We start from the raw sequence: 62,007 nt of genomic DNA, 5'->3' as shown, positions 1-62,007 counted from the left end.
TGGAGTGGAGGTCACTAGTTCGAATCTCTCTCCCCTTTCCCTTGTGTGGACATGTCAAAGAAATAAAATTCTATTAAAAATGTACGCAAGAATCACACGCTATAAATATCAATTTAATAGACTAAATCGAAGACGTTTCTACATTAACAATCTTTTTCCACAAAGAGGAGGAATTGAAGATTTGATCTTGACTGTTGGAGTGAATGAATGAGGGGCACTTGTGTTGTGGGGTTGAACCATATATTGCAGATATTTAGACCACTTGGGCAAGCAAGATGGGAAAAACTCAAAAACCAAACCAGCTTTGGCTCCCCCTCTCAAATCAAAAGATTCAACACCACCCAATTTCAATTCAAATATCCCAAATCTCCCTAACTCATCAATCACACCACTCATGCCATGGCTGACCCCACCACAACGTACAATTGATGCAATTTGTTGGCTTTTCGACGACCTTCGGAAACCGCCGAACCGATTTGAACGTTTCCATGGCTAATTGGCTATTTACCACTAGGTCCACACTGCTATTCCACTACGGTGATGTGACTTTCAATTTATTTATTTTTTTTTTTATTTTTTTTTGACATATTTCAATTTATTTTTAGATGATGGGTCTTTGTTGAGAAAGGAAAAATTTTAACGATAATTTGACAGTAACACATTATCATAGAGGGATAGCAGTGAATGAAAAAAAAAAAAGAAAAGAAAGAAAGTGTTGTTAAGGTTTTATAATTTTTAATAAAATAAATGTTATATATCACATTAATATTTCATAAATATTTCATTGTATTGACTTGTGACGGTGTAATTGTCCTTGGATTATATATACTTATTCAATATATATATATATATATATATATAGAATAAGTATTCACTTCCTGTCTACTAAATTTGAATGTGGCGTAATTCTCTCAATCAAAAATCTCATTTTCATTCACCAAATGTTACGGAGGACCACACAACATCAATATAATAAAAACTAAATAAAAATTTCTATTCAAGAAGGAAAAGTGGAAAACATGGAGATTACATGAAAAGTAAAAATCAAGGGTGAGCAACCTTAACAATAACCCAAAATTAACCACTAGAAATCATTGCTAAACCAAAAATTATTGAGAATTGGTCAAATAAATGACTTAATTCATTGCGAGAACTATGGCTGCCAATGAAGAAGGTAAGCATGTGCTCAGAACCACCAAAGAGAAACCACACAACAACATACAAAACCGAGAAGTAAGGGCTAGAATGAAGTCTCCATCCAAAAAAAGGAAACAACAACAAAGTAGGGAGACTAAATGCCACCCCAAAAAAATAGAGGAGAAGATCAACAAAAGATCAACCAAAAAATCCAAACAAAAGCAGCACAAATGGAAGGCACAATGAGAAAGGAGAACACTCTCGAACGCGTGAGATGTATGCACTAGGGTGTGATTCTCATACGCCGGCGTATGCAGGATTTTAGTGTGATATACATAGGATTACTCTTTTAATATGTTGACATAATAATTCATACTTTAGTCATTAAAATGTGGATTGTTATTATTATTATTTTTTTTGATATGTCCGCACAAGAAGTGAGAGGAAGATTCGAACTAGTGACATCCACTTCATTAAACGTGGTCCCAGCCGATAAGCTACCTCTTGGAACAAAATGTAAATTGTTATATAGCAATTAACAAGACACTTATCACCTTTACAATTCAATATGGTATCGCTAAAATACGAACCACAATTTGTGACATTTATTTTTATAAAGTATGATTAGAAAATTGTAATAGAAGTTGTAAGATATGTTTGCTAGTGCTTTGGAAGGTAATTTTTGGTTTTAGTTTGAAAAAGTATTAAGATATATCTCACAAGTTTAGAGCAAATTGCTCTTTCTTTGTAGAGCTAGCCTTGGCTCTAGTTTATTATTATGGTTGAATGAGAAGTGAATCTTTATTAAAACAAAAAAGGGGGTATTGAAGATGTAAATGTTAGAATAATATTGACTTTTTAAGAGGGTTTTGTGAGATTTTGGTCTTTTGGGTTGCTTGTTAGAAGAATATACCCAAACATTTTCCAATAAGAAATGGAAAGATAATAAACCTCTTACCCTCTTTCATCAAACGTACCTTCAAATAATATACTAAGCACTATCACAACCAGTATAAAAATAAAAATAAAAATATAAATAAAAAATCTAACAGCTATAACTAAGATCCTACGGCTACGACCAAAGATGAAAAAACTAACGCGGTACAACCCGGTTCACATGTTGCCTATTTTATTAGTTAGACTATCCAAAACTTGATACCATCTGGGTCAACATGGATTCCGGTTCAGTCATCATCTCCTTTCTCTTCCTCATCTCCAACACTTTCCGGTGACTATTCGAATGAACATCGCCGGAAAAAGTCGGACTACAGGCCGGTCTATACTCTGGGAAAAGCCGGCCGGACTTGTACCGGACCCCACAAGCGTTGCAAAGCGTTTTGGCACCGAGTGGACCGGTTCTCCACTGCGGGGTCTTCTGCACCTGGCAGTGGCTGCACCGACGCTGAAACTGGGAACCACCTGACGCGCTACCGCTTTGAACCGCCGGTTTCTTCTTCTGCTTCTTCATGGGCGGTTCAGCAAAATCGAATAACTCCATGGTTTGAACCGTATTGGTAAAGATAAGACAAGGTGTCGAAGAAAACCCAGGAGAAGATGCCGAAGAAGACGGCGGTGAGGATTGGGTGAGCGGTGAACCAAGTCTCCAAACGCGTTTAACGGCTCTTGTCCTTTTGCTTCTGGCTTTCGATGGAACTCCTGAAGGAAAAAATGGAGGTCTCGGTCTCCACTCCGGTTCGGACTGGTTCGTTACACGACTTTCGATATTCTGTTCTCCGGCAGTGCATAAAAGAGATGATTCTGACAAATCATCGTGCACGAAGTGAGAAAGCCATTCAAGCTCTGCAATATCATCGTCCTGTGAAAACCCAATAAAAAAATATATTATTTTCTAAATTTAGTAGAAATAAATTAGGGGAACCAAGAAAAAAAAAGCAAGCAAAATTCATTTTCTTATTGGAAAATTACCGGAACGGCAAGTTCGTCGGTGAGATATGACTCGGACTCAGCCGTGCCGGAGAAATTGGCAGAGATGGAATTGTTATCGTCTGCTTGCTCCGGTGAAGACAAACCCATCTCTCCTTCGTCCTCTTCTTCTTCCTCAACGTAAACCCCATCTTCTAAGTCCGGATTAGACAGGTCAAGAAGGTCATCCACAGAGAAATCTTCGCTGGGAACTCCGGTAGCAAATAAATGGTCATCAAAAAGCGCTTGCTGCGCCGTTTTCATGGCAAATTCTCCTACTACTAAACTTGGTCTTAACGCTCTCGCTTCCACGCAGCACTCCATTTCTATATAAAAATAAACCACCGAATCTTAACGGAATTCAAAAAAAAAAAAAAAAAAAAACTACCCAAAATCCGTTTCTTTTTTATGGTTTTATCTTTTAAATGTTTTCATTTTTATTGATGCAAGCAACCAAACTAGTTTACCTGATAAAGATGAAGAAGCAGGAAGATGGGTAATGAGTTGGTGGTTGGTTGATAGACCAGAAAGAAGGCTTGTTCGTGTCGTGTGCGAAATTGGTGCTGAGTTATTGGTATATCTTTATCACTTTTTCTCTCTCGTACTGCTATTTATGATTTGAATATATATATTTTATTTATATATATATTGAAATATATTTGTTTTCCCAATGAGTCACGTTAGACAGACATGGAAGAGCTGACTATTCTGAATTGTGATGAGCTTTCGCCTGCCAGACCGAACCCACATTTCCACCATGACTTTTATTTCATGGCCATCATGCTCTGGTCCACGCCGAACTTCCAACAACGTAAAAAACAAAACATTATTGTTTTCTCAAGTCATGCTTTCAACATTTTTCCTTTTCTTTTAACTAATCATTCTTATTATTATATTCTTTCACATTTCTTAATATTAAGTATCATGATTTCCTTTTTTTTTTTTAATTTAAATTATTAACAAACAACTTAAAACATAAATTTGTTAATTTGTTAAATTTTAATAAATTAATTCAAATTTTATTATTTTAACATATAACTTTAAGATATGATAAAATTAATAAAATCTAAAAACTCTCGACGTGTTTAAAATAAAATAATTTTAGAAGTCTCTTTTGTGTCTTTTTTAGGTGACTATTAAAATTACTATTGGATTAAAATTTAATAATGATCAATTACAATCTCAATGGTGATTTTAATGGATTCGGCTTACATGCTTTTTATTAAAATAACAGTATGTATGTTGTAGTTTAATCAACGGTTATATCTTAAAGTTGACTTACTTTTAGAAGCTTTTAATAGAAGAGAGAAAACAAATAGAGATTTTAAGAAATTCAATATTGACTGTAGTTTGCATACATGCTGTTATTTAATAACAACATGTATGATTTTAATAGTCACATTATTCTTGGAAGGAATCAAGAGAGACTTGTAGCATTACTCGTTTAAAATAATATTATATTTATATTTTTAGATTAGATATTATATTGTGTTAGCTTTGTTAAAATCTAACAATTGTTTTAGAATAGATATAACAAAATCAGAATTATTAAATTTTTAAAAAACAATAATTAGAAATTGGGAAATTTATTGCTAGAATAGCTTAAGAAATTTAAAAAATCTCGGTCTAATTAAGAGAGGTTAATTAAAAATAATAATGAGGAATTTAATTTAAAATTACGGTAATAAAACCCGGCGGGACATTGAACGGTTACAGTGAGTTAAGGCGCTAAGGATTATTCAAAACGAAAACTGTACCGAACGAGCCAGGAAACCGCCATGATTTTGTGCGTTTCTGCCTTTTTTTCCTTAAAACTTTGGGTCCCATTTTGCAGTTATTTACGGGAACGGGATTGCTTTGCCGCGTTAATCGCGCCTCCTTTTCGGCTCAATTCTGTAGAACGTTCCCGCTCGTTGTTTTTCTAAATCATCGGAAATTGATGGCCACACGATCAAGTCTAGCGCGTGTGGTCTTTAATGGTCAATATACCCAGCGAGTCTTCATCCGACGGTCCAATTTCTCACTCGCTTTGAAAGGCTGTATCCGGTGGGCTTGCTTTTGAGTTTTATAAAGCTATCCCTTGTCAAGCATCGTATAAGCGCGTAGCATTGTGGAGTCGTAGCTGTCCCGAATTTAGAAAAAGCGTTTCAGACAAAATATTTTCATGTTCAAGAATCAAGTAACTATTCGAGTACTTAAATAAATTATTAAAATACACGTAATAAGTTTTTTTTTTTAATTTTTTTTCTTCAATAATACGTACTTTATCTAGTTTAGCTAATAAATTTTTAAAGGTTTTATATATCCGATTAACTATATTTTTTTCTATATTATTTAAATATTTTTAAAAATGAGAAAAATTTTGAGAAAAAGAAAACATACCAAAGAAAAAATAAGACAAGATTTGGGAGACAGAGAACGTATGTGAAACAAACAATAAAAAATAAAATGGCTCCCTTAAAAAGTGTTACTACATTTAACTTTTTTTTTTTTTTTTTAGCTTTTCCAATCAAAAGTGCTACTACATTTAACTTTTTTTGTTTTAGCTCTTCCAATCATATATATATATAATCCAATGTACTGAGTTTTTTAAATATTTGAAGAGTTATTTTAGATAAAAGTAATATTTAATTTTTCCAAAATATATATATATATATTTGGCTCTTCTATTGGGAATGTTCTAAGAGGGCACAACACATAATATAAAAAAGAAAGAAAATAAAAATTGATACTTAGATTTAATTTGTTTAAAAATTAAAAATTATTCTCCCCATCAACTTTTTGGCGTAAATTACTAAAGTAGATTTTTTACATCAAGAAGTATCATTCTTACCAAATTAGTTTTTTTTTTTTTTTTGGGGTTGGCTATTTTGGTGAGTCAAATCACCAAAAAAAAAAAAAAAAAAAAAACTCTTGACATCTTTAACAAAATAGTGATTTTAGTTAGGTGAATATAGTGAATATTGTTCCCTCAATGAATAGAAAATAATAAAGCTTTTATCTCTTCTTCTTTATTCTTTGATTTTTTTTTAAATATATATATATATATGAAAAATAATATTTAAATAAAATAGTGAAAATTGATAGTTAAAATGGTGAGGTTGTGGATGGTGCTTTAAAAAAATATGTAGTTAAAATAGAGAAAAATGTATTTTTAGTTAATTTGGTGAGTAAAAATTGGTGAAGCTCCTTAAATACTCAGTGAAATTTTAATTATATCTTTCTTTAAAAACAAAAAGAAAAAAAAAAAAGAAAAAAAAAAAGGAAATTAGTTCCATTCACCTCAGTGCCTCACGGAGGGATTGGGATGGGGGCTTGGGCTCCATTATTGACTAAAGAGCGGGGGCCCATTGGCGGTGACCCGTCTGCTTCAGCATCGTTTCTTTGACGCAGTACGCTGGTTTCATGTTCATGCTTTTTCCTTTTTGTTATTTACCCAAAAACAAAAAACAAAAACAAAAACAAAAAAGGTTTTTGGTGTTTTATAAGAATTAAAAAAATCTCCAGAAGATAAATTATAATTCATCAATAAATGTCATAGTGAATAATATTTATAAGAATAAGTGGTTGAAATAACGTATTTGGGTTCAAACTATTTTTAAAATTAATTATGTTCTTAATAAATAATACTGATGATATGCAGTGCTGTGCATATGCATGGATGATATAACAAATCAATCTATAATGGAATGTCTTTCACATTAGAAAGGTGAAAATGAGAAAACAAAAAATAGTATAAAAATATACCAATATTTCATTTGAATTTTTTTTTTTTTAAGTTATCTCCCTAATATAATCTTTTGCATGTAAGAAATTTAAATTCTTCTACCATGGCTTAAAGTAGAATTCAAGCAACCTTTAAAGTTTGGATTAAATACATTTTTGTCTCCGTATTCCTTTTTAAAAAATAATTAATGAATTTTATGTCACGTGCTCATCCTTGTCACATTAATTAGTTGTGATGGTACTTGCTCGGAATTTAGGAGATGAGGAACTCCACCACATGGGTGGGTCGATGGATGGAATGTCTTTTGCTCGTTGGAAATCTCCACCACAAGTTTTTCTTTAAGTTCAGTTGAGTAATAGTTTGATTCAATCATGTTAAAACATCAGTGAAACTCAAAATAGTTAATACTAATCAAATTTAAAGATTTCTATCACTTTCAAAAAGCCGAAGTGCATAACCTTTAAAGTTTAAAGCGTCCATATATTTATGTAATTATTCGCACAAGTATAGAAAGTGTATTAGCGGTGGGAATGACTTATCTTTGTAATTTATTTATTTATTTTTTTTAACTTTTACTTTCTCCCGTTTGATTAGAAAATAAAAATAAAAAATGGAAATTGTATTAGCCATGAATTAAAAAAAAAAAAGAAAAAAAAAAGAAAAAAAAAAGAAAAAAAGAAAAAAGTGAGTCTGGTCTAGGTGGCTAACCACGGTTAAGTGCGCAGATGCACTAAAGTATAGCCGACCGTTGACGTTAGGGGACCGGCGAGCAGTCAACAAATCAACACTTGGCGATGAGAGAAAACGCCTTTCTCGTGGGTGGCTTTCACAGTTTCACGTGTCTTATTCTACTCATCCATCCAGGCTTTATTTATTTTTATTTTTATTTATGCTCGGCATTTCACCCGATAATATATGTTTTATTCTCTATGTTGGAAAAGTTAAGAAAAAGTAAAGGGTGACGTGTCTCGAATCTGGGATTCCCCTGGTTTCATGCTGTACGTGTGTCTTTGTATGATAATGATTCGTTTGGGTTTTTGATTTAAAAAATGCAATTTCAAATTATCTATTTTTTTGCAATTTTGTTTAAATTTTGTGTATGAAATTGTAATGCTAAATGCACCCTACTCCATTTATTTTTTTAATAAATTCATTTATTTATTTTTTAAAGAAAATAGGATTATTTTTGGAAGAATGACAAAAAAAGTGACTTAATTGCAATAAAATTGTAGTTTAATGTATCTAAGAGCTTGTTTGAGATTGCGTTTGAGGGGCCTAAAAGTGCTTTTAACACTCAAAAAATCTGTTTAAAGAAAAAAGTATCTGTTTGGTAAAAAAAATTAAAAGCACTTTTAATAGTCCAAAAATGCTAAAAATAGTTAAAACGTACTTTTGACAAAAGCTTGTTTTTTAAGCTTTTGCCTAAAAGTTCTTTTTGACTTAAAAGCTCTATTTCTCAAACGCAATTCCAAACACGCTCTAAGTGTAATACCCTATCAAATCGTGAGACTTTTTTTGAAAGTAGCTGAAAGCTTAGGGGTTAAGTATATTTAACTTCTTTTTTTTTTTTTTTTTTTTGGTTATATATAAGTGAACTCAAAGCTTTCATCTTAAGTTTTCTCCCTAACATAATCTATGTCTACAAGTCAATGAAATTTAATTGCCAAAGGACATGTCGAAGTCAACTAACTCAAGAGTCAAGCCTTCATAGCTGCATCAAGAAACTAAACCCTAGACTAGTCCCAAACCTAGCCATATGTTACTTTGATAGCAAGGAATAGATTTCATTTTGTGGCATCGCTTCGTAAATAAGATTTTATATTGAAATTAAGTTGATGCCCATCAATTTACGAAACCTAATTTGACAAACAGATTATTGAGATGAGCACAAGTTGAGGGGAAATATCACCCTTAACCCATCTTATCTATTAAATCTCAACCACTGAGGTGTTAGGTACTCTAGTTTGACTTTACATGCACTTCACACTTCAAAGAAAAAGAAAAAAGACATTGGATGATTGTCTTTAACACCAAGTAAAAGGGTTATGTTGATAATCATAGATCTGCTTATGATTTAATTTATAATAGGGATTAATTATAAACCATCTCTTCTGGCTCTACGTTATAGTATTAATTAAATGATTCAATTCTCAATTTCGTATGAGTTTAAACTTATAAGTAGTGATTTAATATGATATTAATTATTAGAAGCGAGAGGAAAGACTTGAAGACTAGCGTTTAGAGCTCTTACTTGAAAGAAGTTCTCTCTGTTTTTTGGTTGTTGTTCTCTGGCTTATCAATCATTTTAAGTTCAAACTATGTCTTTGTAATTCACATTCTATTTAAAAATCAAATATTTCATTTGTCGGACTACATGTGAAGAGAGTGTTAGAATATTACTTAAATAATTAAATTCAATATTTCCTATCAACTTAAACTTTTAGAATAAATAAATAGTGATTCACTACGTTATATCTTAGAAGCGTTCATATAGAAACTAGTGAAAGCTCTCAACATTCTTGAAAACTTCAAGGCAGTCAATTAGAAAGGCCTTCTTTTATTGGATATTATCAAATATGTAATGAGAGGCTTCCAAAAATTTGAAACTCATTTTGGAAGAAGCCATGGCTGTGATCAATCATCCTCACATGGGAACATCCTGTTTCTACAAGCTAACAAATTCAATAGTAAAGTCATTTGGTTAGTATCCCATTTGCAATCATGTCTTTCTAATGATTTCTTCATTGAAGTCAACAGCATTGGAAGCAAACTCATTTGGCCAAGTGCTGAGTAGCATCATAGTTTTTTCTGACAGTAATTTAATCATTTATTGTACTAGTTTGCGAGATAGTGAAGACTTTTGATCCTTTTTACCTGGTGTAACATCATTTTTGAAGGTAAATTTCTTCCTCTTAATGATTCACAAATGGCTATGTATTGTGAAGTGAATTCAACCAACTGGACTATCAGGAGTGAAGCAACAGATGATTAATAAAAGAAGAAATTTATTCATGCAAAGGGATATATATTACTGTAGGTGGCAACAGAATTATGTTTCTGCATAAAAGTTATCAATGACAGTTCGAACTATCAATGGTATTCTCACTACATGGAAACCATCTTCCCAAAACAGATTACCAAATGAGTATCTTCCTTGAACCCTTAGCTGGGAATGGAAAGTTACCTTGAATTTCAGCTTCCTTATTGAAGAATTAAACAACAAATTTGGTGGCTCAACTATCACTTTAGTTCCAGCCGGGGCTTGAACAGAAGCAGTGTAAATAGAATTAACTGGACCAACATTTGTAACAGTTCTTGACACAGTTAAGTTCTCCTTCAGCTCAGCAATGGTAATAGAAGGCAGATTAAGATTTGCAAGGAATTTGGCCGACTTGCGACAATGTACGTGTGACCTAGCCAACGAGCTAATGGCGGAATTATTGTAGCCCATGGAACAAAGAAAACGGATGTAATCTGAGAACCCCATGTCATATATGAGTCCAGGAGCCAAGGCTTTGTTTGGTTCAACATGACCACCTCCAAAGTCAAATGGGTCAGCCTGCTTATGGGGAGCTCCCTCAGCCACTGTAGATTGACCATATTCATCTTTCAAAGAAGCTATACAAAAGAAGAGACAGAGAATCAGTTGTGCACATTAATTTTATGATGAAAAACAAAAAGGCCAGTAAATTTCTTTTGTCAACCTGTAGTGACCAGTGCAGACTTTATTGCAGCAGGGCTCCATGTTGGATGGATAGCTTTAAGAAGAGCCACAATGCCAGATACATGGGGACAAGACATGGAAGTTCCCGAATCAATATTGAATTCAAGGGGTTGAGAGAGGGAAGAAGCAGGGGACCAGGATGCCAAAATATTAACACCAGGAGCAGCAATATCAGGCTGCAACCACATTCAAATACATCAACTGCAACAATCAAAGAAGTAATTATTTTGTAAAATAGTCAGTACCTTCAATACAGATGGAGATAAGGAACTGGGTCCTCTAGAGGAGAAAAATGCCACTTCTGGGGAAATCTGTTGTCCCACATCTGTTTTTGTTGGGCTAAACTTGGCCACAGGATTTCTGTTGAATTTTCAAATGAAGTCTGCTTGTTATAACCCTTTAGAGAGATAAAAACTGAGGTAATAGCAATTGGACTCTCTTATAAAGATTTATCTGTTTACAGAATCCCAACCTTGGAAGCAGAAATATACAGAAAGAAAGGGTCACCCAACATGCCTAGGATAGATTTACCTGGTCATCTCCATGTACATGAGCAGAGATGTCCCGACCGCAAAGTCCACTTGGACACCAGGGATATTCCAGGGTAAAGTAACCTCCTTTGTGGGAAACTGGGCAAAGATGAGACCAGCACCATGAGCATGCAATACAGTTGTTGCAGCAACAGAAGCTGACCTCTGTGAACGAGATTGGAAACAAAGAACTACTTTTCCTCTTGCTAAAGTGGCATTTAGGGTTCCTGAATCACAACTCCTATTAAAAGTAACCACTATTAATATATGAATTCTCTAATTCAGAGTAGATGATTCAAATAGAGTTCATGAGAACAAGAAGCAAATAACAACACATTATACCTTGCACTATCTTCATATGCATCAACAGCTGCTATGTCTTCTCCTTGCACAATAGGGTGAAATTTGTTCATATCCTTCCCTGTATAGAAAGCCTGACCCTGCTTGAGAAAATAAAATCATTTCTAGGTCTACAAAACAAAGAATTAGATATCAATTTTATAACTAGATAGTAGTTCATTATGAATGTGAAGTTTGAACAAGGTTTTTTTTTATGCATGGTTCAACCAAAACAAACAAACAGCACAGATTATAGTGCATTTTAATCGATATCATTTATGCATGTTTAGATTCTCCATCTGACACCTTAATCGATATCATTCAAAACTACTAAACAGAAATCTCAAGTTGGAATAGCCAAATTATAGTGCATTTTGAAGAAAACAGGAACATAAAACATGAAAAAAAATATATATATAAATAAAATAAAATAAAATAAAATTACATGAGCAAAGATGAATAGAATACTTCAATGACTATGAAAGCAGAAAATTAGAATGACACAAAGAAGTGAGACTCACTTATCACTCACAGAATCATCCAAACAACCCATACTTGCATACAAAAGCCTCATGTACAAATTGTAGTAGATGTAAGGTAGTTTTGGAGGGTTTTTATTTTATTTTATTTTCTGGATGGGCTGGCTTTTAAAAGAATGATATTGTTGTTATCCTATCAAAAATAACAAATTCTTCACATTTCTTTCAGGGAAACAGGCATATTGCTGAACCATATAAATCTTTTACATGTGGATTCTTTTTGCAGTTACATTTCATTGCAAACTGTTTATCCTTATTCCAACAGAAACAAACACAATCTTTCATGGCTAGATAGGAAGTTAAGAAGTTACCACAAGAGTTTGATTGTTCCCCAAGGAAATCAAAGTGGGGAAAGCTCTATCTATGGTACTTGCGGCAACGGTTATAACCCATGGAGCTGTATTTATGACAGACTGAGGATAAGGACCAGAATTCCCGGCAGAGCATACAACTGAAATTCCTTTAGCTACAGCATGTAATGAACCAATGGACACAACATCATCCACATAAGTATCAAGTGGAGGTGGTGCGCCAAGAGACACTGAAAGCACATCTACGCCATCAAATATTGCGTCATCAAATGCGGCAAGAAGATCGGCTGCGCTGCAACCGCCAGTAGCCCAGCAAACTTTGTAGACAGCTAACCAAGCTGATGGAGCACCCCCTCTCGCCACTCCTTGAGCTAATCCCATAAAACTTGCATTTTCTACTGGAAGTCCAGCTGCAGTAGATGATGTGTGAGTGCCATGGCCTGCAGCATCTCGGGGAGAAAAGAACTCAACCCCATCACTTGTATTTAGCTTTCCGAATTCAGCTTCATATCCTTTGATATACCAACGTGCACCAATAATTTTCCTGCCCAAAGTATATCATAACAGTAAGTGTTTGAAGATATAATCGAATTTAACATGCCTCAACCTTATAAGAATATAGGAAACGAAGTATGGAAACAGATTAGTACTTCTTTGTAACAAGGCAGATTCTTGACTCAAACATGGGAATTTCACAGTAAAAACTATCGTTAAGTCCAGAATTCAAAGTACACAAGTTAATCGGACGCTGAGAAAGTTGTGGCACATTTTCCTTGACTGCTAGAATAATATTACAGTTAAGCAACCAATTTTGATTTTTCTTATCAAATAGCAGTGTTAAAATGATATATTGACTGGTCATATGACAACAATTTTATCAGGAAAGATAATTCAATATGAAAAAAAAAAAAAAAACAAAGTGAAATCAACCTATTACAGTGGGAGCTATTGAACTTCTCTCCTCCTTGACATATGCCTTTCCAACGAGATGGAATCTCTCCCATTCCCTCATCTTTGAAGCTTTCAGACTCAGGCCAGATTCCTGTTCAACAAAGTGAGCACAATTAAAGCCTGATCTCGTATAATATACAACCATATAAGGCATTTCTACACTAACCAGTGTCCATGACACCAATAATAGTCCCAAGTCCTGAATGACCCATTGAAAGAATTCCGTGTGCAATTTGAGGCTTTACTTGGAGGAAATCCCAACTTCTAGTCGTCTGCAGACTAAGAATTCGGTTTCGAACTACACGAACAACTCCTGGGAAATCTGCATTGTAGTACAAGAAAGGAGAATACCAACTACAATTACTTGTTAGAAAAGCATAAGTGTTATAGGAGAACAAAATTTACAGTTCACCAACATTGTAACACCTGCAATAAGCTTGGCTTGAGACTCAGTTAAGGCTGCAGCAAACCCTGAAAAGCCATGCTTGTAGCTATACAGAATCGACTCCTTGGCAGCTTCCTTGCTGTCAAATTGATATAACATGCTGTTACTTCATTGTTATGATCATAATTAGGTTCCAGTCACATAACTTTACAAGCAACAAGATGGTGAAAATGCATTTGGTGCACACAAATTTGAAGGAAACAGCCATTAAAATAACGGCCAACATACTTCACATGTGCTCGCACGATTTGTTTTGCTACTTAGGCGTATGCCACTATTAAATCAGCACTTATTCTAAAGAGATGCATTTAATCAATTAATTTATATTCTAACAATATACTTCACATGTAGACTCAAATTTCTCCTGAATATGTGAGTCCTAGTACGTGAAATATTTAACTAAAATGAAAAGTGAATGATGGAGATAATATTCAAATTTAGAACCTTTGCTTCGATACTATGATAAATCACTACTTATCCCAAAAACTTAAGTTAATAGAATTGATGAATTTAACCATTTAATTTATATTGAAACAGCCAAAGCACCTCTGCCTTTGTTACCACCACCACCACTACCATTAATTTTAGCTACACCACCGCCATGGTCACCCCATGTTTCTCAAATTCAATTAGAGCCTCTACCAACATCATATGCTATTTTCAAAAGACCAAAAGCAGCAGCCTGCTTTTTGGGAAATTTCATGGACACAGCAATCAAAACTTTCTCTCCTTTCACATAAGAACAGAACAAATTTCACTAAATGAAAAATAAGAACGCTGACAAAAAGAAGTTAGAACTGAAACCTTCCAAGTATATTAGATAGGATGTCATGGTGCGAGTCTTGAACGAGTTCAGGCTCTTCATGCTGCCTCTCTCCCATATACACAATGTGAACCTGCCAAGACCAAAGAAAAACACAAACCCACGAAACAAATCAATAAAAAAAAAAAACACTCAATCGAGGAAGAAACAGAACAGAACAGAACCGACATAAGAAAACTCAAAACTCACATTGCTTGAAGCAAGTGCTAGAAGGAACAAAGACTGTTGCTTGGCAAGAAGAAGCAAAATGATACCATAAATCCAAGAAGAAGCCATTCCTCATGAGAACTCTACCTGAACTCAAAAAGACTGTTCGATTGTCACCCTTAATATTAATTCTTCCAGCCTTTGTGGGTGGGGGCGGTAGTATTTTGCTTGCTCCACTACTGCTACAAGCCTACAAGCATTTACACCAATAATGGATTGTTGCGCCAGATATGTGTAGTTATATATTTAGCTCTTGCACCCTCTGTTTACTGTTCGGTGAAACTGAAATGTGGAGGTAGTGGGATTATTGAGTGGGAGAGAGAGTGTGTGATCGAGAGGATTGGATTTTTCTGATTGTGTGTCTTGTCGTCGGGAGCATACCCGAGGGGTTGACTGTAATTTTCAAAAAAATAAAAATAAAAATAAAAAACCAGACAACAGGTGGTGTGAGATCACTTTCCCTGCTTTCCGACATGTCGGATTCATGAACTGGTTTTCATCACGTGTGGCTGCTCATAATCTCCATCCGGTGCATATAGATACTTTTACACCGTTTTGTACAATTAGGGGTTTCAAAGTGTATTATTTGAAACAATAATGATTTTTAAAACCCAGTTATAAATAATATAATTTATAAAAGTATAGTTAAACGTATGATAAAATCTATAAAAGTAAGTTTTTGTGATTTTAAAAATGTACAATCTTTAAAGATAAATACTAGTTATACGTACAATTTGCCTACAAATAGTTTATCAGTTTACATGACATTGTCACGTTAATTCGGATTGTTTTTCGACGCAAATGAAAGAGTTCTACGTCGTTATTGAGAGCACTCTCATGAGTGGCCAACTACTTCCTTTAAGCTAAGAGGTTGGTTGGTCACCCCTATTGAACTTCTAGATGTGGTGGCACTGGCTCGAGTTATTGAAGTGACTGTGGCCACCCTCCAAGCAAGATTTGGTGCAAGACTAAAAACTTTTTGCAGACGTGACATAGACATATCAATACATAAGGTGGAGTGCGTAAAACGCACTTGTGAGTAGCATTACAAATCAGACCCCTCATTTAAAATACCATTTTTTGAAAATACACTCTCAAATGAACACTTTCCGCTCTTTTATTTAAAAGCTTGTGTTTGACCAATAAAATTGGGGGACCAAAACACACTATCTTATTCTTAGCTGATTAATTTGAAAGTTTAAGGCTGATTAATTGTGTGATCTTCTCTTCTCATTTTCTCTCTTGTTTTTTTCAAGTAGCTTGAGAACAAAAAAATTTGATTTGATAGTTTGCCGTGGGAATTGTTCAAATGGTTTGAAACTCATCCTCGAATGCGCATGATACTGAAATTAATGATGTTTTTATGCTTTTTTTTTTTTTTTAAATGATAAGCATCCGAGATTAAGGACAACATAAGCTTGTAGCTTCTAACAAATACACTCCTATGATGATGGAATAACCACGTCATGGTTATACCTTCTTTCTTGCCACATCATTTTTTTAAATTTTTTTTTTAAAAATGTATTGTTCCTAAATGCCAAAATATTTATTGTTTGAACATATGGTAGGAAGCAATTAATTAGAAGTTTTGCCTTTTGACCTTGGAAATTTGTTTAGTACTTACTATTCCACATCACTCTTCTTCAAATTATCTTGACCGTTAAAAAAATTATAGCACATACGATGATGTAGTTGTATTACTACACCTAAACCAAATCCATAATTCTATAGGGATTTGAGACTTTGGCCTACCGCCTACACTAAGCATCCCAATCAAACAATAAATGTCTGAAAAAATTACTTATGGTATTTTTTATATGAGTAATGTTATTTAGTATACTGTTATATAATTAAAATTTTATGGCAATCATGAAAATCAACCTTTCGTCTGTTATACAAGTATTGAAAATCAGCCTTTCAAGTTGTATGTCAGTCTCATAATATAATAATAAACCTACGCCTAAGCAGTTTCTTCTTTCTAATCCTCACTTTGGCGGCTTCTCATGTAATTCACATTTCCCACTTTCATGTTGGTCCATAATAATCATTCCTTCTTTAAAAAGACCATTGTTCTCAATGGTAAAATTAACATATGGATGACTCTGATACCACTTGTTATGTGTTTGTGTAACTGCAAGTGTTGTGAGAGTGATATAGCAACAAAAGAGAAAATTAAAAGGGTTTTAAGATAGGGTAATTCTAAGAATTATGAGCCTCGTGGTAAGGTATTTCGAAGAACCCTACACCTTTCAATCAAACGATTAACTTTCAAAAAAATTATACTTATGATATCTCTTTTATTATTGAACCTAGGGTGCCTTACACAGGTTTACAATAAGAATTGAAATAAAATCGTAACTCTAAATAATGCTATTAATAATAAATAACATTCTTAATCTTAATTATAATATTATCATAAATGATAGTAATCAAAATTTGATCCAAGGGGGTCAATGCTCAACCCAATTTCATCCTTCCTTCTCATCTTTTTGCACAACATCCATTTGAAAAACAACAAAACATTCGAGTGGATCTCACTAAGAAGAATGAGGGGTGACGATGCAGACATGCACTTTGGCATGCTTATTCTAAATGCTCTTTAAAAGGGGCCATCAACTAAAAATTTCAACCAATTTTATCGAGCTCGTTCGGCAACACTTTTTAGAGTATTTGTGTTTTTGAGTAAAATAAATAAATAATATAAACAAATAATTTCAAATACAAAATGTTTACAAATTACTTTCACTTTTTAGTTACATCAAAACCAAAAAATAAAAAACACACAAAAAAATTATGTTATCAAACGAGCTCGATCATCCTTGAAAAGCACGAAATTTTACGACGGTTTAAATATCGTTAAGGTGATCGTGTCGACTGGTAACATGAAGTATTTTGAGTTTGTTTGCTTCTCAATCTTAATTACCGAACTTTCAAAAAAAGTAATCCTTTCGTCTTTTACGTCTTGGGGCAAACAAAATTGCAATACTTCGTTTTAACTGTCAACGCGATCGCCTCGACCACATTTTAAAATTTTGTTTATAATAGGATTTCATGGTCAGTATTTTAGTATTAATGCCACATATTCCAATGGCACAGTGTGGGTATCTTCCTTGTGCAAGTGTAATCGTTAAAAGCTGATCCCAATCCTGTCAAAAAAGGTTCCCCCCAAAGATTGCATAGTGGACTTTGTGAGTTGAAGTTTAACACTTGTTTGCGAGGACGATGTACAGAGACTGTGGAATCATCAGTGCATTCAAAGCTGGCATCTTTCCTTTTTTCTCTAGAGAGAGAGAAGAGAGAGAGAGAGGGTTGTTTGAGATTGAAGGTAGGTTGGGAAGTGCTGGGTAGCTGAGAAAAGACATTGGGGTCACACAAATGAATTATGTTAAGCTTAGAACAAGTTCTTTGCGCACCATTGACCTACCTAATTAACACTATCGATCACAGTTGTTACCCAAAAGCTAATGAAATCTGCTCTCATGATTAAACCAATTATTTAGCAACTTAACTATTCCATTAAAATAAAATAAAAACCATCGGCGGTGGTGGTTTAGTGGAATTATGATCTTCTCCGGTTTAAATGAACTAGAGAATATCCAGTTAATTATATTAGAAGTGTATTTTTGTCCATTCAAAAAGTGAAAAGACAAAAATATCCTGCACATATAACTAATTGGATCATCTCCAGTTCATGCTATTCCGGTTTAGTGGCCTCAAAAAAATCCACGAAGTTTTTGGGCATATATTAAGGTAAGAGTTCGACTCCCGAAATGAGAATCATCAATCTATTAGTATTAGCCGTCTTGAGAGTCTCCTTGATGTCTCGATGAGGATAGATCAAGTTATGATTTAATTGGACTTGAGAGAGAACCTATTGTTCTCACCATCTAAGCCATTTTTATGCGGTTTTTAGCGAGCAAGTGTTAATATGGTCACGTCCAACCTAGAATAGTTGTTTTCTCCTGCCTTTTAAATTAAAAAAAGAAAGAAGAAAAAAGAAAAAAGTAACAAATACCCAAAAAAAAGTCAATACAAAAGACCTATGAGAGAGCCGCTTTGACGATGGTATGTGATGTAATCCGATAATTGGACCGCTCAATAAACAGAGAAGTATGCTTTGCGAGAGCTATGGAGGTTAAGGAAAATTTAATAGTGAGTCTTAAGAAAATTACATATTAATCTGTATTTTTATGGCCAATGTTTACTTTGCCAATCGCCATCAATCCCAAATACAAAAAGCAGAAAAGTGAGATGCATTATGTCTTACCGACCTTCCATTAAACAATATAGAGGTAGACGTAAAGTGCAAGATTTAGATGTGAATGATTCAAGGTGCCTTTAGTTAAGCTTAAACAAAAGGAAACAGTATCATTAATCATTGAACTTAAAACATTGTGGGATAAGGATCCTGACAAGTTAATTGTAGAGAATTTCAATGCAGCCATCTATATTGCTTTTGAAAGTTTTCCTTGAATGTGGGAGAAGAGAGGGAAACTCGAAAAAAAAACATTTATAAATATTAAAAAATACGGAAAAAAATTAAAATATATTTTTCCACAAACTAAAACATGTATAATTATTACAAATTTATGTAAGTGTAGTGAGCTGCATTTCCACAATTAGAGGAACTGTATCGTACTACATAAGATAAGAAAAGACAGTTCTTGTAACTCTTGTCTTAATATTTTGCATCATGATGACCTGTTCGATCTTGGCTCAAACTAAGATCGAGCTGAGCTAAATCAGAATGGTCTGCTAAATGTCTGCTCGAGCCAAAATCGAGAGAAACTGAACCAAAATGGTTCTACTAAATGCCTGGTCCATCCAGCTCGAATGGTGCCTTCTCCACAATGCTGTAAACTTCTTTAACAGATGTGTTATTATTCAAGAAGATCTCGTTTGGAGTCGGGAAGCCTTGAATCATTTGTCAACAAATAAAATTACCCATTTCTTTTTTCAGCAAAAGAGACCTAATACCAAAAGGCAATTGTACAAAAACAGCATAAATAAGTATGTACAATCCTCTATTTGCCTATCTATCTATTTATCTTTATATATATATATATATATATATATATATATAAATGGACATTTTTTTTATACAAAAAAATAAATAAATTATAAGAAATTGTTTCAACTGATTAGTACATTAAACTGACATTTGCCTTTAGAATACGTGATTTTTATATATATTTTTAATATAAACTAACATTTGTCTTTAGAGCACGTAATTCTTACGTGAAAATATCAAAACTAATAGATTGAGTAAGAAGAAAATTTTGTTCTTCATCAATTTTCTAAATAAATGGACAAATGAAACTACTATTTCATTATCTTAATGGGTTATGCTTCTTTGCTTCATGTTACACATGCCACACTCAACAAAAGATGCAAATATACGTAATTTTATATCTCTTGACAATAAAACACTCGAAACATTTTTATATGTTGACATATGATTCAAGACTTCTAGACTAATTTTTACCCCCAAAAAAGTATGAACTAAAGTAAGAATCCGAATCAATCTAAAATAAGGTTAGTCTTATAATTTCCCTTAAAATATTTTTTAGTTTTTCATTGAAAATCTAAAATGCTTTTATGGGACTTGAGTTAGAAATTGTCCATTTGAATTTTTTCCTAACTGGGTTAACCATCTAAGGCCCTTAACTCATTTTATGAGCCTAAACTAGCCAACCATACAAGGCCCAATTAGTTCAATAAGCCCTGAACAAGCCTAGCATGAAAAGGATTCCAAGGCAGATAATTAGTAAGGTTTGACTTAGTTAATTATGGTTAAGGGTATATAAATCACTTGATTAATAAAATTTTAGGATAAGTTGAAATCATAAGATTTTAAATCATATTTATTTGCAAAAGGCAATGGTGTGGAAAGCTACCAAGACTTCTGCTGCGACCAGTTCTAAATTATCTACTTACCCATATACAAAAAATAAGCTTATAGAATGTTATTTTGGAAGGTGATCCACTTCAAGTGGTTAAAGCAGTGAATTCTACATGTTGAAACTGGAGTAGATTTGGACAACTAGTAGAGGACACTTGCATGGTTATAACTTCGCTACCTAGTAGGCAAATTAATCACATTTTCAGAGTTGTAAACATTGCAATATATCGGTTAGCAAAAGCAACCATTAAATCCATCATATATCAGGTTTAGTTAGAAGAAATTCTTACATGTATTTGTGATGTGATTTTCTTGAAGCGATCTCCTCTTCTTTCTAGATTGAGTAGAGAAGTAACACATACACACACACACACATATATATATATATATGTATATGTCATGTGCCATGAATTAACGCATTAAAATATGCATGTTATTAATATTAGGTTTAAATTATGTTATGAATTAGACTATTTAATTATGAAATTCATTAGCTCCAATGGCCTGCTATAAAAGACTGACAGTTATTAACCGCTAACCGCCTAAGCAGTTATGGTTAGCGGATTTAGGTTTTGAAAAAATCGTTCACTGTTAACTGTTAACCACCTTTATGTATATTATGTAATACATATATATTATATTTATATATATAAAAATACATGAAATGACATCATTTTTGTGTTTAAATATAGATAAAAATGATGTTGTATGCAGTGGTATTATCATATTACCATAAAAACGATGTTACTTTTTTCTTTTTTTTTGAAAAAAAAAAATTATTTAAAGGCGGTTAGCAGTTATTAGGGTTATTAACCACTAACCGTTAGACGGTTAGTCACATAGGTTAGCGGAGGCAATTAGTGAATTTTACTAACCACCTACGCAATTACGATTAGCAGTTTTAGCTAATAATCACCGATCATAATCACATTTTCGCCCTTAATTTTTACTAAGCTAGTTGGGCACAATGTCAATGGCCTAGACATTGAAGCCCATCGCATTGGGTCAACTCAAATAATAAGTTCACACCCAAATGTGAGCTTAGTATAGTTTGTATTTTAAAAGGAATATATATATATATATATATATATATATATCAAATTGGTTATAACTTTTTTAGAGTTTTTTGCTCTGTGATGTAGGAGCGTTAAGCTTGTGATCCTTCTTTAATGAGATTGGAATTTTTTCAAAAAAAAAAAAAAAAAAAAGTTGACATGTATTCCGCTAAAACATGTAAAAATCATATTTTTAGAATCTATGTCAGTTTAATAGATTTAATTAGATAATTTTTTTTTTCAACTCAATTTGAAGAATAACATTATCTTCAACAAATAACCTTTGTAAAACTTTTGTTAATAATGCACAATATTCCAATGTGTTAAAGTATTACATAAAGTAATGATAAATCATTTTCAATAATATAAATGAAAGACCTAAATGCATGCTAATAATATATACATTTAGCACGTAAAATAAAATGCAAATTATGTGTATGACTAGCCGTAGACACCATAGTTTCACAAATTCTGTGATGCTTATTTTTATTTAGGGTATAGTTTATATGATCATTTTCTTTCAACTATAAGTCAAAATCAAATGAAGTTGATAAATTAATATATTGTAGGTTTTAAGTTTCATTTGTAAAGATTATAATTTAAAAAGGATAACTTGATACTTACACTACATGTTAACTAGTTTTAAGGTTAATCTATTATAGAAAACAAAATCATAAACATATCTGTAACTCACTCATTGTATATAATTATTAATTACAGCTCACAAAATTAAATCATATCACAAAATTCCAATAAACTTATTTTTTGGATTTTTTTTTTTTTACACAAATTTTCTCCGACTTATTTTAATAAATGATAAATGTAATTTAATATTTTTAGATTTCAAAAAAAATATATGAGAGATAACGCTTATCACCTATTGAAGTAGGTCCTTTTTTAAAGAATTTTTATTTTTATTTATTTTTTCATTTTCGCCGTGTCTGAACGAAGGGATCAAAAGTTCAAACTGACTCCCCCAAACACACATTTGAAAGCCCCTCTCTCTCTCTCTCTCTCTCTCTCTCTCTGTCTCTGTTTTGGTCCTAAAAAACTTCTCGTTGCTGATTCTTTGTCGGGGACCGAAACTCTGGTTTGTGCAGAGCTTCGAATCCGTTCGCTCGGGAATGGATGCTATCAGAAAGCAAGCCACCAAGCTTCGAGAACAGGTCGCTAGGCAACAGCAGGTTCTCTCTCTCTCTCTCTCTCTCAAACCCTATTCATTTAGAAAATTTTTGACCAGATCCCCTATCATTTCCACCTCTCGGGTCATTGCGATTAGATCCATTTTGATGCTGAAGATAGAACCTTTTTCGCAATCCCTCATTTGGGTTTCCTTCAAATTCTAATTTTGTATGCATTTTGGGGGTTTTCTGGGCTTAATTAGACACCGTTTTTGTGAAAGTATTTACGTATTTTGGACTCGTTGGAATATGGCAATACGTATTTTAACCCTGCTGATATTTGATTAGGCTATTATTGTTATGTAACAGCAAGTATTAGATCTATCAAGTAATGATTTTGAATTCGGAAAGTGTTATCGAAACCCACAAAATTTGTTATTTGATGTCATCGAATAAGCCACCCTTGCTGCTGACATGCATAACAAGTAAACTTTAAAGGGGAATGATAAGGTGGTGGAAAATTTGTTTCTTTCAGCTCTAATCAGCCCTCTAAATCGGGGGACCGGAAATGGAATCCGTTGCATATCTGGGAGTTTGATTTGGCAAGTCAAAAAATGGGTTTATTGTAAATACTATGGTTAAGGAAGAAACATTGTCTAAATAGCAAAGTTATAATCTATAAGTATAGATGTTGTAAGCTGACATAGAGTTAGTTGCTCGTCTTGGGTGATAAATCTAGCGTGCATTTGGTCATTTTTTTGTGGGGGGCGAATGAGGCCATTGTATTTTGCATTTCAATCGAAGGAACAACTCTATCCTTTGGAACTAGGCCATATGGGAAAACTGGTGCTATTGCTGCAAATAATGATTATTTGACCATAAAATTTCTTTGTTGTATCTGTTGATGGCCTCATTTACTATGATGGATTTGAACGTAAGGTAATATGCAAAACACAATGGGGCAATTCATTTTCCATGACACATCCAATCACACCCTTGAAACTGGAAATAGACATCCAAGAAAAGTAGTTTGCATTGTATGGGAGGTTGCTACATGTTCATGGTTGATCATATGTATGTTTCAGTCTTTTAAGATAAGTTAGGCCTGCTTTTCCTGCATGCATTCACTGCATGTAGCTGCCTTTTCTTTTTTATTTATTAAGTAGGTTCACATCTCCATAAGAATGGGGTTGAGGCTGAGGTTGTGTGTTCAAGATTTATTGAGTTTGTGCATAACTTATTAATCAAGCAAAAAAAAGTAGGCCTGGGTGCTTACTTTGACATTGATTCATCCATTTGATGCTCTGCTTGCTTTGTTATTTGTTTCTGCTTACAGCTTCATATTGTTTTTGATGAAAAAAAAAGTTTGCAAGCCTTAATTAGAGAGTGCTCTTGATTAAACTTTGATTTTATAGTTTCATTTTGTTTTATTGTAATTATTTTTAAGTATGATGATAACTAGTGTGTTAATTACATTGGTTTTTTTTTGTCTCCTTTTAAAGGCTGTCCTCAAACAGTTTGGTGCTGGGGGATATGGTGGTTCTGATAACTTAGTCACTGATGAGGCCGAGCTCCACCAGCATCAGAAACTTGAGAAGCTTTACATATCAACACGTGCTGGCAAGGTTTGTCTTGTCCACCTCTGGCCCATCTCTAATTTCTTGTTTTCTTCAGTATGAAATTTATTGTAAAAACATCTCATTTGTTTCCTTCCACCATTACAATTTACCATTCATTTTTCAGCATTATCAAAGGGATATTGTTCGTGGTGTAGAAGGATATATTGTCACTGGTTCCAAACAAGTGGAAATTGGTGAGTTGTTGAAGCTGTGATGTCATTTTTCTTTAAATAGGGTTTTAATTACAAGGACTGATCATCGTTATTCTGTCTACTATATCTTGTTCAAATAGGAACAAAGTTGTCAGAGGATAGCAGGAAATATGGTGCAGAAAATACATGTACTAGTGGCAGTACTTTATCAAGAGCCGCGTTAAATTATGGGCGTGCTCGTGCTCATATGGAGAAGGAGAGGGGGAATCTGTTGAAAGCTCTTGGTACACAGGTTTGACCAATATTTTAATTCTACCAAAATATGAAATTTCTGAGTTTAGGTTGCATGAGCATGATATCTGTTCCACATCTCACAAATCCATGGCTGAAGTTCATCACGTGAGCTATTACATTTAATAAGATTGGGTAGCATGGATGATATGCTACCTCTCTTGATTGAGTTCTGCTGATCTATTTAAATTGAGCCGCAGCCTGCCCTCATACCCACAAAGATGGTTCCTCTGCTGCTCCATTCCACAGGGATTTACAGCAATTCCTAGATTCACAATTTTTCTTTTTCATCTGATGTGATTCTCCCTTTTTAAGTAATTACTACAGTTTTCCTTTCCCTTGCATATTGGTTAATGCAGCTGCTAGGTCAAGGATATTTGCGAGTGTAAACTCTCAATTTGCATATAAAGGCTTGGGATTTTTTATTTGGATGAAATGGAGTAAGTCGTGCTTTTGGATGAACAAGTAGTGATCCAATTAGTAGTTGCATATTCCCAAATGCTCCAGCATTTTGCTGGGTTAATGCTGAATTATTTCTTGAAAAGTACAACTGGATGCAACCTATGAACATGGGAAGCCTACAAGAGGATCCCAAAAGGGGTGCAGATTCTCTAGAAAAAAAGCTAAAAAAATACAGGCAAGATATAATATAGATTTAGTTTGCCGGACAAAGAAGTTAAAAAAAAGAAAAAGAAAAAAAAAGGCGGGGTCTTGAAAATGGTCTTTCAAATATCAAGTGGTACTTGTATGCATTACAACTGATATATGTTAAGTTGGCAACATAGAACCAAGCGAATTTGTTCAGTTCATGGTACTCTATTAAGCAATTGTCCTATGGGAACAATTTTTATGCACTTCATTTGAAGTTATATTATCCTTTTCTGAGATTCTTGAAATTGTTGAAAGGTCTGTTAGGTTCTGATTACTTGAGATATAATTCTTCAATATGTTCCTCGCCTTTCTCTCTATAATTGGCATTTTAATAATGCATGGTATCATGTTAAATGCTTTGATTATTAGGTTGCAGAGCCATTAAGAGCAATGGTAATGGGAGCTCCATTGGAGGATGCTCGACATCTTGCACAACGTTATGATAGAATGCGACAAGAAGCTGAAGCTCAGGTATTCATAAATTTGGTTCTTGCTAGGGTTTTGGTTGTTAGAAGTTTTTGAGATATTGACTTGTTAAATGTACATGAACAGTTAATATTCCTCTTACACGTTTGTAATTACACTTTGTGTTGAACTTAGACAGGCTATTGAAGTTTCAAAACGCCAAGCAAAAGTGAGGGAAACAGTAGGCAATATTGAGAATATTACGAAACTGGAAGCTGCTGAAGCAAAGCTACAAGATCTGAAGTCAAACATGGCAATATTAGGGAAGGAGGCGGCTGCCGCAATGGCTGCTGTTGAAGCTCAACAACAGAGGCTAACTCTCCAGCGACTTATTACTATGGTAGTGTAATTTCCCTCCGATTCTATTATTATTATTGGTTCAATCGGTATAATTTTGCACTAAATATTTCAGTTAATCAGATTTGAAACTTTGCCTGCTTTTTTTCTTTTCCTGCATTGTGAAGGTTGAAGCAGAACGTACTTATCATCAGAGAGTCCTTCAGATACTTGATCAGCTTGAAGGCGAGGTATGCAATCATGTCACCATGTTCTTAACCATTGCGACTTTTCACTACTGCAGTTGAATTTATGGTAAAACGAATTCAGTTGTTTTTTGTATCAATTTGCGATTTTTTACTAACTGTTTTTATTGATAGATGGTTTCTGAACGACAACGGATTGAAGCGCCTCCTAGTCCTAGTATGGATAACACTATGCCTCCACCTCCTTCATATGAAGAAGTTAATGGCATATATGCTTCTCAAACAAATAATGGATCAACAGACTCCATGGGCTACTTTTTAGGGGAGGTTAGCAATTTTGTATATCTTGTTCTTACCCATGGCTTTGACTCATGAATGGCCACCATAGTTATTAAACCTGGCCCAGGCATTGATCTCCTAAAGTGATTGGCTCGTTGGGGTGGAAAAATATGTCTATTTGATTCATTATATGTGTTTACAATTGTGTGCATATATGCATTTTATGATTTGTTTGCATTTAATATGGTAATTTATAGAAATTTTTGAAAATATACTAATTTCTAGATATAAGTTACTTATCTAAGTAAAATCCAAAAGTTTCATTTGAAAAGTTCCCAGAAATTGAAATCGAATTGAGCATATGCGTTTGTATAATTATTTATTTCATGCTACATATAGTTTTGGAAATATGAGTAATGCTTAGTTAAGTATAGAAGATGCTAAATGAATACACGTGTGCTATCATGGCCCCATGGATATTGGTTTGGTTGTTTAATTCATGGTGTTTGCGTCTTTTATTTTTGTAAGTCTAGCATTTTTCTTAGTTTAATGACATGGATAGTTGCTGTTTAATTTTTCCTTTTGTTGTGTGTTGATATGCCATTCTCTTGCAGGTCGTGCATCCGTATCAAGCTGAATCTGATGTGGAGCTCAATCTGTCAATTGGTGACTATGTTGTTGTCCGAAAGGTTTACAACTTGCTTGACTTAAACATCTTTATGATCAAAAATTAAATTAATTCTGATTAGAACTGAGTTGGTGAATGCAAACCTGGTTGCAACCCATCTGGGTTTTGGACCAGTCCAATAACATGGTCATAAATGAATATATTTATTGAAATAATTTAAGTTTAGCGTTGTATTTTGAAAGGATTAGTGCTAATTTTGTTTTGAACAACTATAAATTAGAATATAGTTTGTTAATCACAGTTTTTGCATAAGTTATTGTCTGATTGCTAGTTTTTAATGTGTGCTTGATCCTGTCCAAGCATAATTATCATGTTCTGTGTTCTTGACAGGTGTCAAACAATGGGTGGGCTGAGGGTGAATGCAAAGGGAAAGCCGGTTGGTTTCCATTTGGATACGTTGAAAGAAGGGAACGTGTTCTTGCAAGCAAGGTGGCTGAAGTGTTTTGAACGTTTCTGTTCTGTTGGCTTCCTCGCCAAAGGATTTTGTTCGTGTGTATCTTTTGCTCCAGCCTTCAAGCCTCCAAGGTGGATCTTTGTGTTCTTGCAAATAGAAGATCGCCCATTGTTACCTACTTCGATGTGAAATAGATGTTGACTTTCCCCCCTTTATTCGATTTATCGATATAAGCATTTCTTTCTACTTTTTTTTTCTTCTCTTTTCCTTTTAGTTCAAAGGTGTCCCCTGTTTGTTGATACTTTTTGATGATGAGTGAAGTAATCTTTTCATTCAATGTTTTGTTTTCTACTTCAATCTTCTCCATAAGTCATTCTAGCACACATAGGAAGTCATCTTCTTCACTAGAGCATTTTTGAATTTTTCCTACTACATTCCTTCCAGATATCCATGGAAGATTGGCACCTCCACAAAATATGGTTGACAATCTAGACTTCCATAAATAACTATGCAAATGTGCATTTGGGATCATCCTTGTCCTTGAATAGGCAACCCTACCACGGGTACTATACTTGGATGTCCAAATTTTATTTGCATGTAGACTGCACTGATTGATCGTTGGGGTCGATCGTTCTTCGCAAATTCTTCACCAAAGTCCAAAAATGGAGTCCATAAAGAATGGACTTCAACTCAGCTGTTCATTCCCTTCTTTGGGTTTCTCCATTCCTGAACCTTCTGTTAATGAAGTCAGTTGGTTCAATATCTCCTCTAACATGAGTCCAAACCACACACACTAACAATGGAGTCTCACCATTGTTCAATGACAAGTCGCATCTCAATTTTGCTGGGAAAATAATAATCACCTGATAGATTTCCACTTTTGATTACTTCAGTCTCAAATACTACAAACTTTTTGATTAGATAAACACAAAGATAGATAAGAGTAAGAGATAAACGACTGGTTATTTGAAAATGTTGCAACACAGTAGGATTCTGAGGCAAATAACATAACTAACTAACCAACATACGATGGTTGTAGGTAGTTGGCTGTAGACACTGTCAACACTATTAATAACAACCCCGAATACATAATACATTTTTAGACATGTTTGTATTCAACAAGGTAGTCTTTTTTTTCCTATTCAGAATGGGGAAGGGAGAAAGGGGAGATTACAATGCTAACCATAAAAGAGCTGAGAATTGGTTAAATAAATGACCGAGCCCATTGGGAGAACTGGGGCCTCCATAAAAGACAATAAACATAGACAGAATTCAATAAACAATACATTGAATACAATCTACAGAACAACGGGAGGCGGGAAGGGGCTACTATATTTCAACAAGGTGGTTGGTCGTAGCAGTAGCATGATGTACTCCAAAATCCACCATGGCATTCTCCGCTAAACTCGGTACTCCCAATCCCTGCACTGCTTGGCACATCTATTCGACAAAAATAATGGACAAATCCCTGACCATGTTTTGCTTCTACGTTGACAACGTGAAGACTTTGCAGCTGCCATCTCTGCATCATGCAAATAAAAACATATACGAGTTATAATTCTTTTAGAATTTTTTACAATACAGAGATCTTGACATAATAAAGTTGCATAAACTTCGTACTAAAACATTATCTGCAAACAATATGAGAATTATGTGATGTTTGACCATATCTTAGGTTGAATGATTATGTCTGAATATTGTTAGGGGATAAAATCCCCCTAAGGTCACACTCATTCTACCTCTATATAAAAGATAATCAAGCTGTCAAAGGAAAAATAAATCAAGATCTTCTCCTTAGGTAAAGGGGACTTTGGAGTCTAGGTCTCCCAAAAAATCTAATTTGCTCTATGATTTGAGATTTCACTTCAAATATCATGCTAACTTAAGCATTGGAGTATCCTTGATCCTCCCACGATTTCTCTATTTTGCAGGTTGCCCGTCGCTGATCAGGCCGTCTAGAAAAATGCATCAACAAATATAAATAATAATGAATGTTTATACGTGCTACTCACTCATTTTGGTGGAGAGGATGAAGACTAAAAAGATGGTTAACAAGTAAATAGATTTGAAAGTCTTAACCATGCTTAATTAGCTGGATAGTGTTTTATAGCATAATAAGATGCTTAGACAAAAGCTGTTGCTTTGAGCAGTACTACATAATATATCAAAGCTTGCATGTTCAACCATTAATGGATATAATTAATGAAGTGTTTTAGCCAATTAAATCTCACCCAAACAGTGATTATTCCTCCTCATGTGTGATCTTCCAATCAAAAAACAAACTGCTTTTAACCAATAATATATCAAAGTGTCTGGATCGATCTGAGTCATGACAAAAAGTTTGGAGCTATATTCATGCCAAACAAAAGCCTAGATCACTATAATACTATTGTATTCGACCACATAAGTGTTTGTTCTATTTCCATCTCTGTTTTTTTTTTTTTTTTTGATAGATTAATCTTTGCAGTAGTTTGGCTTCTAAACCAACAAAGAGGTACCTGGCTCTTTGTTCTTGTGACACACTAACATTTCCATTTATTTATTTATTTTTTGTTTGGATGAGAAGTAAATAATTATTGCCTAAACAAATTGAAAGTAGAAGTGTTGGTATTGGACTGAGCCTTTTTGTTTTTTAATTTTTGGATTGGCCTTTTCATATATCTATTTTCATGAAGTTGGGAACAACTAGCTAGCAGGTGGGGCAATAAACTAGAACATTTTCTCTCATTAATTTTATTGTCTGCTTCACATTAGCTTAATTAATTTCATAAAATTAGAGAAAAACTACATTTGAAATCCACGTATAAATTGTTATTTAAGGAAATGTTGTAATATGTATCTTTTGTCCTTGAAATGAGGCCTAGGTTTGATTTTTATTGCTCAAATTTAAAAGGTTGTAATTTCATCCCTAGAAGATTTAATAGAAGTGTTGTCTTTTTGATGAATTCAATTATACACATAACAAACATATATTTTTTTTTTTTAAAGAAAAGTTTCAGAATTATATTTAACTCAAGAAGAGAAATATTGCTCAACAAATACAACACTTTGAATAAAACAGGAAATTCCTTTGTCCACACTCGCTCTAGAGATTGGTGGAAGCTGCTTTTGCTAAACAATGAGCTGCTTCTATCGTGCGGCCGTGCCCCTACAAACTATGACCGAAAACCATTCAACATAGTTTTCATATTTCAATCAATTAGCAGTATCGACTACAACAATAGCTTTCTTGCTGCAAAGCATGCACAATTGTTTAATTTGAGGGATCAAATTGAACCTAAAGTGGACTCTTTATTATTGTTTACTGGCCAGTTTCCTTTCTTTCTACTCCCACTGCAATCCTCTACATAAAGAAAATCTCTCTCCTTCATATCTAAGCTTCTTTCTCAAGCTTCCTATACTATCTCTTAATTTCTCTTTCTCTATGAAAAGTGGGACACTTGAGAAACTTGCAAACTCTAATTGGAAGAGAAAATGGCAATTTCTTCCTTTTCTTCCAAGGCTTTTTTTGCTCTAATCTTTGATATTTTTTTGGCTGAGTATCCGACTCCTGGTAAATTTTCTCTTCACTGTGCACAGGTTTTGATGGGTTCATTTGCATTTGCACACGTATATATATATATATATATATAGTTCTAATCTCTTTTTTCTCTTTGCCCTTCATTTGTTTATGTGATAATATACAGTACTCGCAGGACAACTTATCCCTAGCAAAACTTGGCATGGAAGATGTTGGTCCAAAGGAAACTGTAATCTGCATTGCAGAAACGAGGAGCATGCAATATTTGGAGCATGTAAAGGGCTTTGGCATAGAAAGTGCTACTGCTATCACCTTATCAGAGATCTGCCCGTGTACATGACAATGAAAAACGCATCAATGCCACATAGGCTTTGGAGAATAGAGGATATTCTTGCTCTCATCCACTCTATCCTTACTTCTCACCGGCGAATCCCCTCCATCATTTCGGATACTTCTATCTCTTCTCTCAACCTCTTCTTCTGAGAAGTTAGAAAAATTAACCAAGTTTATGAGATAGAGCATGTGAGAAGCATAGTAGACCTATTTGTAAAAAGCAAAGATTTCGCAGGCTAACAACAATAATTTAAGTTACTTTAAGCAAAAGCAAGCAAGTAATGCTTCCTTTACAAAGTGAAAATTCTTGTTTGTTGTTTTCTCCCTAGTTCTACTATAAAAGAGCACCGACCCCTTTGAAGAAGGATCATTGAATGTACGAGAACGAGTGTGAGAACGTCTATCGTTATAGGAGTGTTTCTTTTCTTGAATGTCTTTTTTCCATTTGTGTAATTAAGTACAAGTTTTCTCTTCTGAGTGAGAAATTACAATAACCATTTTTTTTTTTCTTCTAATTAAAAAGGGCAAATAAGGGAGACCAATTACAGTTATTCGACTGCCATAATAACACTTATCCATAGGAGGGGCAAAAATGATAAAAAACACACGTATTCCTTTTAAGTCCGGCATTTTTGCCATGTTGATTCTGTTAAACATTGGAAGGCCTATGAACCACTTACCGTTTACTTAATTAACAATATATTATGTGAGAACAATCAATTAATATCACATAGCTCTCGTTTAACAAGTAATATGCCACCTGTACGTGCATTACTTTTCATATAAAAGGGTACAAATCTCTATTTGGTTGTTAGGACATAAAGATGTGACGGTTGGAATGAGAAAATTCTAATTTAGGTGAACCCACATGGTAGGGTGCAGTGAACGACTAAAATTTCTTATTTTGCTTCAGAAACCTGAAACCTTCACTATAATAGTTTAATCTAAAATTTGATTCTGAAAAAAAAAAAAAATACTAAACAGTAGTTCATTTGATGTGTTAACAAGTCCAGAATTGCAACGGCTCATTTTTGTTCTCTACAGCTCATTTTTGTTCTCTACAGTGCCTGCTCTGTAACAATCATTTGTTTTACCCGCAACAGATTCTTCACAAAGTTTCTTTGCAATTTGCACCGCCTTATGCAGCCCTGAAATAGGCCCGGCTTACTTATGGTTCTTTTGGGATCATTGGTAATCACCATTGCCTGCTGTTTGGTCCTTTTAGATTGGATCCAAAATTTGTTTTTGTATTTGCACTCTTTTTTACCATTTGGGCTCTTATGTTGGGGTGTCCTCTCCTTTTGTGTTTATTTCTATGCTGTTTTAATTTGTTTTGGGTTTATTGTTGGGGAGCCCACCCCATTTTCATTTTTAGAATCTCTCACTTCTTCTTTCGTTAGGATTAGAAGTGGAAAAGATCCCTCCAAACAAAAAAAAAAAAAGTCCAGAATTGCAAGCAGGTAAGAGTATTCTATAAGAGGTTGGATACATCAAGAAATGTATTTGGCATCTGTATGGTAGATATAAAACCTTAAAGCATAAATTAGAAAGAAGAAGAAAAAACCCTTCAAGCATAATTATTAGAATAATACAAATATAAATCAAGTTTCATGGAACAAAGCATGCACTTGGTACCAGCCAGCCATGAACTCAAGTTCTCCAGGAAATTTGAAGAAACCTTCAAGTTCTGCATAAACACAAAACAAGAAAAATCAGCTTGAGGCCGGTGAAGAATATAATAATTATCTTTTAACTGTGCTATTGAATCATCAATTTTACCATTAATGAAACTTACCTTAATTATTTGGTCGTTTGGTAGAGAGATAAGCAAAAATGATGGACAATATAATGAACAGCATAGCAATCTGCATTGAGATGAAAGGATAATCATTAGATCTTAAAATTTTCTGTTTGGGGACGGAGGGGGTGGGTTACCAAAAAGCTAATCATCAAGTTTTTGGTGACAGCATCAGGTTGATAAATTAGCAGATACTTACAAGAGCCGGATTGAATCTAGGCTCGCTCCTGATTATGTAAGATTTTCTGGTGAAATCCAAAAAAAGTTATCAGAGATGAAATAATTAACAACGACGACGACAAAAACAGCAATGAAACGTGCTTGATTATCATGACAACCTCTTGTTAAGGACTCCTGAATCCCTGCAGGTTTTCTGTATTGCTTCCAGACTGCTCAACGTTTTTGTTGCATTAGGGTCATTCTTGTCAACCTATAGTAGTCCATAATGCATCATAATAAATGAGTAACATTCTTATAAGGAAGTGCAGTAAGAAACACCAAGTATTAAGCTTGGTTTCACAATAGAAACAATTCAACTGAACAAAGCATTCCTCAGAGCTTGGAAGCATTGACTATTCATATCCAGAAAATTTATTTGGCACAAAAAATTAATGCAGGTCGTATCTAGGGATCTAGTAGACAAATCAACATGTCCAAACAGGTGATGAAAAATCTAGAAGCATAGGATATGAAAGATAATTCCACTATATAGACTGAACAAAATTAATATCTTGTTGCAAGCAAATATATCTTGTTTAGTCATGAAAAAAAGCATTGTACCTTTGACTTCAACATACAGGAGAAATCAAAGAAACCGCCATAGACATCTGCCATCGTTTTTGTTCGATCAATGACTTTGGCAGTAAGACCTAGACAACAGTCACAACAAATACCAGTAAGTATGAATTCATCACAGAACTAAGCATGAAGACATCACAATCCTTCTTATATATCCAACAACACCTTAATTTTCTTCTACTAATATGACAAAAGATATCAAATGTTGTACCATGTTATAGCCTACACATAGAGCCAGGAACAACTTAAATTCTTTGTACACCCTACTTGGATCAATAGATACATTTGCTTTCCATGGGATATCCACAACACATTTGCTAAATTTTCAATTATCTAACATGCCCTCAGTTTCAACTGTAAGAAATGTCTACAGATGATTCACTTACCACGCCTCATTTTCACTACACCTCTGAAGACTTCAATATTGTTGTAGCATAATGCCAGTGTTCCAATTGCCATGATCTATTAAAAGTAACACATGGCAAATAAGATGCTAAACAGAAACATATCATAATTATACTGTCTTAAAACATCATAACAAGTCTAAAACCACACCATAAAATCAGGAACTATTTAGGATTACGTAACATGTGCAGATCAGAGAATAAATTTATAATACATACATATCTATTATTTGCAATTTATGTGTGCACAGATAAATACCTACCTTTGTGCCTATATGCCAAATTCTCAGACACGAGACAATAACAGCTCAGAGTTAATTGATTATTGCATTTGTTTTTTTTTTAAAAATAGTTATTAAAAAAATCCTCAGAGTTCGAGAGAAGATACCATACCTGGGGGATAGCACAAAATCGAAAAATTGCAGGATCTCGTAAAGCAGACATGTATTTCAAGCAATCTTCCACATGCATCAAAGCATTAGTGACCATGTCATTCAAACATTGCACTGCCTTTTCAGAGTTTTCCTCATATTTCAAGTCCTGGATTGCAAAGATTGAAAAATTATCAATTCAGAAAAGAGAGAGAGAGAGTAAATATGGAAAAGATGGTAGAGAAGTGAGTAAACAAGGAAAAGATGCGCACCTCAAGTTTGTTAACATATTTACTCCAGATCTCACGAGGCCAGAACATGCGAGACTTTGGTATCTCATTAATATCCTCCAAATAATCTCGTATTATGTTTGTTTTCTGTGGTTGTAGAGTGTTTAGTATTGGACAAACTTCCAAGCAAAAGAAACTGGAGTGACATTGCATTGGTTGCTTCATATCAAAGCATTACCTGAAGAAATAAACCCATTGAATTTGAGAGATGATCTGAAGCCAAATCTTCTGATCCAGAGGCATGGAAAAGCTTGGACAAACCTAGTCCAACAAGTCCTGCTACATAGTGGCAATATTCATCATAGTCATCAGTTGTCTCTACCTGCAGGAAGAGGAAAAACATATAGGCATCACATAAAATACATATTATCTTTCTGCACTTTGTGCATGACCTATGACAGATTCAGCTCTGAAGCTCACAGAGTGCAGTTCGGATACACAGTGGAACAATTTAATGATGCAAACTTGCCCCAATTACTCGAACATGATTTTCCTATAATGCAGATATAGCTCACCACATAGTTCACATTCAGGCCCAAGCTACGTGGATGACTACATAAATTCATTGTTGTTAAGACTAATCAGTAATTTCTGTTAAATTTTTTAAAGTAGCATGACAAATTAGATGCTAGTAATCAGTTAAAACAGTAGGCCAGATAACTAAGCAGTAACCAACTACAAAGTTACATCTTCACCATCAATAAAATAGAAATTTAAACAATTTCCCTGGTCAAGAATTATTGAAGGAATCATCAGCTTTTTATGTTGGTAAAGCATTTTTGATAAATATGTTGGTAAAATATTAAGATCAGCTCTTCTTAGTAACTTATAGCCTATTTATTTGATAGTGGGGATTGTGGATCTCCGAGAAAGAGGTGCAATTTGCTTTTGCTATTATTATCATTTTGTTTTTGGTTGGGAAAGTCTAACACATACAATGAAATTCTGATGTAAGCTTTTGTTGAATTGAGCTAAGTAGCATCTTTTAGGGAGGTCATAATAATAGCATAAATTTTTTTTATTTAATCTCTTTAGTTGAAATTGACATAAACTTAAGGAAAAAAATATGAAAATCTCAAGCAATATGAATCCCTCTCCAGTGTTAGCATGCATCACAAACCTCCTTGCATATAAATTTTGCCATTCCTGCACCCATTCTTTTGGTAATTTCCTCAATTGCCTCCTGATAACTGCATAATTGACAGAGTATTGTGAATAATTTATGAAAAGAAGGTAAAGCAAGAATTCATTAACATATTTACACGTGAGATAAGCAAAGATGTCACAAACTGTTAAATTGTATAGCTATCCTATAGAACCGGTCTCAATTGTGCATGATTTATGAAGCCCAGAGGACCATTTATTCATTAAACATAGACTTAAAAAGGGCATACAATCATACAACATGGTCTATGACTTTTCTGGGACTCCATTGACTACTTTAGATTTTTGAGTATCTCAAACAACCACACTCTTTAAGCATCTCAACTATTATTCAAATTTTAAAAGATTAACAACATTTAGGAGAAGCAGATGATAGTTTAATTTGTCAGCACATTGAACCAGTCATACTAACTATGCCTTATGTATCCCACGATCAGCAAACTTAGATTAAAAAGGAAAGAAAAAAAAGAAAAGAAAGAGATTCAATATAGACAACGATCCAGTTGACACCTATACTTGCAGCATGGCGCATTAACTACTTGGGGAACATTCAATTATACAGTGGAACAAAAGGGTAATTTAGAGACTATGTATTTCATTGTATAAACTAACAACTAAAAGAAATAAGAGACAGCCCTTATCCTGACATCAGTTATCAGCAACAATATAACTATAGGTAGAGATGTGGTAAAAGGGGACCAAGGATACAGATTCCGATGAGATCATGGTTAGAAAGGCTATAACAAGACTTATTAAAAGTGAAAACAATATTCTATACCCACTAAAATCTTTTCAGTTATTTATAGAGGAAGAAGTAACCTCTGTCCAAGCTCCAGAAAAGCAGTCGATACATGATGAAATTGGTCCATAAGAACTTTGTAGTCCTTTGTACCACCTATATACAGAAGAAAGGAACAAAAATCAGCAAATGGACTGCGATTCAATTTTCTTTTACATGTTCATAGATAAGTATCATAGAATCATGCCTCAAAAATTATTTCTTTGGACTTTTTACAAGATAAAAAAGTTATGAAACTTTATCTTGTAAGAGATAACATGAATGTTATAAGAAAGCTTAAATCCTTGGTTTAGAAACCTAAGGCATTAAATTGAGGCTGGATATGGTACGCACACAAAACCATAATTTGGATAAATATAGGACTAGAAAAACAATTAAAGAACTTTAATAACAAACAATAGAAAATTGGTTAAATGGCTCTGCTTGAAATGCAATTATATATAGTAAAAAAGATCTATCAAATCTGATTTTTATGGAAGAATGAAATAGATGAAAGGTTCTTCAGTCTATAGAATCTAGGAAAATTGGAAGTAAGAAAGCCTGGTGACAAAATTTAGAACACTCACATGAAAAATGCCACTCGCAATCATATATGTGATGATGAAAAGCTTTCAGGATTGGTACTTTAACATCTGTAGATATGCTTGTATCATCCTCTGTAAAGCAACCATCACGATAAAGTTGATCAGTCGGGGGAGATCAATAATTATACATACTATTAAGGGTTGGAAGTGTGAAAAAAAAAAAAAAAAAAAAAAAAAAAAAAAAAAAAAACAACAACAACAACAACACTGAACTACAAGCAAGAGTGCTGCAGGAATCCAGTAATTATAAGTTAGAACCTAATCAAGTAAATCATGTATAGATCTGATTTAAAAATTCACTACATTTAGAATAAATTCCAACAGAGACTAGACTATTGACACCAAGAAATGAAACCCACTGGGTTTCAACTTGTTAAGAATAACTTGTATTTTTCAATAAATCCTTGAAAGAGGCTAATGCATTGCGACCAGAAAAGCAAGGGCCTAAAGGGTAGCCATCAAGTACTCCACTGTCAGCCCAAACAAAAGCTGATAATCTTCATTCAAAACCTAATATTTCTGATCAAAATATAACTAGAACTCCCTATATGCAAATGAAATCTGGCCATATTCAAGAGTCCAATGTTTCATTAAAGGGCACATCAAGCTTGCATTTTACGCAAAATGCAATGCTACTGATCTGATATATACACCTCAATTTCAGTCTCTCAGACAAAAAATAAATCCAGAAAAACCGCATAGAAAATTTAAGGTTGTAGATAATAGGAACATACCAACAGTGTCCAGGGCTCGAAGAACCAAATAAAATATGCATATCTGCAAAACCATGAAAGGTACTGCTGAGAAATTAAATAATAATATGGCTGGAAACTTAGAAAAAAGTAAATCTAACAAGAAGATGGAACACAGTAGTCTGTCTTTTTAATCAGATAATAACAGCAGCAGCAACAGCATTTACAAGAAAAGAAAAAAAAAAAAAATTGAATCAATGACCCACTTGCAGAGTTTACAGCAGTCGTGATATCACAGAAATGACCAAAAACATATCAAGCAGGAATTCTTTAGCAGTTCATGGCCTTCAATGAATACCATAACATTCAGCTGATCTTTTGTGTTCCATAGACTGAATAATATTAGTTGTTTACATCACATTCTGGTCAACTTATAAAGCAGAAGGCCAAAAAGAAGGAATATGGAAGCTTTTCATCTGGCTAATACTCTACATCTTCCCACCCACTCATTCTCTTGTTTCTAAAGCCACATATAGGACCTGCTGATGCTGCACTTTCTCCTCCAATCATAGGGAAAACAGTCTGGTAACAACATTCTAGATGCTATTGCATGAATTCTAAGACTCCTTAATATGATACCGTACGCTCCAGTGCAGATTTGCTGTGTATATAAAGTCAGCAAAAGTAAAGCAAGGGTCAGAAGAGCAGTTCATGAAAATGTTTTCAGTTTTTTTCACTGTTACTCCAATAATTTGTTGTCAACCAACAGAACTCAGCCTGTGATGGTTCAAAGTAGACCTCTTGAATATTACTTTCTGCGAAAAAAAACAAAAATGATAGAATACACCATGACTTTCAAAGCGAGACATGATATGAAAGCTTAACACCATCAACAACCCTCCAAGATTGTCAAAATAAACCCACCAAAAAAACTCGTCAACTGCCCCGGACACAAGAAATACCATCAAAATTCCTATCCCTTGATAATCAGCCATGTAAATGAAACTTTCTTGGTTTCTCGGCCCTCCTAATCCATAAGATTAACACCATCCAATGTGTGCCACATCAAAAAGAGGAACCCACTAAAACAAATTAATCTATAGCCCACTCAAATTAATCCAAATATCAATCACAAATCCCAGAATAATCACACACACGGATCATTCAAAATCCCACCAACCCATCAATTTCCGGACCAATAACATGACCCACTAAAATTAAAACTATCATAATCACCCAAATCGCATTCCCACACACATACTCAAACACCAAGAACAACACCCAGAAAAACCAAAACCAGATTCAATCAAAATCCTCAAAAGCAAAAAAAAAAAAAAAAAACATACATACATGGGACAAACAAACAAAAAAGCGCAAGAGTCTTGAACAGTGCGGCTTACAGCGTTGCGAAGCTCGGAACCGAGCTGCTGAATAACCATGGCAAAGCTGCGAGAGACCTTGTGGAGCATCGTGTAGCAGAAGGCCCAGTGCGGCTCCGGAGGGATCTGCTTCTCGGCATGCCTCGCCGCCATCTTCAGCTTCAGCAACGGGTAAAAGTCATCTGGGTTTTTCAGAATCGCACCCAAACTCCCCATTGCTCTTCTCAAATCCGATTTAGTGAAACTACAAAACACACGCACACACTCCGTGCGTTCTGTTAGCCGGCTTTTTGTAGGTTCTTCAGCTGGGTCCTATTATGGCGTCTGAAAATAGAGAGGGTTAAAGTGCAAAAGTCGTTAAAGTGCGATTCTGTACAAAGAATATAGCATTTCTCAAGAATATATATATATATATATATATATTTCCCAAGATAATATTCATCTCACCAGAAAATTAATGGATGGTAGTGTGCACGATGTTGATAATGGTTTGATTTTACGTGAAGAGGAATTTAGAATGAGACGTCACGGGGGGATTGGCGCTCGTTTTTCGTTTTTCGTTTTTCGTTTTTCTTTCCGCTTCTGGTTTTTTAAGGGCCTCGTTGGTTTGACGGGGCACGTGAAAGGGGAGAGATAGTAGCTGGCAAGTGTCGACTTCTTTGTGTGAACATATCTTTCATGTGATATTTTTGATTGTTTATGTCGACAAGAAATGGGATTTTTTGAATTCTTTTATCTCTACTATTGTAATTGACTTTTCTTTTCTTTTTTCTTTTTTTTTTTTTCAAATGTTGCTTGGATTCTAAGGTTTGGTTTGGTTTTTTTTTTTGATAATTAATTAAAATATTATTTTTATGTCACATCAAAATATATTTTTTAAATTAAAAAAAATGCTTTCTAAAAGTATTATTTTGCTTTGTGTCCTTCGTTTTCTTTTCTTGAAATAAAAATATTAACAAATGATTCTAAAACAAAACGCTCTTAAAAACATCAAAATGATTTTTACTTTTATACTATGTCACAAAAAAAAAAAAAAAAACCCTCTAAATTGCATTAACAAACAAAAATAAGTTTAGTCCTTTAAATTGATATGTATCTTTAGGACGTGTAATTTTTTTAAAATTTTTACACACATTTAAATAAAATACATATAAAAATCACGTCCTCTAATAATATATGTTAATTTAATAAATTAGGTTTAAAGATATGTTTGGAGGACATTTCTTATGGTTTCTTAAGTTTTTTTTTTTTTTTTTTTTTCTCCCTCTTCCTCCTTTTCTTTTGTGCCTAGTGATAGTTTTTTTTATTTTATTTTTTTACAAAGTTGGTTTTGATTGATTGATTTATTGTCAAGCCTACATGTAGAGTTTACCTACTTTTCAGTCAAGCATTAACTTTTCTTTTGTCTTTTGTGGTTGATGTTTACATGTAGGGTAGTCAAATCCATTCAAATCTTTTTTTTTCTTCCTTTAATTTGTGTTACGACTTTCACTAATCCCCCCTCCCCCCAAAAAAAAAAATACCGATTTTATTTTTAAGAGAAAGAAGTGCAAAGTTAATTAAAATAGTGCAAGTGATAATAGATTAATAATAGTAAACATAAAATAGGTGCTTAAACTTAACCGATTCAACCCAAGAAAAAGGGTAATTTAAAAGAGAGGGAGAGAAGAGTGCAGGCCACGGTCCACACCCAACTAATGCAAGCTTTACGTTTATGATACTTTAATTTCTTAATTTGTGAATATAAAAATCATAATTAGGTGTTATAGTGTGAAATGGAAGAAAGTTAATTAGATTTGTGAATTGTCTTTATTGAGTGTGTGCATTATAAAGTTAATTGGATTGCCTAACGTTTTCAATGGGAATCATGATAAATGGTGCAAGAGGAACCTAATAAAACTCATCGTCAGGATTTGAACGAAAATTTGACTAATCATTTTGAAGTAATAGCACACATATGGCTAACGTTTTCTCAGTAACACTCATCATTAGGATTTGAACAAGAATTTAAATAGTCATTTAAAAGTAATAGCACAAATGTAGTTAGCGTTTATTTCTGAATCGTGACAAATAGCGTTATAGCACTTAGGAACACTCCTTGTCAGAGATTTGAACGGAAAGAAAATATGATACTTAAAAAAGTTAGTCTCACATTGGATATGTGAATTTCGTACATTGAATGTATGGATTATAGTGATGTTTATAAGTGTTAGGAAAAAATTCACTTTATCCCCCTGAAATTTCAGAGATTTTTCAATTTGAACCTCAAAGTTTAAAAATTGGCAATGTACCCTCTTAATGTTTCAAAAATTTTTAATTTAAACCTTCTGTTACTAATTTTCGTCAAATTGGACAGATATCTCTAAAATTACATAATTAACCTCGGGCTTTTTAAAAAAAAATTTCGTCCAATTTAATGGAAATTAGTAACGAAAAGTTTAAATTGAAAAATTTTGAAATATTGGGGGAGTATATTGCCAATTTTTAAGCTTTGAGGTTCAAATTAAAAAATTTCTAAAACTTCGAGGGATAAAGTGAATTTTTCCCTGAGTGTTATTTATATAAGATGATAAGAGGGATTTATATAAGATGATTTCACCTTTTTATGAGAATCCAAATACTCATATAAAATTGTAATAAAAAAGTTAATAATAATAAAAAAGTTATTAATAATTTTATTATTTGAATTACTACCCATTATTAGTAGAAGATAAATTTATTTCCAAAATTGGAATTCCCTTGTCAAGACGTACAAAAATAATTATTCAACGTGTCGCTTTACAGCTACGATGCAGATTGAAGTTGACTTGCATTCTAGCCATTTTGGCCAAGTGGAAAAGGAGGCTCACAATAAATAAACTACACACAAAATGACAAAAAAAATTTTTAAAAAAAAGTACTTAAACCAAAAAAAAAAAAAAAAAACTCAAATAAAAATATTTATTTCTTTTTTCTTTTTGAAATATTTTCTGTAACATAGTCTTTATTATGTCAGAAACATTTTTTTTTTCTTTTTTCTATTCAAAGTGGGAGAGGAAAAAAAGGAAAACATTTTGTTTACTAACATGTGAGAAGTATGTTTTCTTTTTTTAATAAAATTTCACCCAATAATTTTAATACTACTTAAAAAAAAAAAAAAAAAAAAATGTATTTCTCACATATATATATATAACGGACATAGTGTACTCCGTTACTAAGGGCTCGTGATGAGGCCCCTCCATGGAAGGCAAGCTCAACAACCGTGGGAGTTGGGACCATCTGCAACTAAGCTAGGGGCTCCTCATAATCACTCGGGTCGGCTTGGTGGTTACAAGCTAACGAAAGGCCCACGGCCTAAGCTCGTAACCTATCTTGCCCTTAGGATTGGGGCAACAACCAAACCACTGTAGGACATTGTATACCTAACCACTTCTTGCCACCTAATGTAGTAACTCATAAGTCATAACCACATGCAGCAACTTCCTCAGCATTCCTCTCGTCACATTGGGTTACCGATTGGACCATACAAGAAAACCTCCCCGATATTTCTCGAAGGGAATCTCTCAATGTTAACTTTTTTCTTATTTTCACTCTATCAAACTTCACATTCCTTTCCGTATAAATTTAAGTATTAGAGGTGATTCCATCCATACTTTTGGCGAGCCTTTCTGACCCTTTGTCTTTCTCACATGCTTCTTCCTCAATGTGTTTGGCATGACAACAACCACATCAGAACACTAAAAGAACAAATAATAATTTATAGATTAATTCTTAGATAACATGCTTTTAATTGATGCGTTTTTTGCAGAGGATATTTGTTTTTTTTTTTTTTTATTAACATGTCCACACAAAAGGGGGAGAGAGATTTAAACTAGTGACCTCCGCTTTAGAGGGTGTTTGTCTAATTGCCTTTTTTGAGTCCAAAAGATTATGGAAAATGTGAAAAATTGTTGGTTGGAAAAAAGTTGATTACTTTTAGACATGTGAATAGTACGACAGATCCACAATGGAGACACAGGGGATCCTCCCTACATGGGCCCATCTCATCGACAACAAGGTCCATTAAATCGGAAATTCTAATACATGTTCACACGAAGAGGCCATTACCCCCATTGACTTTCAAATTTATCTTAAAATTTTTTATTAATGTAAATATATATTTGTTTTTATGCATAAAAATTAAGTTTGACTACTTTTATTCAAATTAATTGTGTTCTCTCATTTATATTTTGACCCCACTAAATAAAAATATCTTAATTCCTTCCCTGTATTTATTTCATATGGTTTATAGTTATACCAAACTTGTCTATCAATATCAAATTAATCAGTAAAGTCCAAAATATTGTGAATACAACATCCTAGACGAGTTCTCTCTCTCTCTCTAATCCATTCTCTTTCTGCTAGGGTTTCATATCTAGCAGCCGTCGGAGGGGGAGAACCTTTCCTCTCCCTCTTCTACCTCTCCCCTCCCCTCTCATTGCCATCTTTTGCTTAGCGAGTTAGCCTATTTACCTGATGTTCCTAGCTCTTTGGGCAATTTTTTTCCTTTCCATTCCTCTCCGCCTCTTCCCCCTCCTTTGATCCCTAGTTGTTTTTGTTTCTTTTTGTATTTGCTTTTGTTGTTTTTTGTGCATGTTTAGGTACACTTTGTGGTTGATGCTCTTGGAGTTTTATTCAAACTTCCCCCTCCATTTGAGTGCGCCACCGATCTCCTCCGTGTGCTCATCCGCCCACCTTCCTTTGCTGGGCTTTTTCTCCCACCTTTACCGCAATGAGCTTCCAACGCCCCTTCCGTTTTCAGTTTTCGGCAAGTGCGCGATCGACTCTTCTTTCCTGTTGTTGTCATCTTCTTGATATGCTTTTTATGTTGTTTATTTTCCTGTAATTTTGTTTGGCTTTCTTTTTTTTGTTCTTTCTAATTTGTTTTGTTTCCCTGTAATCGTTTTTGTTTTTGCTTGTAATAATGCTCAGTCCTCTCTCTTGATCTGCCTGCTTGATGCCCTTCAGGTCCAGACCTTTGGGTTGTGGATCTAAACATTATCTTAGCTTTCGGGTTGAGGAGGATGAGCTTGGGCTTGGGGTTTTTTACCCTCAATGTCGAGGAATAAGAGCTACCTATGCATTGGTTTGAGTCTATTTGGCGCAGATCTGCTGTTTAATTTGAAAATTAGTCATAAGTTGCAGATTTTATTTAAGTTTGGAATGTAATACGTCATCTTTGACACTTGTAATATCGTAGCTTTGACTATAGTTGCTTCAGAGCTTTTGCTTTATATTATTTGAGCTTTATACTTGTTTATCAATAAATGAGACTGAACTGATTCATTGAAAAAAAAAAAAAAAAAACCAGTGGAGTCCAAAATAGTCCCTATTATCATTGATTGTTCCACATAAATCATTAGATGCACACAATATCTTAATCAATGTTACAACAAATTATTTGACACGTAGTATGGCTGATTGCTCAATATATTATAAAAATATTAAACAAAATTTACTTAACCCCTTAATTTCCATCATATTCGCAATTACTCTTCTAAATTTAAAAAAACTCTCAATTTTGTATATAATCCGTTAAGATTTGACGGAAAATATTAACAGAGAGTTGTCAAAATTTTCAAAATACCCCTATATTTTTTAGGAAAAAAAAAATTACAAGAATTTAACGAAATTTACAAAAATACTTACATTTTTTTTATTTTTTAGGGTAAAGTCCACTTAACACATTCAAACTACCACCCCAATGACAATCTACCATCCAAACTATCAATTGTGACAATTTACCCTCAAAACTACCAAAACAATGACAGTGTACCCCCAATTTCAACACAATGACAAAATTACCCTTACTAAAATAAAAACAAAAATATTAAAATTTATTTTTTTTTCAAAATTTTAAGGGTATTTTTGTCTTATAAAAATTTTATAGGGGTAATTTTATCATTTTGCTAGCATTGTGGGGTACATTGTCATTGTTTTGGTAGTTTTGGGGGTAAATTGTCGTAATTGATAGTTTGTGGGGTAAATTGTTAATTGTGTGATAGTTTGAAGGGGTTAAGTGGACTTTACATTTTTTTTTTTAAATAGGGGTATTTAGCAAATTGACAATGACTTAATCAGAATCTTAACGGAGGGGTGGAATTGAAAAAAAATTAAAAGATGAATTACTAAATTAAGAGTTTTTTTTTGTTAAGTTTATGAGAATAATTATAAAAGTGGCAACAATTCAAGAAAATTAAGTAAAATTTCTCTTAAAATATTTAAAAATAAAATAAAATTGCTGGGGCACCCTCCCCTCCAAAGGTGTGGCACTGGCTGCCGCCCCTCTCCTTTTAGAGAAGCCACTATAGTGGACAATAATGGACATCACTCTCAATGTGTAAAACATTGGTGAAAGTCTGAAAGTCTAATGCAAAGAAACTTACAAAAGTGCAGGTTTTTTTGGTCGGTCAGCGGACAGAAATGCGAATATAATGGACAGCGTGACGGAGAAGGTGGCTATCTGCTTTTTGTACAGTATAGTCAGTCGGCATCAATTTTATATTTGGGTAAAGTCTATTTAACTTTTTTGAACTGTCATCCTAATGATAATCTATCCTTCAAACTATCAATTACGAAAATTTATTCTCTCAAACTATCAAAACAATAACAATGTACCCATAATTTTAAAAAATGATGAAATTATCCTTACTAAAATAAAAATAAAAATACTAAATTTTATTTTATCTTTTCAAAATTTTAAGGGTATTTTTATTTTATTGAAAATTTTATAAGGGTAATTTTATTATTTTGCTAGCATTGGGGGGTACATTGTCATTGTTTTGGTAGTTTGATGGGTAAATTGTCATAATTGATAGTTTAAGGGTAAATTGTCATTGAAGTGGTAGTTTGAGGGGGTTAAGTAGACTTTACCCTTTTTATTTTTTCCTTTCTTTTTGGCCTCATCAATCTTTTCTCAATGACAAATGCATCAAGTTTAAGATAAAATCATATAAAAAATAAAACAAAATTACGTATACATTTTATGACGTGACAGTGAAAATTATTATTAAATTTTTGATATAATAGTGATTTTTCATGCCATGTTAGAAGAAAGTGTGCACTCTCAGACATTTCTCTATCAAATATGTTAGTGTATATTTAAAGGTTTAGAGCATTGAAATTCAACATTTTTACTCTAATATTATATTAAATCACTAATTATGTAAGGTACATTAGATTTACATTATATTTGCCACGCCCATGTGACATCATAGGAAGCTTGCTACCCTTTTTTGCCTTGTCCGACCTTAATCCATTCTTAGCAAGCATAATCCTAGGATGGCTTGATGCGATCTATACCTTCTTTTATTATTATTATTATTATTATTATTATTATTATTAATTGACATTGCAGAGAGTGTGAAACAAAGAAAGTTGGTTACATTTTTTTTTTTTTGTAAGAAGTTGGTTACATTTTAACGCTCCCAATTTTTGGTACAATTCAGAGTCAACCATGACTTTATGGGAGGTGGCTCAATAATGTTTGGTCAGCCACGACATGCAGATATATAGCAAATTCTTTGTTTTTTTACCAACATTTTTAGTTAATATCATCTCCATTTTATATTGGCTTATATAAGAACTTACTTAAAACATATCACGTCAATTAATAATAAATTAATGTGAAGAATATCATGATAGCAAGAACCAAAAAATTTAAGTTCTTGCTATCTATGCTGTAAATACGCTTTTATTAAGCAAAAAACTATCTTTTGGTTAATTTGAAGAAGAAACGTCTTTGCAAAAATGAAAAAAAAAAAAAAAAAAAAGCTTTTTAGGAGAGAAATTCTTTTTGGTTGTCTCGACAACATTAACACGTGACGTTTTTCAAGCATTTCGATGCCTAAAAATGAATTAAATTTTATAATTTAAAAATATACAATTCTTTTAAAATTGCAGGAGATTAAATCTTATTTTGGGTGGTTAAAGAAATGGAAAGTACGTGGTTGATAAGTTATACGTTTGAAATTTAGTTACAGTTTTGGTTACATTATAGCAACGAACCAATGGAAAGTGACAGCGTGGATGTGATAAATTTGCAATTGCATGGAATCATTGGTGGGTTTTCCATGTCAGCATCTTTCCTCCTGAGCTTGACCACTTGTAGATCCTATTGTCTCCGAGGAGTCCACTTGGAATTGCAGCTGGGCACGTGGGCATAAGATCGGAGCCCAATGTCCTTTGGCAGTTAGATGGAGCTGGGAAAGCGTAAGAGAAGGTAGTTGGACTAGTATGTAAATGGGCCGAGCAAGCCAAGCCGCGAGCCGTCACAATCTATCCGGTGAAGTTTGGTCCGTTTACTGGCACAAGCAATTGCACGGTGTCACATCAGCACTAAAATGAAAGAGAAATTCTATAATTTAATAAAAATTTTATATTTTGCTCATAAATCTAGATGCCACGTCATATTTTTTATGGAGAGAAAAAGATAAAACAAAAATAAAAAAGAAATGTTATAATGCAATAAAATAACCATTTTTGGTCTATAAAAGTCCTAGGTGGCAAAGAGGTTAATGCCCCATCTATAGTTTATGTGGCCTCACCCATTGATGGATTTGCCACCTAAGACTTTTATGAGTCAAAAATAGTCTTTTTACTGCATTATAGCATATCTCAAAAGAAAATGATGTGGCATCTTGCCACATGGACTTTTATAGACAAAATATTGAATTTTTATTAGATTCTAGCATATCTCAAAATTAAATGATGTGATAATAGATCCTTCTTATCATCCAAGTATAGAAATTGCTTGTGAAGGAGACTCTTTGCTCTCTATTTTGGCTATTAATCAAGGGCATCTTTTCTCGGATTAGCATTGTGTTCCTGTTATAGCTGACTGACGCCTGTAACTCTTTTTGTTAAGTTCTTGGACCGTTTCTAAGGTCTCTAAATGTATCAATTTTTAGGTATATTAGGTTGCAAAATGGACCGCTTCTTACCTTGTGTTTAAAGCATTCCCGATAACTTTCATTTTTTTCCTCTTTGAGAATTAAGAGTAGCAAAGACCCACATTTATAATTTGTTTTTTTTGGCTTTCTTATTGTAGTTTTTTTTTTTTTTCGTTTCCTTTTCCTCAGAATCTGAATAGAAAAAAAAAAAAGGTATAGAAATTCATAAGAGTAGTAAAACACATGCATCATTTTAATCCCTTATAATTTTCAAATGATAAAGTAAGCATATGCAATTGATTGAAGCAATCCCATCTCAGTAATTGATCGATCAGAATCTTCTATAATTTGAGCAGGAAATAATAAAAAATTTCAATTTTCATGAAAAAAGATTCACAGGGCAGTTAATTCGAAGAGTTTATATGAGACTTATCTATTTGGATAAAGAGTAATGATATAAGGAGGCCCTAGAGTGAGAACTCTAGCCCTCCTTCTATCGTTACTCTTAAATTAGCGATTGGGCAACTCAAATTTATTTGAACGAGGAATGTTACAATGCATTCTACAAAACATCTTCCCACCATCTCTTCACTTTACCATTTTGAGTTTTTTTTTTTTTTTTTTAAAAAAGTTAAAGAGAGTGGAGATGGTGAAGAGATGGTTTGTAGAATGAAAAAAAGAATATCCCTATTTGAACAGATATATTCCATGTAATCAGCTAATTATTGGCTATCTCAATCCTCCGTCTATCCATTTTGGACACGCCATGTCACTTGCTCCTTTACCGGAGGGGAGCCAAACAAAACCAAGCCGCCAAATATTTTAGTCGGCTTCAGCTCTTTAAAAAATTCAATTTAGAATCAAATAAAGTTATAAACCGCCCATGTCCATTTCTCTTTCCCTTCAACGACCTCAACTTCCTCTCTCGCTCTCTCACAGAGCGCAGTACTGTTCTCCACCTCAATATTACCAGCACAAAATGCAGCTCAAAACCCTAGCTCGCCCTTCCCTCACTCCCATCCAAAACCCCAATCTTCAACGACGGCTCTCTCGCGCTTCAATTTCCTTCAACACCCAACTCTCATCTCGCCGCCTCAGCAACCCCATCGCTCCGCCGAGCATTCGCATCTCTCCGGAGAAGATTCGCCGCAGTAGGTTGGTAGCCGCCTGCGTTGGTGGCCAGAGCAATGAACTCCTCGAAGATGTCGAGCTCGAAGCTATTGCCAGCGAGAGTGATGGCAATAGCAATGGCAATGGCAATGGCAGTGTCGTGGGATCGAAGAGGGAGGAGTTGGAGACTCAGAGCATATGGAGCAAGATGAAGGAGATTATGATGTTCTCGGGGCCCGCCACGGGGCTCTGGATCTGTGCACCCTTGATGAGTCTCATCTCCACGGCTGTGATCGGTCGGGGAAGCTCAACCGAGCTTGCTGCTTTAGGTAGGTTTTTCAATTTGAAAGTTTGTAAAGAAGTTCTTAATTTTCTGTTTGGTTTCTGGGAAAATTTAGGGAAAGAAGCCAATTGAAGTTGACTTTTTGTTGCCTGGTGTTTAGCACAGCAATATATATATATATATATATATATAATTGGCTTAGTTCAGTTGAGATTTATATCGGTTTATTGGTGTTTTATTGGAGTATTTCGTTTCTATCCTATTGTTTTTCGTAGTGGTTGAATGGAGGATGGTATTTATTTGTTTTTTGAGTGGGGGAGGTAGATCAATTTGATGGCGTTTTTGAATTAATGGGCAGGTCCTGGAACGGTCTTTTGCGATAATATGAATCTTTTGTTCATGTTCCTTTCAATTGCCACTTCAAATATGGTCGCCACTGCGCTTGCCAAACGGGTTAGTTCTCTGAGCTGTTAAAAGGCATTTTATTGTTTTTGCAGCATAATATTGATCCAAGAATTCTGGTGAATTTACAAAGACATTGATGTTTTAAACAAGTTTGTAATGCCTTGTTAAATGAATTTCCTACGCTGACACATAATATGCACTCTTGATGTGCACTTTAAGGAAAAACGCCTTAATTGGCATTGTCATGTCTGGAATTTCTAATATATGTTCCGTGCTCATCTGATCCTTCTTAGACATAAGGCCATTGAGTCGAGATCTGGGTTGCCTCTGGATTTTGAATGGCTCCATTATGTTTTTCACAACATCATGTGTGTGTGTGTGTGTGTGTGTGTCTATATATATATATATATATATATATAGATGAAATAGCACTCTCTTTTAGTTGCATACTCTCGGCTGGTTAAAACATGAAGGCGTATTGATGATGAAAATCAGTTCCTTTTTGATATTTTACGTTCTACGATGCACTTTTTTAACTAGATAGTATTGATGCAGGATAAAAATCAAGTGCAGCATCAAATATCGATCTTGCTCTTTGTTGGGCTGACTTGTGGGACTTTGATGCTTCTGTTTACACAGTTCTTGGGTTCATGGGCACTAACTGGTAATAAAGATTGGTGCTTCTTTTAGTTACTTTGAATAACTGGACAGATATGGTGCAGTCGGTCATATACTCATTTTCACCACTTTATTTTGTCAATAAGAACAGGCAATAGAGCAAATATATAGCAGAGGCCATCAAATGACTGAAGAATTTGCTGATATTGTTTCCTTTTTTTATTTTGTCAGCTTTTGTTGGGCCAAAGAATGTGCATATTGTGCCTGCAGCAAGCAAATATGTCCAGGTTCATTTCCTTTTCCATAAAATTTTTTATCTGTTCTTTGTCTAATATACAACTCGATTATTCCTTTGCCTTATAAAATCGATTATATCCCTTCCCGCTGTCGATATTTATTTTATGTAAGGTTGGCATCCACATATTGGCTAGCTCTAAGTTGCTGCTTATTGTTTTTTGTCCCACCATCAATATTGGAAAGAAGTTGACAGCAAAATTGATTTCCATCTCTAAACGTTTTTTTTTGATATTGAACAACGATATATTGAGAAAATTCTATACTTGCAATTCCTATTGTTCTGAACAAGTCTATTATCTGCTTGAGTACATGCTTCTTTTAATATTCTTCCGTCTGGCATTTTTCCATGACTTCTACCATTGATTGTTAGTAACTTAGTATAGTCTCTGCTTACTGCCTTCTAGGGACTTTTTAACTGAATATTATCTTTTTTGTTGGTAGATTCGAGGCTTGGCGTGGCCTGCAATTCTTTTTGGGTTGGTTGCTCAAAGTGCAAGGTGCAAATATTATATAATATATATTTCTTTTCTGATGCATGATCTTCTTATATGTTGGCAGTGTCTTAGTGTGATTGTTTTATAATAATTTCTGAGTTATTATTGCACATATTTGAGCTTCTATGTATTACCATATCAATCTTGTTACATATAAAATAGCTACTTAGTGCTGTGTGTTTTTCTTTACACAGCAAATTCTCCTGACATGGCCTACATGGGCAGATTTCATCCGTGTTTTTATGTTTTTGGGTCTACTTAATTAGTTCTCCTTTCTGTAAGTTGTTGAATAATTTTAACAACCAAATTAGTGATGATCCTTAGGCTTGATTCGAAGGATTACAAAGATAGGGAAATTAAAAAGGAAGAGAGAGAGAGACTGGAAAAGAGTAGGAAGAGTTGATGTGTTCTCTCTAACAGTAAGTTTAACTGTTAGTATCCTATCCTGGCAAGTAAGAAGCTCCTGTGGGGTGAAGAAAGAGTAATAATAAGATGCATATAAAGCTTACAAGAGAAATATTGTCCCTCTCAACCCCCAATTTGGTGCCAAAATATTTACCCCACATATAATAGTTGTATGCAATTAGAGCCTCCAATGTGACCAATTCTTACTTTTACATATTGTGGTTTGATATTTTCTTCTTCTGATTCCCAGTCTTGGCATGAAAGATTCCGTGGGACCTCTGAAGGCTTTGGTGGTAGCCAGTGCTGTTAATGGCTTGGGTCACGTAGTCCTGTGCAATATGTTACGTTTTGGTATAACTGGCGCAGCATGGTCAACAATGGCATCACAAGTATGTTGAATGGACATTTCAACAAGTAGTATAGATGGCTGGCTTTATAAACTAACCAATGTAATATATTCCAGCTTATTGCAGCTTATATGATGATTGAAGCTCTGGACAAGAAAGGATTTAGCGCGTTTGCCATCTCTATTCCATCACCCAGTGAATTTCTGCAGATATTTGCGATTGCTGCTCCAGTGTTTGTAACAATGTTCTCAAAGGTTTGTTACATTTTACTCGACTCTATTGCTATATCTTCTCATGTGGGAATAAATTTATGCATCTCTGTGTTTCTGATGTTTAGGTGGCTTTCTATTCTCTCATGACATATTTTGCTACAGCTATGGGCACAAATACGGTTGCAGCTCATCAGGTTTGTTCTACTTAACATGGTGGTTACAGTTATTTCATCATTGTTGTGCTTCCTATCTGTAATGAACTAATGGAAATTTACAATGTACAAACCATTCTAGGTCATGATTCAAATGTACGGTATGTGTGTGGTATGGGGTGAACCTCTCTCTCAAACTGCACAATCATTCATGCCAGAGTTATTAAACGGAGTTAACCGAAGTTTGGAGAAGGTCAGTGATGTTCATCTTTAATTTGCTGATGCTTCCGCTATTGTACCTTATAACTTGGTTGTATAACTTACCACTACACCCCATGAAACATCCAAGAAGTGTTTGGTCAGGATATATCATTATGAAGAGTTAGCTTTTTCTTTGCTCTGATGGATATGCCACATATATATTATTACTACTTAATACAAATTCTATTGCAAATTCTGCCTCTATATGGAATTCTTTTTGTTGAAATTATTCTAAAAGGTTTATGATATCATACAGGCTCGAATGTTACTAAAGTCGCTGATGATTATTGGAGCTATACTTGGATTAGCAATAGGAACTATTGGAACGTTTGTTCCTTGGTTGTTTCCCAAAATTTTTACACATGATCCTAATGTCATACAAGAGGTTAGTTCACAAATTTTGAACTTGTAAAAGTATATTTATTACATTTTCAACATAATGTTCTTATGCATAATAATCATGTTGTGCTACAATTAGCAATGGAAGGTCATATTCCTTGGTTGTGAGTTTATAATTTTTGGAGCTTTGCACCAAATATATACTGCAAAAATGGGATGTGATAATTGCTTTATAAACTCAATTGCCAGTAGATAATGTTGTCAGATAACCAAAATTTGTGCCACTTATACCCATGGTACTTGTGTCCCATTTTTTAAAATTTAGGTAATTTTGGGTGCCCTTATTTTAAAAAATAAAATAATTGCCAGAAATGCTGATTTGATGATCCTCGTATTTCTGTAACTGTCTTTGGATGGATTATTACATTTCTGTTGTCACCCACTGGTAGATGGATTTATTTATTTAGTCATGAGAAAGTATTTACATTGTTTCCAACAATAGAGCTAAAGTTGGAGAAAACGACTATAATAAGGTGAAATATTCTTAGAAATAGTCATGTAGAAATAATCGTTTTTTATGTTACTGACAGATTGTAATATTACCTAATTGTTGTGTCCATGCAGATGCACAAAGTGTTGATTCTATTCTTTTTTTCATTAGCTGTGACACCTTGTACTCATAGCCTTGAGGGGACATTGCTGGTATGTTTGATGACTTCAATTCAGTCATTTTCTTCAATTCAGTCTTTCAGTTGCATGCCTGATACATGTGTTTGGACCAAGAATTTCCAACACTAAACACAAACATCCACGTCTATGGTGTACCTAAGGGGGAGTGTAGGCTTTTTAGCTCATTGTAATCATTCATTTTCAGTCATAGCCCTTAGGTTTGCAAGAATCTTGGTACCTTTGGAAGCCTTGTGCTCTTTTTAATTAAGTTGTATTGGATCTACCTGGGAAGGTATACAATATTGCCCTAGAAAAGAAGTTAATATGCTATATTCGGATTACCAGGAGAAACGAAAAGCAAAGAACTCAAAATTCGATCACCATATGCTGCTTAGTCCTAACCTACTTGGCGAAATGTTATGATTCCAATTAGTGCAGTGGAGCACTCAATTGCGTAAGACATTGCTGAAACTTTTGATATAGCGTCATTCTATCTTTTTTATGATGCAGGCTGGACGGGAACTAAAATTTATTAGCTTATCAATGAGCGGATGCTTTTCTTTGGGTGCTCTTCTACTGCTGGTAGAGATCTATTTCTTGGTTCACTGAAGACCCATTTTTTTTATAAAAAAAATCACTTCGGTTTTCCTTTTATGTCTTAACATTGCTGTCTGCTTCTTGTTACCAGCTTGTAAAAGGATATGGTTTGACAGGTTGTTGGGCTGCACTTGTGGGATTTCAATGGGTAAGACTAGCTAACATCCTGACAACTCCTACTTGCAAAAATCTTTGATTTGGACTTATCTACAACAACATATCTTCTTTCAGGCCCGGTTTTTCCTTGCACTCCGGCGCCTTCTTTCTCCAAATGGCATGCTGCACTCCGATGATATGACCCCCTATGAACTGGGGAAGCTCAAAGCTGCTTAGTTTTGGAATCCGTATCTTGATACACGAGAAAGGAAATTGATGAAGTTGACAAGGATGTTAAGCGCAATATTCTTGCTTGCAGACTGCAGTCTATTATCCAGATGGGCAGATCATTTTGAGCTAGCTGCTAAGTGACAGGTTATATTCATTCTTCGTTGTCTCTATGAGGCTAATAGCATAAGGGGCTAGATAATCTCTAGTGTTTGTTTCCCCAAAGCAAAAGGTGATAGATAATCTCTAGTATTTGTTTTTATTGTAATTGTTTGTTACTCTATTCATTAGAAAGTTTCCCCAAACAGGGAACATTTGATGATAAATAAATTCATAGCAGTATGCTGATTGAGAAAAAAAGAAAGAAAGAAAAGAAAAGAAAAGAAAAAAAATTCATTGTTTCGGTTTAGAAAGTTGTTTTGCTTTTGATTTCAAAAATATTACGTTTTGGACAAAATTTTCTTACAAACTGAGTTGTAGGAAAATTCTTCTAATTTAGTCTCTAAAAGTGTTATGTATTTCTTAACATGTGAGAAACATGTTTTTTTTTTTTGTTTTAATAGCATGTACTTCTCACATGCACAAGGGACACATGACACTTTTAAAGACTGGGTTGAAAGAATTTCTATAATCCATTTTGTAGGAAATTTATATACTAATTTTGTATCTAAGTTTTGTTAAAAAAAAGGAAAAATTATTGATAAAATTTTTAGTAAATGGATGTCAACTTTTGAAGGCTTCTTCACCATAAAGCTCCTAAAATGTCTCTTTGGTCTCCATCTATCTCGAAAAACTTAAGAAATAAATTTCTTACAAACTGTGTTGGGCGAAATCTTTAAAACTGACATGTGTCTATTAGCATATATATAATAGCATGTGCTTCTTGAATGCTTTATTAATAAGAAAGTATGTACTTCTCACAGTTTATAGGAGATTTTTGTCCAAAAAGTTATAAATCCTCTCAAATAGTATTATTGGTATACAAGAGTGATAACGAAGTAGAAAACTTTTGAAGAATTCTTTAAAAGTAAAATTGTTTCAAAGCAGTTAAACCTAAAAAATCGATCAAATATAGAAGATTAAAAATTACAAGTAGTTTATACTTACAAAACCTTTAAACAAAACCTAACTTGTACCCAACAAAATACAAAAAAGAACACAGAAAAGATATTCCAAAATATCTTTCAAAAAGTATTATCACAAATATTGTTCCTTACACAGCTGAGAAAGATTCCAACACAACAAAAACCAAAAGTGTATGTAAGAAAAATGTTGAAGCTTATTCGTGGCCTTACACTTATCTTTCTGCCCAGCTTCCATTCTAGTCGACCAAGCCCCATCGGCTTCAGGCTCGACCCAAAGCTTATCCAAGGCCTCAAGCTTGGCTCCCAACTCGGCCTTCGCTGCCTCAGTAACTAGTATGAAGCATATCGATATCCACACAAATAAGATAGAAAAGTCTATTCAACAAATATATATATATATATAACTTTGATATACGAAAAAGTCATCGAGGTTCCATTTCCGAAATAGTGATGTTGTTTGATGGGCAACTCCCTTCCCCGCCAATTGTTGAATTTGTGTACATCGTATTCAGGAGGGTGGCAAATGCAGGTTGTTTGGGTGTAGGTAGAGGTGAAAGTTCATTGCTAATCAATGAGAGTACATCCGGCATAGTAGGTCGATCAACGGGGCTTTCTTGGACACAAAGAAGGCCAATGTGAATGAATCTCAACATAATAGAAGTAGAAGAAGGATATCCTATTGTTGAATCAATCAGGTCCAAACTTCGATCATCTCTCCACAACTCCCAAGCCTGTTATTTTAAATTATTGTAAATTTTAGTAAAAAACTAAGTACTTAGATTTAAAAGACTACTGCATAAAGAACTTGTGGGGGTATAAAAGCAACACACATATATAAGAAGATTGAGTGACTCGTTCTTATTGAAGCCAGTATTCTTCTTGCCACTCACTATCTCTAGTAACAGTACTCCAAAGCTGAAAACATCAGACTTTATCGAGTACAGACCCTCCATAGCATATTCCGGAGACATGTAACCACTGTATTTCAAAGTTTAGGAAACGACTTTATTAGTAGCTTGCTAAGTGAATTTGACTAAGAATTGCAAATAGCGTGTTGTTAGGGCATTACAACTTCCTTTGCAAATATTAGATTTGAAATAGATTGCATACTTACTAAGTTCCGACAATTCGATGTGTGTTTGCTTGTGTGTCATTGCCTCCAACTATTCGAGCCAAGCCAAAATCTGATATTTTTGGATTCATTTCACTATCCAATAGAATATTACTAGGTTTTAGATCTCTATGTATGATTCGTAATCTTGAATGTTGATGAAGATAAAGAATCCCTTGAGCAATTCCTTCAATAATGTGTATGCGTGCATCCCAATCTAACATTTTTTTCTTGATTGGATCTGTTTAAACAACAAAACTAAGAAAATGAGTGCTAGAAAACCTAGAAAATTTTAGAAGTACCAAGTATGTACATGCACAAAAATAAAAGAGCATCAAGATGATGAAACATGTACACACCAAAAATATAGAAATCCAAACTTTTATTGGGCATGTATTCGTATATTAATATTTTCTCATCTTGCTCGACACAACAACCCAACAGTCTGACAAGATTTCTGTGCTGAAGTTTTGCAATTAGTATTGTCTCATTTCTGAACTCCTCGAGCCCTTGTCCAGATCCTTTTGAAAGCACCTTTACTGCAATTTCTTGCCCCCTAAGTAATTTCCCCTATCAAGGAAAACCCTAAGCTCTTTAAACTTTCATAAAGGTTTACCACTAATGTCAGTTTTCTTAATAGTGTTCAAAGCACATTCATCAGGAAAATGAAACGTACCTTGTAAACAGGTCCAAAACCTCCTTCTCCAAGCTTATTCGCAGTCGAGAAATTTTTAGTTGCAGCTGACACACTCTCGTAACTAAATAGCGGTAACTCAACATCCTTCTTCCCCATTTTCTTCAGATTCTCTTTGGTGTTTGTTCCATCATTAATTGCATGAAGTTCAGTATTGAAATCAAATGACAGTAGATCATTGCTTGAAACCTCCTCTCCTGTTTCATATACAATGATAAGGCTTTGTCACTTCAGTGGATATTCTAGTGCTCTGTCTGATAAAATCAATTAAGCAGGGGACAGCCCTTCTGCAAAGTTCAATCACTATGAGCCATGTCAGTACACAAAGGCAAATAATTCATTCCCATTTCACTTACCTTTGCGTTTGAGCTTCCTCCTTAAAAACCAAATGGAGAAGAGACATAAGACAAGCCCTGTTGCAGGGACCAGCACGGCTACAATCACCCATACTTTCCATTTGTTACCTGATTATGATGATAAAAAATCAATATTAGCTCGACCATAATCAAGAATTTAAGTATTCAGATAACATAAATCTGTGTAGATTTCATATTTCTCATCCTGCCTTTGGTGCTTTGATGCTGATCACCGGCAATTTTGATATAGATATGTTGTCCGCCATCATATGAGAGTTGCTGCAAGTTCAAAAGAGCTCCTTCCCATATCATACACCCGCTGCTGTTATAAGCATAAGCTGTGCAAGAACAATTATTCAAGCAAAACACTTCACAATTCCAACCATTCACTGCCGTATATTCTTTGGCATTTGCAGGAAATTTAACGTTCTTTATTTGCATGAACTCATCTTCTTTGCCACACTGCAGAGGGTATTTCCTCACACAACCACCCGACCAATCATCTACTCTGGTGTCTTCAATCGAAAATGGTTCGAAAAATTCTAGACATTCACAAGGACTTGGAGAATTCTCATGAAATACTCCGAACGCGCCACACAAAGAGAAGACATCAGACAGTTCTGTCGGCTGAGACAAGAGCGGATTCCAAACCGAAGGGCCAGTCAACCACGCCAGTTGCTGGATCTCTCCTGAAGAGTTCATGATAAATTTGGATCTGAATGAGCTATTAGAGATAGAATAAGTAAAATAACTCTCATTTTCATTTGACACAAAAATGAAGTTGGAGATTTTATTGTTCCCCATCTCAGGAAATAAGCTGAAATATTTTCCATTCCAAAACCCAGAGCTCCAATACTCTTGGGATCTGTTCCACTCCAAGATAAGTTGACTGCTTCTATCCGAGTCCAACCCAAACGAGAACATACCTGGGGCAGGATCGTTTGAATTTTTCCATGAAATAAGCTGCTTCGATTTTCCAGTAATCTTATCGATTCCAAGCTTTGCACCTGGCAGCCATGTATCGGTTGGATGGTCGAAACTCTCCCAAAATATAGTATTCTGGTTGGAACTATCTCTTAAAACAAAATTTCCATCATCACCAAGTGCTGCTTCAGTTGAGTTCTTCAGGGGAAGTGCCAAATTTGTCGACCAAAATGGTGTCTTGGAGGAACCTTCAAGCAGGAGTAGATTGCCATCTTCAGAGAGTTCAAGTCTTGATGAAGATGCCACAGACAAAGGGTTCTCTCTGTTTGCCACCCAAACAAAATCTTTGACATCAAAATCATTATACCATATGCCCAGGTATATTTTTGAGGAAGTACCTGGTCTGAAGAAACCGAGTACGAAGTTGCCACTTTCAGATACTATGGTTTCTCTCACTGAAAGAGGCTGACCTGTTGAAAGGGTATCTCCTGCAATGGAGAAGCATGCTCTGTAGTGAGACAGGACAAGAAGCAGAGGAAATAAGAGCCATAACTTTGTCGTATAGGTAGCCAGAGGAATAATGCCGATAGACATGAATGAGAACAAGAAAACTTGGAACTTTCCTTGTGAGCAAGGCTGCTCCCAGCCGGTTGCCTTGACGAATGGCCTATAATCCTTCTCGGAAACTTATCTAAGCACAGTGCTGATTGATGCTGATTAAAGTCGAACACTTTTCTCTCCTTTGTCTTTGACAGAAACTGCTCGGAACACTTTTAAGATTCTACGTATTTCACGTTTGATAAGTACATTCTTAACAAAGTGTATAAATTTGTAGACCCTTTATTTTATTTTATTTTTATTTTTATTTTTTTATTATTATTATTTTTTTAATTTTTTAATTTTATTTTTTGCAAAGTAGGTTTTCATACTGAATTTTGTCTAAAGTTTGGCATATAACACATTACTTGTTTGAGTTACGAAGAAAGCGATCTATAGGCGATGTCTTATGTATGAACATAGTATTAAATTATTGAATATTGATAAATGAATCAAGCTATTAAAAGGGAAATAGTTACTACTGAATCAGTCGTTGACGTAAGATTCAGAAGAGTGGTAGAATGTTACTATTCAAGTGTCCTATATTGGTTAAGTGCAATTTGAACTAAATGTATGTAAGTTATTGAACATATTCTCTTTGCAAGCCGATTTTCAATGTTGAATTTGATCTTAAAATTTGTTACACATTAGAGTCTACATGATTATCACTTTTTTTAGGATTTTTTTTTTTTTTTTCTAAACACAAACGGAAGCATTGTCATTGTATTGTATTTTGTGTTAGAAAATGTGGTCAGATATGTTGTAATTGATTTCATTATTTGATTGTAATTATCTCTTACGATTGTGGTATGACTTGAATTACTCAAGTCTAAGTAGTGGGGCCTAGCTGTCTTCCTAATTCCATTGTGTTTTGGAATTCTTTTCAGCACCTATTTTGAGTCATTCTCCAAGTTGATTTTGGAGTTTGCTTTTTGACGGACTTAATGCCTTATAATAAAAGGAAGACTTTGCAAAGAGAAAATTTGTGTAAGCCACGGCTCTTGCGCAATAGGTTGTGCTATCTCACTAGTGTTTTTCTATTTTGTTGTGCACTTAGAGAAGAAGATAATTTATTAATTAATTAATTAATTTATTTTTTTTGTGTGAAAATGAGATTTATTATGTTCTTTTCTGCTCCTTTGATATCTTGAATTTAGTTCTGTTCATAAGAATTACCTTTTTTTAAAATAAAATTTTCCAAAATATTGACTGCATTTGCTTCTCTACAAATTTCTTAAAATGCCATTGAATTATAATAGATCCCATAATTGGGGTGCGGCTCACTTAAAAACATTCTTTAATAATAATAAAAAAAGAAAACAAAAAATTTGTTCTATCCTCCTGTCTTTTTATTCTTTATTCACAAAAAATAACTTTTTCTCTCTCCCTCTCCTTTCCTCTTTCAGAATACCTACTTTTTCTTCTTTTTTAGCGCGATACTTTCAACGTTGTACAATGGCGTCTGTACTCTTGGGTTCAATGCATTTTGTGTTCAGGAAGAGTATTATAACATTACATAGCAGAAGAGTCAAGTCAATCAGCAGTATATAGCGCATCTGCAATTTTATTTGGATGGAATTGCAGATGAGACTCTCTGTGGCTCCCTGTGATCCTCTCATCTGCAATCTCGTTTGAACGAGATTGTGGATGTGGATGAGCTCTCTTGTTGCTCTCGTCTGCAATCCCGTCTGGACGAGGTTGTGGACAAGCCTCTCTAGTTGTTCCTCGGAACCAAAGAGGCTATGAGTTATCTAATTTTACAGAAACTCTTACTTATGGTATTGTTATTAAATACAAACAGATCATTCCAAAGATCTGTTTGCATTCAATCACAACATCTGTGTTTATATTAGAATAGTTTTCCAATGTAATTATCCTCTTAGATAACTATCACATCAAGATTATCTAGATAATCTTGATGTTTGATTATA

The 62,007-nt window shown here is 34.1% G+C and overlaps 6 protein-coding genes across 6 annotated transcripts; 2 read left to right on the top strand and 4 right to left on the bottom strand.

Annotated features, from left to right (window-relative positions):
• Nucleotides 1-2,078: 2,078 nt before the first annotated feature.
• LOC132188295 (GATA transcription factor 5) lies at nt 2,079-3,669 on the bottom strand. The gene is made up of 3 exons (XM_059602718.2): nt 3,528-3,669; nt 3,064-3,386; nt 2,079-2,953 (listed from the first exon to the last, which is right to left on the bottom strand). Exons 2-3 carry the CDS (start codon nt 3,382-3,384, stop codon nt 2,279-2,281), a joined length of 996 nt encoding a protein of 331 aa, XP_059458701.1. The 5' UTR covers nt 3,385-3,386; nt 3,528-3,669; the 3' UTR covers nt 2,079-2,278.
• Nucleotides 3,670-9,774: 6,105 nt separating this feature from the next.
• On the bottom strand, nt 9,775-14,974 carry LOC132162508 (subtilisin-like protease SBT3.9). The gene is made up of 11 exons (XM_059572743.2): nt 14,639-14,974; nt 14,431-14,522; nt 13,608-13,705; nt 13,348-13,503; nt 13,161-13,272; nt 12,231-12,774; nt 11,384-11,481; nt 11,043-11,282; nt 10,757-10,871; nt 10,492-10,687; nt 9,775-10,405 (listed from the first exon to the last, which is right to left on the bottom strand). The coding sequence occupies exons 1-11, from the start codon at nt 14,723-14,725 to the stop codon at nt 9,837-9,839; spliced, it is 2,307 nt and encodes a 768-aa protein (XP_059428726.1). The 5' UTR covers nt 14,726-14,974; the 3' UTR covers nt 9,775-9,836.
• Nucleotides 14,975-22,593: 7,619 nt separating this feature from the next.
• Nucleotides 22,594-28,092, top strand: LOC132164802 (SH3 domain-containing protein 2). Its single transcript, XM_059575368.2, has 10 exons — nt 22,594-22,797; nt 24,237-24,359; nt 24,478-24,547; nt 24,646-24,797; nt 25,817-25,918; nt 26,052-26,252; nt 26,377-26,439; nt 26,569-26,721; nt 27,288-27,362; nt 27,692-28,092. Exons 1-10 carry the CDS (start codon nt 22,738-22,740, stop codon nt 27,806-27,808), a joined length of 1,116 nt encoding a protein of 371 aa, XP_059431351.2. The 5' UTR covers nt 22,594-22,737; the 3' UTR covers nt 27,809-28,092.
• A 4,966-nt stretch (nt 28,093-33,058) lies between these two features.
• Nucleotides 33,059-40,487, bottom strand: LOC132180023 (squalene synthase 2). The gene is made up of 15 exons (XM_059592868.2): nt 40,335-40,487; nt 39,909-40,211; nt 38,551-38,593; nt 37,799-37,888; nt 37,253-37,328; nt 36,390-36,459; nt 35,448-35,591; nt 35,252-35,356; nt 35,002-35,148; nt 34,591-34,666; nt 34,187-34,275; nt 33,745-33,836; nt 33,606-33,651; nt 33,404-33,473; nt 33,059-33,295 (listed from the first exon to the last, which is right to left on the bottom strand). Exons 2-14 carry the CDS (start codon nt 40,101-40,103, stop codon nt 33,405-33,407), a joined length of 1,242 nt encoding a protein of 413 aa, XP_059448851.1. The 5' UTR covers nt 40,104-40,211; nt 40,335-40,487; the 3' UTR covers nt 33,059-33,295; nt 33,404.
• A 9,225-nt stretch (nt 40,488-49,712) lies between these two features.
• LOC132190644 (protein DETOXIFICATION 46, chloroplastic) lies at nt 49,713-55,663 on the top strand. The gene is made up of 14 exons (XM_059605687.2): nt 49,713-50,235; nt 50,548-50,642; nt 51,150-51,258; nt 51,444-51,499; nt 51,951-52,006; nt 52,659-52,797; nt 52,872-53,009; nt 53,093-53,161; nt 53,262-53,372; nt 53,637-53,765; nt 54,344-54,421; nt 54,899-54,970; nt 55,077-55,133; nt 55,217-55,663. Exons 1-14 carry the CDS (start codon nt 49,776-49,778, stop codon nt 55,316-55,318), a joined length of 1,671 nt encoding a protein of 556 aa, XP_059461670.2. The 5' UTR covers nt 49,713-49,775; the 3' UTR covers nt 55,319-55,663.
• Nucleotides 55,664-56,428: 765 nt separating this feature from the next.
• On the bottom strand, nt 56,429-60,215 carry LOC132162528 (G-type lectin S-receptor-like serine/threonine-protein kinase At4g27290). Its single transcript, XM_059572774.2, has 7 exons — nt 58,765-60,215; nt 58,556-58,663; nt 58,182-58,396; nt 57,865-58,075; nt 57,509-57,746; nt 57,225-57,372; nt 56,429-57,125 (listed from the first exon to the last, which is right to left on the bottom strand). Exons 1-7 carry the CDS (start codon nt 60,071-60,073, stop codon nt 56,817-56,819), a joined length of 2,538 nt encoding a protein of 845 aa, XP_059428757.2. The 5' UTR covers nt 60,074-60,215; the 3' UTR covers nt 56,429-56,816.
• Nucleotides 60,216-62,007: the final 1,792 nt, after the last annotated feature.

This window comes from Corylus avellana, chromosome 2 (genome assembly GCF_965113065.1).
Source record: "Corylus avellana chromosome 2, dhCorAvel1.hap1.2, whole genome shotgun sequence".
Classification (NCBI taxonomy): Eukaryota; Viridiplantae; Streptophyta; class Magnoliopsida; order Fagales; family Betulaceae; genus Corylus; species Corylus avellana.
Note: the sequence above shows the minus strand (reverse complement) of the source record. Positions and strands in the feature narration are given on the sequence as shown.

Bases quoted from the DNA above. Each gene is read 5' to 3' on its own strand.
- LOC132164802 (XM_059575368.2), top strand. From the start codon at position 22,738: ATGGATGCTATCAGAAAGCAAGCCACCAAGCTTCGAGAACAGGTCGCT. The intron at 24,548-24,645 runs GTGAGTTGTTGA...TTGTTCAAATAG, and splicing joins TTCCAAACAAGTGGAAATTG to GAACAAAGTTGTCAGAGGAT. The intron at 27,363-27,691 runs GTTTACAACTTG...TGTTCTTGACAG, and splicing joins ACTATGTTGTTGTCCGAAAG to GTGTCAAACAATGGGTGGGC.
- LOC132162508 (XM_059572743.2), bottom strand. From the start codon at position 14,725: ATGGCTTCTTCTTGGATTTATGGTATCATTTTGCTTCTTCTTGCCAAG. The intron at 12,775-13,160 runs GTTGATTTCACT...TACTTTGGGCAG, and splicing joins AATAGCTCCCACTGTAATAG to GAAAATTATTGGTGCACGTT. The intron at 10,406-10,491 runs GTTGACAAAAGA...TCTTTTGTATAG, and splicing joins GTCTGCACTGGTCACTACAG to CTTCTTTGAAAGATGAATAT.
- LOC132162528 (XM_059572774.2), bottom strand. From the start codon at position 60,073: ATGTCTATCGGCATTATTCCTCTGGCTACCTATACGACAAAGTTATGG. The intron at 58,397-58,555 runs GTAAGTGAAATG...TATATGAAACAG, and splicing joins GAGGAAGCTCAAACGCAAAG to GAGAGGAGGTTTCAAGCAAT. The intron at 58,076-58,181 runs GTACGTTTCATT...TTTCCTTGATAG, and splicing joins GTTTTGGACCTGTTTACAAG to GGGAAATTACTTAGGGGGCA.
- LOC132188295 (XM_059602718.2), bottom strand. From the start codon at position 3,384: ATGGAGTGCTGCGTGGAAGCGAGAGCGTTAAGACCAAGTTTAGTAGTA. The intron at 2,954-3,063 runs GTAATTTTCCAA...GGGTTTTCACAG, and splicing joins CCGACGAACTTGCCGTTCCG to GACGATGATATTGCAGAGCT.
- LOC132180023 (XM_059592868.2), bottom strand. From the start codon at position 40,103: ATGGGGAGTTTGGGTGCGATTCTGAAAAACCCAGATGACTTTTACCCG. The intron at 34,667-35,001 runs GTATGGTATCTT...TACTTTTAATAG, and splicing joins GATTTTGTGCTATCCCCCAG to ATCATGGCAATTGGAACACT. The intron at 33,652-33,744 runs GTTGTCATGATA...GGATTTCACCAG, and splicing joins TCAGGAGTCCTTAACAAGAG to AAAATCTTACATAATCAGGA.
- LOC132190644 (XM_059605687.2), top strand. From the start codon at position 49,776: ATGCAGCTCAAAACCCTAGCTCGCCCTTCCCTCACTCCCATCCAAAAC. The intron at 51,500-51,950 runs GTTCATTTCCTT...TTTTGTTGGTAG, and splicing joins CAGCAAGCAAATATGTCCAG to ATTCGAGGCTTGGCGTGGCC. The intron at 55,134-55,216 runs GTAAGACTAGCT...ATCTTCTTTCAG, and splicing joins CACTTGTGGGATTTCAATGG to GCCCGGTTTTTCCTTGCACT.